Source organism: Hibiscus syriacus, unplaced genomic scaffold, assembly GCF_006381635.1.
Source record: "Hibiscus syriacus cultivar Baekdansim isolate YM2019G1 unplaced genomic scaffold, ASM638163v2 tig00110597_pilon, whole genome shotgun sequence".
Lineage (NCBI taxonomy): Eukaryota > Viridiplantae > Streptophyta > Magnoliopsida > Malvales > Malvaceae > Hibiscus > Hibiscus syriacus.
Window position 1 is genome coordinate 2682578 of NW_024062795.1, and position 72089 is coordinate 2754666.

At 34.8% G+C, this 72089-nt stretch overlaps 3 protein-coding genes and 2 pseudogenes across 3 annotated transcripts; 4 read left to right on the top strand and 1 right to left on the bottom strand.

The window, feature by feature from the left end:
- Nucleotides 1-2805: 2805 nt before the first annotated feature.
- Nucleotides 2806-5883, top strand: LOC120134741 (receptor protein kinase-like protein At4g34220). Its single transcript, XM_039151179.1, has 2 exons — nt 2806-4628; nt 5180-5883. Exons 1-2 carry the CDS (start codon nt 3002-3004, stop codon nt 5773-5775), a joined length of 2223 nt encoding a protein of 740 aa, XP_039007110.1. The 5' UTR covers nt 2806-3001; the 3' UTR covers nt 5776-5883.
- A 5058-nt stretch (nt 5884-10941) lies between these two features.
- Nucleotides 10942-13675, top strand: LOC120134491 (annotated as a pseudogene).
- Nucleotides 13676-13992: 317 nt separating this feature from the next.
- LOC120134112 lies at nt 13993-15732 on the top strand (annotated as a pseudogene).
- Nucleotides 15733-17233: 1501 nt separating this feature from the next.
- Nucleotides 17234-18574, bottom strand: LOC120134220 (leucine-rich repeat receptor-like serine/threonine-protein kinase BAM1). The gene has a single exon (XM_039150696.1). It carries the CDS (start codon nt 18474-18476, stop codon nt 17301-17303), a length of 1176 nt encoding a protein of 391 aa, XP_039006627.1. The 5' UTR covers nt 18477-18574; the 3' UTR covers nt 17234-17300.
- A 12266-nt stretch (nt 18575-30840) lies between these two features.
- On the top strand, nt 30841-37986 carry LOC120133861. The gene is given in 5 exon segments (XM_039150359.1): nt 30841-31364; nt 31520-31744; nt 36358-37059; nt 37215-37676; nt 37679-37986. Coding segments are annotated over 5 exon segments (2217 nt in total). The 5' UTR covers nt 30841-30844.
- The last annotated feature ends 34103 nt before the right edge of the window (nt 37987-72089 follow it).

The window sequence follows — 72089 nt, forward strand, 5'->3', positions numbered from 1 at the left end:
TGCACTAAAAAAATATGTGGCCCTGAGTCTCATATTCAAAACCACAAAATAAGCACTTATCAGTATCAATATTTAGCCCAATTCGCAGGAGTTTCACCCGAGTAGATAGCCTGTCAAGGATGGCCATCCACAAGATGGTACTTTGCTTCGTGTTGAGACCATTATCTGTACCAACAAACAGACATAAACCTCATACGTCATTTTTAAAATTCTCTTAAAACACCAACTAGCATTTAGAGGGATGCTCATCTGCAAAAAAAGCAGAGTCTTTAATCATATATGATCGAGCCCAAGCCACCCAAAGGGAGCCATTAAAAAATTATAAGACTTTAAAAAATCATCAATAACAAATAATATTTTTAATGAACAAGACAAATCAACTTATAATAATTATGAAATAAAACATTAAAAACTCGTATTAATTACGTCCATAATTAAATGAATAAAAATATTTTAGTAATCAATTGAATAATTTAAATCAATTCATATATAAAATATACAAAAAAAACCTACACGAGAAACTAAAAAGATAAAAAAAAATGAGAAGCGAGACTCTGTTGTCCACGGGTCATTAGATTTACAAGAGGCGTGGTCGACTCTAGTTTTGTAGGACGGTTCACAAGCTCCATTAATTATTGGCATTGCACTACAAACCAAACTCATCCTCTACGTAATTGATCAATTACCTCCATCATCTCATATATCGTGCTCAGGGGGGTCATCAGAATGGACTGATGATTTTTTTGAAAATTTTAAGTTTACGTCATTTATACATATATTATTAATGATTCAATTTTTTTTTTAAATTTTTTATATAATTTTTAAATTTATATCTTACATAAAATATTGTGTAGGTTTATATGAGAGTCACCATCTCTAACAAGAAAGAGATGATGTCCGGCCGGCAAAATATTATCAGCATAATCCCTCTTGTCACATTGCTGGAGACACACACCACAGTGACGATTTAAAAGACGTAGGAAATACTTTGTCAACATTTTCTAAACTGTTCAAATGTTTCTTATCATTTGAGATGTGTATCGAAGCAGCTAACCGTGCAATTGGGACCCTATGATTTTTGTCACATTACACCCCAAATATTTCATGCATCATATCAATGTCTATATCAATGTTTATATCTTAAGTAGCCACAATGAAATATTACTTTTAAGACAAATTAGAGAGGAAACGACAGCGGCTCGTGACAAAGATCCTAGAGATGCCAACTTCGTGTATTTACTTAACCTTAAATATTCTACATTCGATTAGGTATCCATCCCATCCCATACCACTTTTATTATGTCTTGTTCACATTCCGATTAATTATAATAGTCATATACAAACGTATGATTTTATGTTAGGAGGAATAAATTGTTAAATTTAAAAAAAATAAATTTATAAAATGAAAAATGAAAAAAACAAACTATTAATAAGATATTAAAAATTAAAATATATGATAATTGAAATTTTTTATTTGACAACTCCTTTAAATCGTCCTTTCAGTCCATCGATAATAACAGTCCTATATATGGATGGTTGGTGCATATAATAAAGTAAGATTAGTGGAAAGGAACATAAGGTGAAAAATGTGGAGGAGTTGGATTGGCAGTTGAAGAACAAATATTCGCTAAATTTGGATGACAACCAAAACACTCGCATAGCCAACACCCCAAGAACCGCCCGTGACGCACCCTCATCTTTCATGTGGAGAAAATTGTTCTTTTCTTTCTCCGTTTTCTTCCACCTTGTCCCTCTAATTTTAGCTATTTCCCAACTACTATCTATATATTTATTTTTCGAAATTTAGTTTATTAATTGTGTTTAATAATAAACAAAAATATATATTTTATCATATTTACCAAATATTCAAATAAATCATTAAAATATCAGTAATCGATTGATTTAGTGAGATTAGATATTAAATCTATTAAACAATATCAATGGCTCAATTTCAGCTTTTTTGTATAAAATAAATTAGGTTGAGAATATCGACTTTTATGGTACTCAATTTAAATTAGTCAATTAATAAATCAAATATCTATATCAATAAATAAATAAAAATTAATCTTTATATTATTTTATATTATAATTTTTCATCTTTCCAATTTCTTTTTATTTTGCGGAGCAAAATAAAAGAGAGAAGGGGATATACAAGACAATGTCAGCCACTTTTACTGTCTATCTAAGCTCCTTTCATCATTAAGATCAACTCCCACTTCCATTAAATATGATATTTGTACTTATATTCCTACACTTCTGTAGTGTAACCACAATATTAATAAGTTAAACTATCACGGATGTTATTTTTATTTTATTAATTTAATTATTAAATTTTAAAAATATTATATTTAATCACCTATATTTTAATTAATAAATCATTATTTCTCGTTATATTGATGATATGATATGTTAATAAAATAAACAATATTTTAATTTAACTCATAAATAAAATCGATTTAGAAGGAGCATGACAATGATGATAACACTAAGATTTTTATATTAAAGTTTAAAGAAATAAAATTGTAGAAAAGAAAGAAATAAAAAAGAAGTTTGGTTTGATGGTATTATAGACTTGAAGAAGATGATCAGAACGACGTCGACAATAAACAAAAATGATATGATGTAAATTTCATAAGTTAAATTAAAATTAAAATTATTTTATTAATATGTCCTATTATTATTATATAACAAGAATTAACAAGTCAATTAACAAAAATATAATCAATTAAAAAAAAGTGAAATAAAAACTATGACCCGTTGTAGTTTACTATAGAAAAGAAACAACTTTGCCTTCGATTTTTACTGCAAATTATAATATACTTTCTGTTCATTTTGTGGGGGTTCTATTTATTACCCATATCTTATCTCCTTTTAGCAGCTCCACCATTGATTTGGTTACCAAAACAAGTATAACTGCAGTTGGTCACCATCTCTCTCTCTTTCTTGGCTTCCATGGCTCATATGAATATGTAGCCTGAGATTCAATCTCAACTCATCATCCATGGCTTTCAACAATTGCTTCACTTTTCTTATTTTCCAATTTCTTTTTCTATTAGTTCCTTCAATGGCTCTCAACAATGATGGAATCCTTTTGCTTTCTTTCAAATACTCCATTCTCAGTGACCCATTTTCAGTCTTGCAAAGCTGGAACTATGACGACGAAACGCCATGTGCATGGACTGGAGTGAACTGCACCGAAATTGGAGTTCCGGGAACGCCAGATGCGTTCAGGGTAACCAGCTTGATCCTCCCGAATAGCCAACTTCTGGGTTCGATTTCAGAAGATATTGGCTATATCCAGCACCTTCGCCACTTGGATCTCTCGAGCAACTTCTTTAATGGAACCTTGCCGAGCTCTATTTTCAACTCGACTGAGCTTCAGGTACTGTCATTATCCGATAATGTCATATCCGGTGAGCTGCCTGAGGCCACTGGTGGGATGACTGGTCTTCAGATCTTGAATCTCTCTGATAATGCCTTGGCCGGGAAGGTACCCCATAATTTGACTGCTTTGCAGAACTTAACCGTTGTCTCTTTGAGGAGTAACTATTTCTCAGGTGATGTCCCGGGCGGTTTCGACTCGGTTGAGTTACTCGATTTGTCCTCGAATCTGCTCAACGGGTCTCTTCCTTTAGATTTCGGTGGTGGTAATTTGGGTTTATTGAACTTATCTTACAACAAGATTTCAGGGTCTATATCACCGGAGTTCGCGAAGCAAATTTCTCGTAAAGCCACCGTTGATCTCTCATTCAATAACTTAACCGGTGCAATCCCAGAATCCCAACCTTTGGTTAATCAGAAAACCGATTCATTTTCAGGCAATGTCGATCTATGTGGGAAACCATTGAATAACCCTTGCTCGATTCCTTCAACCCTTTCAACTCCACCAAATACGTCCCAATCCATATCACCAGCCATTGCGGTGATTCCAAAGTCAATAGATTCAACCCCAGTTGCAAGCTCAACAGCTGGAGAACCAAATAACGTCCAAAACCAAGCAAAACCCAGTCTAAATCCAGGCACGATAGCAGCAATAGCTGTAGCGGCTTTAGCTGGCATCTCCATTATCGGCATGGTCGTTCTCTACGTATACCAACTCAGGAAGGGAAAAGCTCTAACACAGAGCACCGATGCAACAAGCAACCTCGAGAAAAAACCGAACGTTCCACTCTGGTCAATAATGTCATCGTCGTGTTCATGCATTAAGTTAAAGCTCATGGAGTCATCGGAGACCACCAGTTCCGATAGTGAAATTGAAGATAAAAACCAAGTCTTCAATGTGAGCCCAGCTGAGGCGTACCAGAAAGGAGGGAAGCTAGTGACGGTGAACGAGGGAACGGAGCAGCTGGAGTTAGAGACTCTGTTGAAATCATCGGCTTATGTTTTGGGGACTAGTGGGTCGAGCATTGTGTACAAAGCCGTGCTGGATAACGGCACTGCATTTGCCGTGAGAAGGATCGGAGACAGTACAGTGGAGAGGCTAAAGGATTTTGAGATCCACGTAAGAAACATAGCCAAGTTAAAGCACCCGAATTTGGTTAATTTGCTTGGGTTTTACTGGGGAAACGATGAGAAACTTGTCATCTATGAATATATCTCCAATGGCAGCCTCGGTTGTTCCAGTTACAGTAAGTTCATCTTTCTACTTTCCGATTATGTTCGTACGTTAGTAGAAACTCTTATCGTTGTACTAAAGTGAGCTGCATTACCGGTGCACGTTAGTAACATCGTATACCATTTTGCTAAATTATACGAGTGCAATATGAACCGTCAGATTTGTGTCACCCTCTTTGACAGTACTGTGAAGAATGCAGAAAGTTTGTAGGTATTGAGTGGACTGTAGCCCGTAAAAGATGGTGACAAAAAATCTTTGATTATAAAAGTGAGTGAGTCAGTACTCGGTAAAAGTGATGATAATAAAGAGAACTGCATAATGAGCCAAGGGCATGGCATGTGGGGTATTGTGTCGTTTTCTAACGTGGGATTTGTCTTGTAATCCTTTTGTTTTAGTATTTGTCATTTTGGTTTTCATTTTAAGAATGTGATTCTTTTTTGGTGTTTTCTAGACCGAAAGAGAAACAAAACCCAAACAGAGTTTGCCTGATTGAATTGACCTAATGCTGTAATGATGGCATTAACTTAAGACAACATTGTTTTGTTTTGTTTTATTGAAAAACAGGAAGGTCCGGTTCATCATCATCATCTTGCCATTTCACACTCGATGCGCGTTTCAAGATCGCAAGGGGTGTGGCTCGGGGTCTGGCCTACATTCACGAAAAGAAGCAAGTGCATGGCAACATCAAGCCTAGCAACATCCTATTAAACTCCACTATGGAGCCTTTAATAAGTGATCTAGGACTCCACCGTCTAGTGTCGGCCATGTTTTTAAGCACCCAACAGTTCACGGCCTCTTCATCGTCGCCTTATCAAGCACCCGAGTTGATGAAGAACCTCAAACCCAACCCCAAATGGGATGTCTACTCCTTCGGCATAATTTTGCTTGAACTTCTTAGTGGGAGAGTTATCTCGGCCGGAGAGTTGGGACAATGGGAAGTACCGGAGGGTTCCGTCGGGGAAGAGAAGAACCGGGCTGTTAGGTTGGCTGATGTGGCGATAAGGGGTGACATGGAAGGCAGGGAAGAAGCCATGCTGGCATGTTTTAGATTAGGGTTTAGTTGTGCATCGTATGTGCCACAAAAGAGACCTTCCATGAAAGAAGCAGTTCGAGTCCTAGAAAAAATGGCTTCCGATTCGTCTTCTCTCTCTTCATGTTAAAATTTGTACTTTGTGATTCTGTTGTTTCCTCGTTAAAACTTGAATGCTTTGCATAAACAACGGGATAGATTAATTTCTTCATTGCCGAAAAAAGTGTAACTTGTTTGACCCATTAATCATATGAAATGCATATTGGTATTGTAATTTCCAATAGTTATAAAAAAATTAATGAATGATGACCAGATAGATAGTTTCATTGTTTTAATAGCTGTAAATGTATGGTGGAATACATATATATACACATTATTTTAAGAGCTCTTAACTGAAGGAGGGGAGAACAAGGTGCACACATCGGCAGTATCAATTTGCGCCATGATAAGTTTAAAGCTATGCAACCAAACAAGTTTCATACCTTCAAAAATACCCCAAAGCTCGACATATAAGAGAAGATGCCTATATTCTTGTTATAAGGAAATTTATTTTAGGGGTGTAAATAACGGGACAAATGATTATCATTTTAGGAGTGTAAATGAATACAGTTTAAATGAATAAAGTTATGTTTGTATTCATTTATTTTAAATGTGTTTATATTTAGTTTTGTTCATTTAAATTTGAAGTATCGCGTTTAAATATATTTTAAAAAAGAAGAAGAATATTTCCCGATCTAACACCCGTAGCAGTAAAGCGCGCCCCTGAACCGCGCTATACGCTGATTTGGCACCACGTGGGTATAGCGCGCCCCCTGATCCGTGCTATACCTGGGTATCTGACACGTCGGGTATAGCGCGGTGCAGGGGGCGCGCTATACCCCTAAATACCCAACCCTTCACGTCCCCATCCTCCCTATAAATACCCTATCCTCAATCACTTTTATCACACCAAATTCTCTCAAATTCTCTAAATTTCTCTCAAATACTCTATCTTTTTAAGGTATATTTTATAATATTTTTACTATTATGTATTTACTTTATTTAATATTTTACTAATATAATTCTTTTGCAGATATATAATGGAAGGCAGTCTACTTCGCTTGGATGGAAATCATATATCTCTACATTTTGTTGATACGGTAATATTTTAACTTTTTAATTTAATTTAAATTATTAGTAATATTTAGTTGACACAGATTTGATCCATTGCTGCTTTGATCCCAGCTCCGCGATCTGAAATGACACAGATTTTTTCCCTCGTGATAACATGTGCACGTAAATTTCGGAGGAAAAAAGCCCAAGAATCTGTATCTTCTCCTTCGACAAGAGCAAAAACAACTGGAAGAATGTTGCGATTGCCATCTTGGACAACTGCCAATAATTAAACTTGCTTGTATTTTCCATACAAGAAAGTTCCGTCGATCTGGACCATAGGCTTGCAGTATTTGGCAGCATTAACGCACTGTGGGTAACTCCAAAAAACCCGGTATAATTGGCATCGATCGCGAAGAACTTGATCATTATGGTATGCATAGGAGGTTTCGAAGTCCACAATTGTCCCATGATTCAACGTCCGCACTAGCCTAAATTAACCTGGAAGTTCGTTGTAAGATGCATCCCATTCGCCGTGAAGTTTGACAATGGCATTTTGTTTTGCCAACCAAGCTTTTTTATAGGAGACGGTGTACCCATACTGCGATTGTATAGCTGAAATCAACACTGCAACAGCTATATGAGAGCTTGTTTTTACCATGGGCATGATGGCTTGGCATATCACTTCAGAGTCCAAGTTGGGATGATCTTGGTTGACCCCTCCAGCACAACATGTGTGAGGACCGTTGTATACTGTTAGTTCCCATATGTTGTTTTTCCTCTTCATTTTCGATACGTGAACCATCCAATTGCATCCGTTTTCCCGTCGGGCACAGTAGTATACATATTTTTCGGTCGTCGATCGATTGACTCTGGACTGAACAGAATTACGGATATTGTAATTTTTGATAGCCATCATCGCTTCTTTTTTGCTTGAAAACTCCATGCCTAAAGATAACTCACCATTATTTATTGATGAGTAATATACATAGTCACCGAGATGAGGCATATTCGCAAATTCTGGCCCGTACATTGCACCATAATCAGCTTCATACATGTGTGCAGGAGGGTCAGTTTGTGCCACATTTCCTGGAACTTCATCATCATCGGGAGTTGAATTACGGTGATTCTTAGTGAATGAATAGTCCAGTCTCAGCACCATCCGCACCAGGCTCACGAAGCGGTTCTTCTGGTGGAGATGATGGTTCCTCCATGCTCTCCACATTTAGGTCGAAGAACCTACTACTTGCACGCCTTCCCCTTGAACTGGAAGGCATATCGACATTGAGATCGAAAAAGCTCGCAGTCGAATGCCTCCCCCTGGATCTTGAAGTCATCGTATCAAATAGAAATTGCACAGATGGTTGCGTCGATGACATCTTCATATGGTCAAAGAAATTTGTAGATGAATGTCTTCTCCTTGAACTGGACGCGGTGCTGCCATACGGATTGTTCGTGGACCAACCTCGACACATATCGTAAGGAGTTGCGGATGAACGTCTCCCCATTATGACATTAAAATCATTACACATTACTGTAGTCGGGCCGCTAACTTGATCAACTTGTTCAACCAATCCATAGTGTGAGCTTAAAGATTGACCCCGAACAACACGCACTTGAACAAAATGTGCATACATCTCAATAGCGGCGTCTGAATAATTACTTTGAGCTTCAACCATCATTTGAACATCATCATTGTTCGAAAGTTCGAACGTTGTATAAGTTAATGGCAACAATGATGTTGGAAATCTGTACTGCAACGATGACATTCTTCTGTTACTTCCAACATGAATCTTCCTCGAAATCTTCGTTATCAGCTCCTCAAGAGTTATGTTTCTCTTGAATAATAATATTTTAACATGCTCATTTGATACGAAAACAACGCCGGTTTCATCTTCTCGAATTTCACCATCATAATAAACAATAGCTGAAAGTCGCACCATTCTTTGAGTTTAAAAGTGCGGCAATATTATATATGCAAAAAAATAACTTAAACAAACCTGATTAAAAATAATTAGTATACCATTTTTTCAAATAATGATAATAAACAATAAGTATAATTAAAAAATTATAATAAAATTACCTTATAACGAAAAATCGCACAACTTCTAAATCAAATATAAGAAGATTGCCAGAATTATTACTCGTTGACGGAATTGTTGTATTAATTTATAAGAGAGGAGAGATGCGAGGAGATGTGAGGAGAGATGCGAGAACCGATATTTATAAACATATAAGGCGCGGTACCTGCACCACGTTATATGTAATTATTATATAGCGCGGATCAGGGACCGCGTTAAATATAATTTTGGTACGGCGTATAGCGCGGCCCCTGATCCGCGCTATACCCCTACGTGGCGTATAGCGCGGAGTAGGGGGCGCGCTATACCCCACATGTAACCCAGTCAGCGTATAGCGCTGTACAGGGGGCGTGATATACTCCACGTGGTGCCAAATCAGCATATAGCGCGGTTCAGGGGACGTGCTTTACTGCTATGGGTGTTAGAACGGGAAATATAATCTGACCGGTGTTAGATCGGTATATATACCGATCACCGGTTATTTTTAGGGAAAATCACCTAATAATCGAACTTTAAACGAACATATAAACAAATTTATTCAAGTTTGTAAACATAAATGAACCAAACACAAGTTAAATTCATTTGCCGTAAATTTTTTCAGATGCGAAAATAATATTCACTCATCCTACCTAAAATTCCCTCGTTGAAAAAACAATATTTAAAGTATATGGATTTAAAATATGTGGGTGGAATCAAATTTTCCATGTACATGTTCAACAACCTTAATACTAAAACTGTGGCTATATCGGCGGTATCATTTCTTTTTGGGTTAGCAACTTCGAACCGGCACCACCTAGACAAGGAATGAACTGTCTGCACGAATCGGCCCAGCACAAAAAAATAGTTCAAATCATTTTAACTCGATTTAGAAATAAATAATACTAACAACATTTTTTCAAAATTATTTATAAATTATTTATATTTGTATAGTTTTTTTATTTTATATTAGAAATAGCTAAAATTTAGTCAAATTGAATCTGAGCTTGAATATAAAAATTAATTTACTGTATAGATTAAAATTAAAAATTGATAATTTTATTTAAATTAATATATATATATATATATTAAAATTTAATATTTATAAAATATTTTAACAACCAAATAAATTATAACAAATGTCATCCTATAATAATATTATTTTGAATAATTAATACTATATTAAAAATTGTATTGCTGTTCAAAAAAATATTGATTATTAAAAATACTTAATCGACATATATATATTAATTTAATTTTTTTAAAACTCAAATCCAAATAGCCCTTTTTTCTCAATATGTAATTATATAAATGTTGACTAAAAATCATATTTTTCCTTTTTCTTACGATTATTTTTTTTAAAAAAAGGAATAGCTAGCAAATAGTTATTCTTAATCAAACTTTGTTTGTACAGCCTTCAATATTTCCAATTAAAAAGTAAATCAAAACAAATCAGTGGTTGTACATATCTACCGAACCGGGTGGGTCCCATCCCATCAGACCGGTCTTACATTATGTCTTACTTTTTTTATTAATTAAGATAACTATAAAATTAGATTAATTAAAAAATAATTTTTTACTATTGAACAATTACCTTTATAATATTCATGGTACTGGGACTTTTAGATAGTATCTGTCCTATTTTATATGGTTAGATCTTAGTTATTTGATATTTGTATTTCTTGTGACCAACACCTACCACCTTCACCTTGCAGAAGTTTCACGCTACTTTGAGGAGCGTGCCAACTAATCATTTTCTTTGATCCACCAACCTTTAATCATTACTCATTTAATTATAAACATAAATGTATTACTTTTTAGAATTAACTCTTTTAATTATGAATAAATTTTCATTCTAAAATAATAATAATAATAATAATAATAATAATAAAAGATAAAACTAAAGTAAAATAAACTGTTCAAAGAACCGATTTTAGCTCCTATAACCAGTGTAGGTAGCTAACCAGTAGGAATTCGTATTTTTTTTGCCAAAAATGGCAGATATAATCCCACTGTCATTATCGTCGCGTCACTACACGCTCCGACTTTCCCTCTCCGAAAGATAGCGGGGCGTGCAATCCTCCCAACCCTCATTCACTGTATATCACCTAAACCAACCAAAAAGATAACCATATAAATTCCCACTCTTTCTCATTTCTTTTCCTCGCTGTACTTTCTTCGCCTCCTTTCCCTCCCATTCCAAAAGAGAAAACCTCATCGATTTCAGCTTTACATCACGTCGACGATGGCTTCAATCGGAACCCCAACACTCAAAAACCCATCATCCCTCTCCCTTTCCTCCAAACCCCGCCTCCCTTCTGTTCTTTCCGCCGCCTTCCCCAACTCCCTACACTTCCCCCGCTCCCACCCTCTGGGCGGCCGCCGCTTCCTGATCATAACCGCTTCCGCGGCATCTTCTTTCTCCAACAAACCCACCGTTCTCGTCGCCGAAAAGCTCGGCGAAGCGGGCTTGGAGCTTCTCAAGGAGTTCACCAACGTCGACTGCTCTTACAACCTCTCCCCCGAGGAGTTATGCACCAAGATCTCGCTTTGCGATGCCTTGATTGTGCGCAGTGGTACCAAAGTTAACCGCGAGGTTTTTGAAGCTTCTGGCGGGAGATTGAAGGTCGTTGGGAGAGCTGGTGTTGGGATCGATAATGTGGATTTGTCTGCCGCCACCGAGCATGGTTGTTTGGTCGTCAATGCGCCTACTGCAAATACCGTTGCGGCAGCAGAACATGGGATCGCGCTCTTGGCTGCCATGGCTCGAAACGTGGCTCAGGCTGATGCTTCCGTCAAGGCGGGTTAGAACTCGGAAATAAATTCTTTTTTGGGTTGTTTTATTCCATGTTGATTGCTTAGATCTTGATTTTATGTTTGGACTTTTGTTGCTATGGTTAAGTATAGGAAATGGCATATAATTATGGATCTGTTCTAGTTATGCCAAGGTGAGTGATTGATTCCGAAGACTGAAGTCTGAGGAAAATCGCTACTGCTTATTTTAGTGTCTCAGATGTTTGATATCACCATATTTATAAGTTTTGAATATCATAATGATACTCTGTAAGGGATTCATGACTATTGGCAGTTTAAGGTGATATGGTTCAGATTTTATTTTAATTTTAGGCAATATGAGTTCGCGGGATGATTTGATCTTATTTCTTTATGAATTACATTGATTTTTCCGTTGTTAACTAGATTTCTGAAAAAAGGTTTCAACTTTTATGTGCTTTTATATGTAGGGAAGTGGCAGAGGAACAAATATGTGGGTGTATCCCTTGTTGGAAAAACGCTTGCTGTAATGGGTTTTGGAAAGGTTGGATCAGAAGTAGCTCGGCGAGCCAAGGGACTTGGCATGCATGTTATTGCACATGATCCTTATGCCCCGGCTGATCGTGCTCGTGCTATAGGTGTGGAGCTAGTGAGCTTTGATGAAGCCTTAGCGACTGCTGATTTCATCTCTCTTCACATGCCTCTCACTCCTGCTACTAATAAGATGCTCAATGACGAGACATTTGCTAAGATGAAGAAAGGTGTTCGAATTGTCAACGTTGCTCGTGGAGGAGTGATTGATGAAGAGGCTCTTGTGAGGGCATTGGATGATGGGATTGTAGCTCAGGCTGCTCTTGATGTTTTCAGTCAGGAGCCTCCAAAACCAGACAGCAAGTTGGTGCAGCATGAGAGGGTTACTGTCACTCCTCATCTGGGTGCTAGTACAATGGAGGCTCAGGTTAGTTAATTGTTGAGTGTGCATATATCCATGTCTCACTTGTTTCTGAACTGGATTATTGAATGAATCATTGGTATGCTTTTCAGGAAGGAGTGGCTATTGAAATAGCTGAAGCTGTTGTTGGAGCCTTGAAAGGGGAACTTGCCGCAACTGCAGTCAATGCACCAATGGTTCCTGCAGAGGTACAATGAGTTATATTAATTTTGCTATTTATTTTACTTTAATATTCAGTCAAGATTTTTTCCGTTATTCCTCTACAGGTTCTAACAGAGTTGAAACCATATGTCGAACTTGCTGAGAAACTTGGGAGGTTGGCTGTCCAACTGGTAGCAGGTGGAAGTGGTGTTAAAACTGTGAAAGTATCATATGCTACCTCTAGAGCTCCAGATGATTTTGACACTAGGTTGCTCCGTGCAATGATCACAAAGGGCATAATTGAGCCAATCTCCAGTGTTTTTGTGAACCTGGTTAATGCTGATTTCACTGCTAAACAGAGAGGACTGCGGATTACAGAGGAACGTGTCCATTTAGATGGTTCACCAGAGAGTCCACTGGAGTCCATCCAAGTTCAGATTGCAAACGTGGAATCAAAATTTGCCAGTGCCATGTCAGAGTCCGGTGAGATTAGGGTTGAAGGAAGGGTGAAGGACGGAGTTCCCCATCTGACAAAAGTTGGGTCATTCGAAGTGGATGTGAGTTTGGAGGGTAGTATTATACTTTGCAGGCAGGTTGATCAGCCAGGTATGATTGGCACGGTTGGCAGTATTTTGGGTGAGGAGAACGTGAACGTGAGCTTCATGAGTGTTGGGAGGGTTGCTCCCTAGGAAGCATGCAGTGATGGCCATTGGAGTCGATGATCAACCCAGCATGGAAAGTTTGAAGAGGATTGGTGAAGTCCCTGCCATCGAAGAGTTCGTTTTCCTCAAGTTGTAGTCTGGCTGTATTACTACCTACATAACTTTTCCTTATCAGGGATGGTTGGGCATTTTTATACTACATTGTATTGTAGTGCTCAATTTTGAAACTTATCATTTGAGTGTGCTGTGTCGTTTTTAGGGTGATGAGAGGGAGGGAGAAGGAATAATTGAGGTTTGCAACACAGATTTTCATCTGATTTTAATGAATGTAGTAGGACCTTTCCTTTTACCAAATTGTGAATTATTTTGATTGATGAAATTTTCTGCTTTTTACAGTTAATTCTACTTCCAATCTTAAACAAATAATGAACTCTTTTCAGGCATGAACCTTAAAGGATTAAACATTCTCTGCTGAAGTTTTAAGCAATTAGCTCAATGGAATCTGATTACTCCACTAATGTTAAAAACATGTAATGGCGACAAGAAGCCATAGAAAGCAAATTAGACTTAACATTCTTTTATTCAATCAGAACATATTCTTCAACAGTGCCAAACACTAGGCAAATGGTATTTGACTTACAACACAAGGGAAGTCCGTCGTCTCTTTGCCCTTTCATAGGTTTTCGTGTTGGAAAAACAATCCTCAATCTTTACACTTAAAACGCATATAAGTTTAGTTTTGATTGTCTTATCCTGGTTCTTAGGGGGTGAGGTAATTTTGGGAAATGGGGGCATCCATAGCTCGACTTGCCAAGAGGCTGGGGTTCCTGCCTCAGTGTAGACTAGGGATTCTCATGGTGGGTCTCGATGGTTCTGGAAAATCCACCATTCTTTATAAGCTAAAGCTCGGAGACGTGCTTAAAACCAAACCCACCATTGGTATAATCTAAACTCATCTTCCTTCATGGCTGCTTTTCGTTGAACTGTAAAGCTCTTTATTTTCTCTGATGTTAAGTTGTTTCAGGTATCCTTGTTTTATCTTTTTCTATGTTCTGGGTTGGAAATTAGATGATATCCATACCCTAGAAAGGAAGGAACAAGACAATGAAAATACAACTGCAGCTAGTTGTGATTGATTCAAAAGATTTTTGGTTAAATTGTTGTTTTGATCATTCTGCTATGTTCTGGGTTGGAAATTAGATGACATACTTTAATTTGTCAATAGTTAACTATTAAGATGAAAATATTGTTGTGGATTTTTTTCTTCAAAACACCCCTTCTTATTCATCATGCAAAAGTGTTTAATGTTTAGTTGTTGGAATTGCTGTTATAAAGAAAAAAACCACGTTAACATTTTAACCAGAATAATTAACAGTCTTAACCTATTCGGATCAAATGATGACATTCTAAAAGTATAAGGCCAAATCATGTCAAAATAAAGTATACAAACCAAATCACAAATTTGAGTATAGTAGAGGGACCCAAACCAGAATTTGACTATTTTTTAATGGAAAGTTGGCTAATTGTTCCAGTGCCTCTTGTTCCAATTTTTTATGGAGCAGGTTTTAATGTAGAGAGCATACAGTACAGAAATATATGCTTCGATGTATGGGATATTGGAGGAGAAAGCAAGGTATACATCATTCGTTTCCTTTGGCTAATGAAATACTTAAGGGAGAGGTCAATTGAATATCATAACACACATGGATGGATCGAGGGGTTGATCGACCGTCCTTGAAATTTTAAAATTTTCAGATAATTGTTTTCTTTACATTATCTATCGATCATTTAATTTCGACTTTTAAAATTTTATAATTCGCTCTTGACCTAAAATTTTACTTTGGTCCATGATAATACAGATTCGGCCATTGTGGAAACATTACTTCCTTAACGTACAGGCATTAATCTTTGTGGTGGACAGCAACGACAGGGAAAGAATCTCAGAAGCCCGGAAAGAACTCCACTGGGCCTTAGCCGATGTTAGTAATCCCTTGATAATCAAAATGTTTGATAGGTTTATACTGTCTTGGTCGGCGACCCTGGTAATTGTTTTTCTCTTTCTTCTTGTGCTATTTGTGGTTGACATCGTAAAATTTTATGTTAGGGAGAATTCTTGGAACAAAAGAAATACTTAAATTATATGAAAAATTTAATTTTGTTTAGGAGAATAACTGCTCTCTTGATCTATCTTTGATTGTAAGTAAAAGGAATGGAATTTGTGTGGCAGGTTTATCCAAAACACCTCAGCTTACACGGGACATGGGCTCTATGAAGGTCTCCATTGGCTGTCCGACAATATCACGAACATGGAAGATTCATGCTCCTATAACCACTGTCCTGTTCTTTTCTCCCTTAGAAATAAAATTGATTTAACACTCATTGAAATTGAGAAAGAAGTCGGCATGCTTTAAATATTTTATTTTCTTTTATTTTAAATTACACATCCTATACATGTTACCCGAAATAGATTTTTAGAGAACATTAGTATATTCGATATCTTTTATTTATAATTATATTCCATATTAATATGTTTTAGTAGTAATCTTGTTCGAGTAGGAATAGTTTGAAACCAAAAGAAATATATGGAAAAATGCAAACGCAAATACAAAGCAAAATCACGTGGATATATTTGTGGCATGTGCTTTGTTTTGCCATCCCACCAGCAAATCTTTTATAAATAAATGAGCTCACTAAACAGATGTAATTTCTTACCATATATAACATATTGAAACAAATTTCTTTGGCTTAATCTATATATCATGTGATGAATACTTCAATCTTTTATTTTTTTTTAAAAAAAAACCATCGTCTTCTAACACTTTGGTTCATTTTGATGGATCAATAACTCATTATCAACCAATTAAAAACATTACAAATATTATCTTATAATACACTATATCAATAATATTATTTTTTTCATAGTGTAGGCGTGGAAAAAAGAGTCCTCGAAAAGTTAATTCGGAACAGTGTTAATTTGTTCTCTCGAGGCTTTCATATCAGAGGAAAAAGTTTTAACTTTATTACTTTTTTAAAAGAATCTGAAACACCCATCCTAATCCCAAGTCTGAAAAATTTCGTCCTTTTCATGCTTCTTTAGAAAAGCTAAACAATTTTAATTTTTTAATATTTAAATTTGATATTAGGTTGTTAAAGGCATAACAAATTAGATTGATATCGGGATTTAGGGTTTTTATGAGGTCATGGGCGAGGAACAAAGGTTCTAGTAGTGTTTATCCCACTTCATTTTTGCATTGTTCTCTAATGTAATATGAGATTTTAATAGTTTGAAAAAAATGTAATGAAATCGTTTGAGAACGTGATGCATTTGGAATGATTTTAACCAAGAATTAACATCATTAATAATCTACAAATTCATTCAACAATGGGGGAAACAAAAATTAACCAAATGCATAGTACTAGAAGTATTGACAAAAAAGCCAACCAACTGTAAGGATTGTAACTGTAAAATAATTGATTCAACATAGTATGCCAGAGAAAGGCTAAAACAAGATTACCAAAGACGGATGGGCGATTGTAGATTATGATTTATGACCAATAAGAAAAGTGTAATTAAAACATTTTATTTAATAAATTCAATCTACATCCATAGAATAAATCACAAGTAAGCCTCTAAAGTAACCTAAGTGGCAAGTTTTGGTGGTTCCAGGACAAGTGTCTTTAAGTTCTTCTAGGTCTAAGTAGTCATACAAATTATAAATTTGGTGGTTCCAGAATAGGTCATTTATGAGAGAACAAATGTACCGCATAATGAATTACAATAGTGAAAGACTCTGAATTAGTAGCTGTCAAAACATATTAATATCAAAGCACAGAACCAACCTAAACATTAAACCAATATTTTGTTATTACATATTTATTGACAATTGGACATGGTGATAAAACTATTTTAAGATAGTTTAATGATATTTTTAATTTTACTCTAATTAAAAAATGAGAAAATGGTCCGACAAATCTGACACTAAGACCTCGGTTTTCCACCATAAGCTTGCTTGCAAACTGCGTTAGATTTTTGTAGTGGACTGCATAGCTGGGAAGATCCCGGACACCCCTCTAGACAATTGTCCCCCAAGCTACCGGAAACCGACGTCTTTCCGGCGAAAAACTCCGACGGAGGTTTCCCGATCAAAAAATTTCCATCCAAAAACAACCGTCGCAACGACTTCTTCTTGCTGTATTCCAATGGAATGGCGCCACGTAAGCGGTTGTAACGCAACGACAAAGATGACAGCAGAGGGTAGTCAGCGAAGCTGGCAGGGGCGTTTCCCTCGATTTTGTTGAACCCGAGATTGACGGCCACGAGGTCGCTGTTGCCACCGGGCTTCGAGATCTCGACACGTGTGAAGCTATTATTGGCTAAATCCACCTGTTGTAATGACGGTAAGAGAAAGAACCAAGCTCCGAGTGTCCCGGTTAACGAGTTTTCACTGAGCTCGATAACTTCCAGTTGAGTTAACCCATCGAAAGATGATTCTGAGATGTACCCGGATAAATAATTTCCCTTTAGAGCAAGCTCTAATAAGTTGGGTGGTAGCTTTGGCAGAAAACCAGTGAGTTTGTTGTAACTCATATCGAGTCTCCTCAAACTAGAAAGTGAGTTCAGGGTTTTCGGCAAAGGTCCAGAAAGAGAATTATGTGAAAGGTCCAAGAACTCAAGTGATTTGAGAGCCGCAACCGAGTCAGGAATTGAACCTGAGAACGAGTTGGATTTGAGAATCAGACTCTGAAGATTACGTAGAGAAGAAACTGAAGAAGGTATAGAGCCAAAGAGCTTGTTATCAGAAAGGTCAAGATAAGAGAGCTGAGTGAGCTTGGAAACGAGTGGGGTGAGTTGGCCGGAGTAACCAGCAGGATCAAGAGTGATTTGGGTGACACGAGTTGAGTCAACCGAGCAAGTAACGCCGCAAGTGAAATGGGTGCGGCGAGGGATGGCGCAAGGATCGGTGGCGAAGTCCCATGAAGCGAGACAAGACCATGAAGGGATTGAACTTGGCTTGATGGAGGCCTTGAAGGCTTTGAGAGCTAAAATGTCCTGAGGAAAAGTCAGGCCCTGAGATGGAGAAAGGAGAAGAAGAAGAAAAGAAAGGATGGAGACAGGATTTTGCTTATTATTGGGCGTGTGATTTTTCTTTTCCATTTCCGAATGCAGATCAGTGGTGGTGAAGATGAAGGAGAAGAGCTTATGAGTGATGCAAAGTTTTGGAGTTTCAACTTTCAATATTTCAACCTGGGTTTTGGACGATAGTGGTTTAGACTGGACACCACTCAACTTTTGTAGTGTGGTTGGTCATTTCATATTGGGGGGGGGGGGGTTACGGGCAAACAATTGCTAAAAGACAAATTGGTCGCTTTATTTAAAAGGGCAAACTACCACCTAGTTTTAGTGATTGTATTATTTATATCACTAAATTTTAATTACTTCAATTATAAATATTAAAATTTAATTTTAAATATGATGTTTTGCTAAAAGACTCTTGGTTATTTTTTATAAAATAATTTAAGGGGATTATAAGATAATACTTATTTAAAAAAATTAATTATTGATAACACATCCTGCAGACATAATTATTCGAACCTAAGATCTTTAGGAATAATAATATTCTCCTTAACTACTGATATTGAATGTTAATTTTGTGATATTCAATGTTATAATTTTTGACATTGAATGTATTATATTGGTTTGGATGTGATGTGCATATTGATTTAGGTGTAATATGTTAATTTTGGTGTGACGCGCATGCTAATAAAAATTAGATTAAAGCTTTGCTGTGTATGTTGATGTCTGTGTATTACTTTGATACTTCTTTTATGGTCCGTTGATATCAATTAGATAATGAGATGTGTCAATTGGATAATTTTTAAAACATTTTAAATTTAAGCTAACATTGGATACTAAAACACACAATTGAATTAAGAGGACTAATCGGAATGATATATTAGTTTAAGGATTTAATTGGAATATTTAAAAAAATATTAACCAATATAAAATTTAACCCATAAATTAATGATACATGGTGTAATTAACCTATTTAATTTAATTGAGAATTGCGCCACTCGAGACTCGAATAATTTAAAGAAGAACAAGATATTATAATCAATAAGATTGCAGCATCCTGACATAGAACATTAAACAAATGAAGAAACTAGCTGTCATACTCTACATGTTAATTTACACCTTTGTAGCTGAAGCTTTAGCAACTACTTGCATATAGAGTTCAAAATCTTGAGAAAAAAAAGTCTATAATCTTGTAAATTCAATTAAATCTTTAAAATAAGAAACTAAAACAATTAAAATTTTAAATTGGAAAATATAATTAATTAATGCCTTTATTAATTTTAACTATTTAATTAAAATAATTTTTAAAAAATTATTATTATTATCGTTTGTCCCATTATGATTTTCTCACGTGAAATTTATAAATTTTTAAAAAATAATTATGGAAATTCTAAAATATTTTTAAAAATATATAAAAAATATTAAAAAATAATAAATTTAGAATAAATATCATATGATAATATCATGATATAATATATCACATTAACTAATTGATGTAATATATGAAATATATTGAATTTTGATTTTGTACGTTCTTTTTCTTTTATTTAGGTTTATAAAGATTTTTTAACGAATCTTATCGTTGTCGTCGTTTTGTATGTTTTCATGATTATCACATGTAAAACTTTCCCTTTCAAAAAAAATTAGATGAAAAAAGTCACTAGGCTTAATTGATTTTTCTTCTTTAAAAGTTCATGTTTTTTACCCTTTAAGATATTTTTTTATTACTTGTATGTTTTTGTTTGTTTGATCATTTTAGAGTAGTCTTGTTCGATTTGAGGTAGATATTTAAATAAAAGTCTTAGAAAAATTTTACAACGCTCGACGAGCGTAGATGAGCACGGTTAACGAAGAATATCATTAAATTAATTTATAAAACATTAAATTATTAAGTATTAAACGTATAATTATAAATTAGTTAAAAATCTAAATGTAATTTAATTAAAATACAATGTTTATAAAATATTAGTTTTTATAATATAATTTTAATTATAATTAGATCAAATATTAATTTGGGAAATTTATAAACCCTAAATTGATGGTGAAAGATGATACCGATGCCGGCGGTAGCTACGGTGACGAGGACAGCGGTGACAACGACAGCGATGACAACGGCGAGAGCTTCAGAGCTATGAAAATAAATTAGGGTTTATCAAATTCCCAAATTAAAATGTAATCTAATTATAATTAAAATAAAATTATAAAAATTAATATTTTATAAATATTATATTTTAATTAAATTAAAATTAAATTTTTAATTAATTTATAATTATACGTTTAATACTTAATAATTTAATATTTTATAAATTAATTTAATGATATTATTCGTTAACTGTGTTCATCTACGCTCGACAAGCATGGTAACATTATCCAAATTCTTATAACAATGATGACTTAGATCTCTCTTTCTTTGTTCAAATTAAATAATTTCTTATCAATTGAGTATGTGGTGTATTGTTAAATAACATTGTTTTAATCTTAATAGAAATTAAATTTAAGATTTAATTTTAAATAATTTTACTTTTTAAGAGAAAAACAATAATGACTCGGGGGGGGGGGGGTTTATTGCATGAAAACTTGCTAGTAATATGTTTTTACCTATCATCAAGGATTTCTAACTCTATTATTGTGTTTTACTTGAAAGCAAAAACAATTGAAAAAAAATATTACAGACACCGACAGACTTTACTGTCCCCATGGAGACCACGTTGTGTTGTTGATGTGATGTGTTTGAATATCCACAGGGAGTTTGTAAGTGAACACACCCAATGCTCCATGTTTTTAGCCACAAAGGCATATACTAATTTCAAGTAACACACTGTAGTATTAAATAATTATTTGTTTCATAAGCTAAACCTTTCACTGGGTTTACTTTTGGAGTACTGAAATTTAAGAATCTTTGGAGAAAGGTCGAGTCATCGAGTCTTACGTTGACATGAGTCATCGAGTCTTACGTTGACATGTTTATTGGCAAACTCCGTGGCTACAGAGAGAAAGCGAATAGGGCAAAAAAAATTCATGCAACCACTGACTGGTTCTAGTACCATATTGAAGCATCGCCGTGAATCAGGAAAACGGTCGTTAAACTCTGTAACCTTCATTAAGAGAATGGATAAAGACAAGCAGAGTGAAAGAAACTCTGGTATATAACAAAATGGGCAACAGTTATAAAGCATAAATCTCAATGATCTGCATTAAAGGAGAGGAACATAGCATTTAGAGGTGACACATTCGAGGTTCAAAAGTAAATGACTGTTGGTGTAGAAAGTAAGTATTTAATCGTGCAGTTAGATTAGTTACAAATTAGTTAGTGAACCGTTAAGTCCAATTTTCCTTGTATATAAATAGTTGTCAATTTTACTAACAGTTTTTTTCATTCAACACCTTCTATATCAGATTCAGATTTTTTTTGCTTTTACAGCCTCCTAATCATACACCTGATTTAAACCCTCTACCTAATTATGTCATTCTTGCATCCGAACATGTCCACAAACATGATGGTAATCCTACTTCAGAGCTTCGATCTTCTGCATCAGTTCCTGTTGATGATTCTGTTCCTGCTTCAGTAAGTACAGCTCATTCTTCCTTGCCTTTGTTAGTTACTTGAAGAAAATCTTCTCAGGTTGTTAAGTCTCCTGGTTGGCTTAACGATTTTGTGAGCACTCACCAATCTTCCTCATCTTCAGGTTCTTTCATTTCTACACCTTCCTTCTCTTATAATTATTTATCCTCTAGTACTCAAACTTTTCTTTCTTTTGTTTCCAACATTATCGATCCTACTTCATATTTTGAGGCTATTAAAGAACCCAGTTGGATACAGGTAATGAAGGAGGAATTACAAGCATTGGAACTAAATAATAAGCGAGTCTATGAAGTTAAGTATCGTGCATCAGGTGAGGTTGAAAAATTTAAAGCTCGTCTTGTTGTAAAAGGATACAATCAAAGAGAGGGTGTTGATTACATGGACACTTTTTCTCATGTCGTGAAAATGGCGTCTGTTCATATTGTTCTTGCTTTCGTTGTAATTTTTCAATGACTTGTTTCAGATAGATCTTCATAACGCGTTTTTATAAGACAATTTATCTGAAGAGGTTTTCATGGATTTACCTGAAGGATTTTGTAGTAAGGGGAAGAGGACACAAATCCTTGTATGGATTAAAGCAAGTTTCTAGGTAGTGAAATATCAGACTCACATAGACTTTCTTGTGTGTGGGTTTTAAATAGAGTAGGTATGATTATTCGTTGTTCACTAAAAAGATTGACAACAAGATTGTAATACTATTAGTGTGTGCTGATGCTTTGTTAATAATTGGAAACTATGTTGATATGATTAATGACTTGAAGAGAGATTTAAATCGAAATTTCAGAATGAAAGATTTGGGTGAATTACAATATTTTCTTAGAAGAGAGTATCTTGTTGAATCAACACAAATACACCATGAAGCTCATCAGAGATATTGGATTTGGGAAAGCCAAACCTGTTTTATCACTGTTGGAATAAATTTTGAAGTTGACTACAATAAAACTAGATGAGATTACACAACAACATAAAGAAGACAGTTTGTTGGAGGACAAATTAATTTACCAAAGACTTGTTGAAAGGCGAATATACTTGACCCACACGAAAGCAATTATCACTTATGCAATAAATCATCTTAGTTTGTTCATGCAAAATAAAAAAGCATCCCACTTAGAGTAGTAAAATATGTTAAAAATGAGCCATGAAAAGGGGTTCTAATGAAAGCAGCACGTGGATGTTAATTAGTAACTTTTTGTGATTTAGATTGGGCTTCGTGCCCCATGACATGGAGATCAGTCGCAAGTTTTTGCGTGAAGCTCGGAATATCATCGATTCTTGGAAGTCAAAGAAATAAAGTACTGTAGTGAGATCATATGCCAAGGCTAAATATAAAAGCATGACCACGGCTACAACAGAGATAGTATGGTTGACAAGATTACTTAAGGATCTTGGGATTGAAATGAATAGAGCAGTAAAACATTTTTTTGTGATAGTAAAGCTGCGATGCAAATAACTCCTAATCAGATGTAAATCATATCGAAATCAATTGTCATTTCATCCGAAAACAAATATAAAAAAGGTGCTAAAAACAGAATATATTTCAACAACCTAACAACTTGCGGATGTAATGACAAAGGCCTTGAGTTTACAGCAGCACAATTATTCGATTTCCATGTTGTATGTTATGAACGTGTTTAAATCACCAACTTAAAGGGAGAATGTAGAAAGAATTAGTTAATTTTATAGTTAGATTAGTTACAAATTAGTTGGTGAACAAGATTAATTTTACTTGCATATAAATAGTTGTAATTGTGAGTTAATTAATTCAATGAAGAATTAAGATTTTAAAGTTGGTTGGTGATAGATGCATGAACGACAAAAGAAGAGAGAATGATGCATCAAAATAGCTAAGTCAACAATAAAGGAAATAAAATGAAATTAAGAAAATTTAAATATAGACCTCAAGATTTTCTAGGCCAATCCACTTTTTTCATAGCCCAATAAACCCTGTTAGATTGACACTTCTAGTTCAATCTGTTTAAGAGAAATTGGGCTAAAGTGTAACAACCCACTTATCACTGGCGAATTTCAATTATGTTAGTTAGCCCAATGACTTAATATATGGCGCAACGACATCTAACTTATTGGTAAGATTTAAGCTTTTCTTTGTTAATAAATATATGTCGGGGTCGAAAACCGAAACACCGACGCCTTAGACTCTGCCTTAATTCTTTAATGGGTGCATGTATGAATTGCAGAAGTTGATGCCCCGACTCATCATATACACCTTAAGAGTAGGGTAAGAACAAAGAGGTTTGTGTTGTTAATTTTAGTTATATGAACACATTTTTCAACCCCAACTGCTCTGATTCTAAATACTTGTTTCGGGATGCTGTACGGGAACTGCTTAATTTTCTTAAGGAAATTGTTCCACCGGAATGTCTAAACCTCGATGGAATCGAGCCAGGGAAGTGTCTGGTTCATTGCTTGCAGATGAGTCTCAATGATAGTGTTTTATATTGCATATATTGTTGTTATTTACTCTTTTTTTTATTAGATATTATTGATTTATCTTTATTTGGAATTATTTTGGATTTATTTTGGACATAAGTTTTATTGAATTAATTAGCCCAAAAAGCAACATATTTCAATAATCCAATCAACATCTTGAATATTTAATTAGAATTTACCTGGCATAAAGTTATCTATAAGATGAAATAAAATTCAATCAGAAGTACAAGACTTAAATATTTATTTTTATATTTTGTGATAAACCTTTTTATTTAAGATTTTGATTTTGATTTTTTTATTATTATTTTATTTAAGAATTAATTATTTTATCATAACTCTTGGCATGATTTTTTAGTTTAATTAGGAATTAGTCATTTTATTTACTTATAACTTTTGGGTTATAAATACTCCTTAGGTTCAACCTTTGAACTCAGATTGAAATTTATATTTTCTTTTAGCCAATAGCTGAGTGACGACTCTATCCGTTTCGTGAAAATTAAAAAGCGCTTCATACCTTCATGTATCTTTCTTGATTTTCGACAAACAAGGTTAGGCAATCGACTTAATCTTTAAATTCTTTGCACTTTCAATTCAAAGATTACACCTTGGCTTGAATGTTGTTTTGATTTACCGTTGGGGAGGAGAATCGACTTATAGCAAATTCAAATCCCTAAGAACAAACTTAGCGGCGGTTAGCTAAGGGAAATTAAGATCGGGTTCAATTCTCACTGAGACGCATAATCTGAGTACGAGCTTTTCTAGCATTAAAGAAGATATTGGCGTTAACATCGATAGTCGAAGTTAAATCCAAACAAGAATTGACTTTCAAGAATTGACTCTGGGGATTAATTCACATGAGAGAAGAGCAAGTTACCAGGGTTGAGCCTTGTAGACTGTAATTAGAAAGAATCCTGAAGTAAAATCTATTTCTATGATCAAGATGAGTTGAGTCAAAGCGAAGGTAGAGGCCATCTCCTATCATTATCTCTTTCAATTATTCATTTTTATTGTTTTGTTATTTTTATTTTATTTTATTTTATTCAGTTAAATTCGATTCCCCCATTTTATTTTATTTTACAGATTTTTTGGTTAGAGATCAAATCAGATTTAATTGAAAATTTCTTAGTCCTTGTAGATCGACCATATTTTTCTATAGTATTCTATTTATTTTATTTTATTTATTTAAGTTGAGGTTTATTTATTTGATAGTTACGACGCATGTCACCCAACAAGATGCATTATCACTGCATAAAATGATTCTCCAACGTGAACCTATCAAGTAGCCTAATAATTAAAGAGAGTGTTGTTATCTCTATATATCATAGGTTTGAGTAGCTGCGTCTGTCGTGCGCGCGCGTTGCAATTAGGCATGTAAACAAACCGAACGAATACGAATGGAGTATGTCCATATTCGTTCGTTTAACTTTAACCAAATAAATGATCGAACACGAACATAAACGAACAAAAAATTTCTTGTTCGTGTTTGTTTGTTCAGGGATGTTGCTTGTTCGTGTTCGTTTATGTTCGTTCATTTAAATGATAAACGAACGTAAACGAACACAATAAATGAATATAAATGAATGTAAACGAACATAACTGTAAATAATTTTTTTTTCTTTCCTTACAATTTTAAGATTATATTTTATTTAATTGTTTTGAGTTTTTTATTTGTATTTAAAATTAATTGAATTTTAAAATATTTATGAGTATCATATTAAAATTTATTTGGCTGTAATATTTTAAATATGTATAAAGAGATTGGTATAAACATAAATGAACACACATAAACAAACAAACATAAATGATCATAAATGAACGATCATATTACCGAATGTTCACGAACGTAAATGAACGAACGGACCCTTTGTTCATGTTTGTTCATTTAATTAAACGAACACAAAATCTTGTTCATGTTTGTTCATTTAATAAATGAACGAACATAAACGAATTTCCCGCCGAACGGTTCACAAACACTTCGTTTACAAGCCTAAATGCAATAATTAAGAAAGAATCTAAATAGATACTATCTTATAACCATACCATACTATTAAAAAAAATTCCTAACTTATTCTCTTTCGCCTTTGAACCCATTAAGTCATTTGAGAAAGAAACTAAGTTCTAATTTAAAATAATTTTACAAATCCAATAATTTATTTATTATTAATTTCCTTGTGAAATTTTCTCAATCGATAATTTATTTATATTATAATTATCTTATATTATTAAGAAAAACACTTAAAGGGCATTAATATCTTTTATCCATAATTCGAACTCCTCCACGAGTGATTAAAAAATCAATAAATAATCAAACCCAAAGAAATAGGCATTGGCTAAGGAAAGATGGAGATGACCATTAAAGCAAGAAAAGTGGTAACCCAGAAATCTTCCTCACAAGCAACTTCTATCTGATATTTCTCTTTTACTATCCTTAAACCCCGCGGATGCTTTTTATTTTTGTTTGTTTGTTATTTTTTAATACAGTATCTTATAATAGCAATAGTGCTAACTAGGGACGGAGCTAGCTAATGTGGGAGGGATTGTGCCCTTCAATTTTTTTTGTTAAATTGTTTTTTAAGTATTTCATATTTTTCAAAATTTAAAAAATAAATATTATCCTCCTATTTTTCTAATCTAATTATTTTTAAATTATAAAAATTAAATCTTGTCCTATATTTTTTAATTTAAATATTTTTAAGTCTCTATTTATTTTGACATTAAAAAAATTAAGCCTAACTCTTGCTTTCCCCCCTTAAATACTAATTAAATCCTTGTCAATTTTAAAATAAAATAAAATAAATCTTGACCGTTTCATTTAAAATTTTATATTAATAACATAATAATCAAACATAACCTCAATTTTATTATCATTTATATTTGTCTCCTAAAATTTCATCGTGCCTTTTTCTATTTGTGCTAACCTGGCTAATACATAAATGGTAAACTTAGATATGTTTTAAAATAATGATTTTAAAGGCATTTGCAAAAGAAAAAAAATATTGATGAAAGAAAATATCTTTTTTGAAAGTATTAGGGTCGAATGATATTCGATTCGATTTAAAATATTTTTTAAAATTTTAATTCACTTCAAATTTTTGGTTTAGAATTTAAATTCTAGTCGAGTTTGACTTAAAAAATTCAAATAACTGAAATTTTTTAAAATAAAATAGTGTTTTGATCTTTAGCTAAGTAATTTGATTTTTTATGATTTAGTCTCTAATTCTATTGTTTCTTCAAATTCTCATTCGTTTTGAGTCAATTTTCAATTTGATCATTACATTATAACTCTTTTCAAATTCTTTCTTCAAATCAATTCCTTGACTCTTTTATACTCTTATAATAAATTTGTCCTCAAAATATATTCTTTAAAAATAACATTATAAAAATATTATATGATTTTATATGATTTTGATTTATTAACTAACATTGCAAATCTTAAACGTGTTGTGTGTAAATATGATATGCAATTGCAAGTGTATACGTCAGTGACAAGTAATAGAATAATGAGTGAATATCGTCTACATATGGATTGAGCTTATAACTTTTAATCGAATTATTACGACTCAAATTTCTTTTAAGGTTGGTTACGAACAAAGGTGGTATAATAATGAATAAAATATATGAATTAAAGATTAATAATGCAATAAACTGATCAATTTAAGGATGGTAGAAAGAACGTCTAACATTCAAACAAGATCTAACAGTGGTTAAGGCGGCAGAGACTGCTACATAATATCTTACCATTCTAGATAATGTCAAGATATTGCTACGAATATTTAATTGTTCAAGTTTGGGGGTTTTATCCATCGATTACTAATCGTAGGGTGACCATATTAGTGGACACCATATGTCTTTGAAGGGTAGGTCTTTATTCCCAGAGTTACACAGAATATACCATCGTATACTCTTCCTAAATTACTTACTTATAAATCAGCATGGACAATCATCAAAACCGAACCTATTATAAACATGCAAAACAACCAAGTAAAACAACCTTTATAATCGAAATGATACTTAAACATCAAACTAAATAATAATCTTCCATACAAGTAGTCCTAGTCAAAGGGAGTTTAGTTTATGATTGGAGTACTAAAAACCAAAGGTAAGTTCGAATTCATCATCATTAAATAACAACAGATTTAAAGAGTACAGATAAATGATTAAAGTATGGAAGAATTTAGGAAAAGCGGTGTTGCGTTCCAAGTTATCGAAAGCCAACAATGTCGTGTAGCTTCGTCCTGGGTTGTCAGCTCGTCGTGCTTCTTGTAATCTTGCTGCGTCGAACGTTCGTCTCCTTCCTCTAAAGTTGCTCCACGCAGTCTTTTATAGAGCTTCCCTAGGAGTTGCGCCTAGGGTTTTCTTTCTTTGATCCCTCAGCCCACGATTCCTTCAAACCCAAGTTATCTTCGTGGGGATCATAAAAGGTCGATAATATTTCCGCATAATGTCAGTGTACTTTTCTCCATTATGTCCACTTCCACGACATCACTTTCGGCATTACACCTTTTCCTCACAATGATAGAAATTCTACCTCATATTGTTTTTACGTTTGCTTCCATTTGCACTAATCACCAACTAAAACTGCCGAACAACAATCATAAAACAACAAAATAAAGAAAAATGCGCGTCATCCAATCTCCAAGACACAATGCATGTAAAACTATATAAACTATACTATTAATGCAACTAAAATACTTAAGTATGAGTAACTAACTTGGTTTAAATGACGTGAATATTAACTCTTTTCAAGAGTTACCAACAGGTAAAAATATAATATAAAGAAGGCTTAAACATACAAAAGGTGTCCAACGTATGCCTTCTTTTTTAGTTTAGCGTCTAACGTTTTTTTTCGTTCAAGTTTGATGCTTAACGTTTCATTTCGTTACTCAAAACGGGTCACGCCGTGACGTACCGTTAGTTTTCTCCGTTAAATGACATGTGTCACAATCTGATAATTTTAAAAATTTTATTTAAAATTAAAAAAAATAAAATTATATATATATTTTAAAAAACACAATTTTTGAAATAACCCCAAAACTTTGAAAACATTCATTTCAACCAATTAACCTTTAACCCCTTCCTTGAACCACCATTCTCCGACTGGTGGTGATGTACACCGCTGCTCCCACCGAACTCAACAGCAACCAACGACCTCAACCCGACCCTCAGATCACCCGAAATCGATCACCGTCGAGTTTAATCGCAAGGAAACCATTCGGTCGCCCACCTCCAACCTCGGCCACCGCTCGTTGGGAGTCATCACCGCCTATCCCAGTGGAAGCGTCGTCCCGGACTGTCATAGCCAAGTCATCCACTCACCTCCAGTCACCGCCGTTCGTGGTGGAGTGGTGTTTGAAAGTCCGACGAAAAGCCCTCATCACCGTTTGATTTTTGCGATTTCCAATCGAAACCGCCGCCTTTCCGCCTCATTGCCACCGAATCTAAGCTCGCCAATCCTGTCCGACCAAAACCCAACCGGTTTGGTAAGCCACTGTCATCGAGCGGACGAGCTTGGAAGAGGGACGACTGAACAATTTAGGGGTTGAAATGAAGATTTTTAAAGTTTTGGGGTTATTTCAATTTTTTTGTGTTTTCTTTTTTAGAAAATATATAATTTTATTTTTTAATTTTAAATAATTTTTTAAAATTATCAGATTGTGACACATGTCACTTAACGGAGAAAACTAATGGTCAGTCACGACATGACCCATTTTGAGTAACAGAATGAAACGTTAGGCACCAAACTAGAACGGAAAAACGTTAGATACTAAACTGGAAAAACGGACATACGTTGTGCACCTTTTATATATTTAAGCCTATAAAGAATATATATGTATATAGTATATGGTTAGATAGAGTCATTTAAATTAGAATCAATTAGTACAATAGTATTATAAATAATTACATTTGAATTTAAATTTGAACAAATGTATTTGATTGGACTAGACTCAAAAAATAAATAAAATTTAAATAATAAAATAAGTAACAAGTAATATAGATACTAGTTTTGTGTTTATTATATGAAAACTGCAAAGGATAAGGAAAGAGAAATGGGGAAACAAATGACACAACATAGAAAGGGGACGAAAAGTAAACTTTACTCAATATTTATGAATATACATGTCAAAGATTTATGGTAGGGCATATAAAGCGGCACGTAATTGGGGAAGATGAATAAATTAATCCCGCCCTTGGCCTTGGTAAGTAAGCGATGCCATGTTTCTATACAACGCAACATAAACCAAAAGCTAACGTGTGTGAGCTGACTTGCCTATCTGTTTTTTTGTCTTTGGTTGACTTGCATGAAAAAGGTTCACTCAACGTTAGGCACTTTTCTCCTATAAAAGAAGAGTTCATTTGCATGCAATAACCATCTCACAAAACACTAACCCATTCAATTCAAGATATGATTATGGTCTCAATGACTCAACCAAAAATGCAACTTTCGTTGATCCTCCTCTTGGCTTTACTTGCCATGGCAGTGGCAACTCCACCGGGAATCGCTTACCACCCCAGCCGTGCGCGGTGCAATATCAAGAAATACAAGTATTGTTATAACCTAGAGCATGTTTGCCCCAAGTTTTGCCCCGGTGGTCAATGCACTGTTAATTGTGTTTCTTGCAAACCTGTATGTCTCGACGGCACCTCACCTCCCCCGGACGATTACACCCCTCCATCTCCCCCCTCAGAGTCCGAGAACCCTCCACCGTCTCCAACAACAACCTATCCTCCTCCATCACCACCATCGCAATCAGAGAATCCTCCACCATCTCCACCATCTCCACCAACACAGCCACAAAATCCTCCTCCATCTACCCCACCTAAGACTGTCAAATGCAAGAATAAAAATTACCCTCAATGTTATAACATGAAGCATGTATGCCCCAGCTCTTGTGCCGGTGATTGTGAAGTTGATTGCGTCACTTGCAAACCTGTTTGTAGTAAGTCTTTAATGCATTTCACCATTATTACGGAACAAACATACGTAAATACCTACTCATATATAATGATACCGTACTAATATATCAACTTATCTATTTTAAATCATTTCCTTATACATATATAAATGTAACGCTCTTATGTTGGGTTATGACAGAGTGTGATAGGCCAGGAGCAGTATGCCAGGACCCTCGATTCATAGGCGGCGACGGCACCACCTTCTACTTCCACGGCAAGAAAGACCAAGACTTTTGCCTTGTTTCTGACTCCAACTTACACATCAATGGCCACTTCATTGGCAGGCGAAACGAAAACATGAAGAGGGACTTCACTTGGGTGCAGTCCATCGCCATCCTCTTTGATAACCACCAACTCTTTGCAGGTGCCCTCAAAACCTCGACGTGTGCATGAATTTATATAAATAAATATTTTGAAAAAAAATTAATACGAATAATGATTTGTATTAATATTTGCAAAATAAATATAAAATATAACATGCATACACAAATTACGAAATATGCTATATATTTATTTGACAATGTCAAATTTCATAATTCAACAATTTTATCTTTTATTATTGACTTCCTTGTGAACTTTTTCCTCGATTGATAATTTTGTTATTCAAATTAAATTTCGCGTAATTTTGTTTATTTATTTATTCATCGCATATAGGCGACCATTAAAACAAGAAAAGTGGTAACCTCAAATCAAGCAACCTCTGTATGTATTTGTCTTTTATTATGCTATAAATTTGGAGATGATTTAAATTATTGATTTTTCATGTCACTAAAAATAGCATTGGGAAAGGAAAGAATCATTGGCATTTGGCAATTCCATGTTTGGGTGCAATTTTCTTCCTACCCATACTTAGTTTTAAAGGGAGTGTATTTTTGGATATCAAATATTATTCGATTAAAAAATTTAGATATTTGAAAATCTAAATTATTAAAATCGAGATCCATATTTAATTCGAAAGAAAATGAATATCCGAATTTTCGGATTTTCAAATTTTCAGTTCGAATATCCTAATTAGAGTATAAACTTTGATTTTATATATATATATATATATAATCATATTTAAATTGAATATTTTGTAACTTTATGTAACATATTATATACATCTACTATACATATTTATCAAAACATATTTGAATAATTCTAAAATAAAATTTGAATGCACTGTATTAAGACTTTGAATAAAAAATAATCTAAAATTGGAAGAAAGAAGAACAAGAAATCAATAATCATTATGTTGCACTTTAATATCTTCAGTCATGCATAAAAGAATAACAATCATAATTCATAGGTACTGCTGGGCACAACAATTTCAAGTTTCACAATAAACTATGCAAATAAACCAACAATTGAACTATGGAAGTTTTCTTTTTGCCGTAATTTGAAATTTGGACTGAATTTTGATGGGAAAATTCCATTACTTAATGCTGGGGCATTGGGCATTTTAGGTTTGGGGCGGGTTCTGGCTAGTTGGGTCTGGATAATTTCTTTTAAAGATCTACTTTTTATTGGATTTTTCAGATAATTTAAATTTAAATTTTAGTTGATTTATATATAATTTGATTATCTGCTTTTGTTTTTAGATATTTGATTTGAATTATCTAAAAATTAAAAAATGAATCCGAAATCTAAATTTTCAGATTAGATCAATGAATCTGATCATTTGGATCACATTTTTTTTCACATTCTTATTATTTTTAAAACCATGTCATATCTATATCATAGATTGAAAAAAATGTTATAAAAAATTATAATTAAAATTATAATATATAATTAATAAATAAATATCGATATTTTTTATTATTCTAATGTTGAAGTGTTGTTAACATTTTTATCCATAATTTGAACTCATTCAATGATAAAGAAATTCAATAAATAATCAAACCCAAAGAAACAGGCATTGGCTAAGGAAAGATGGGGATGACCATCAACACAAGAAAAGTGGCAACAGAGAAATCTTCCTCTCAAGTCACATGCAGCCCCTATTTATATTTCTCTTTTAGTATCCTTCAAACTCGCGGATGCTTTTTTGTTTCTTCCTTTTTAGTACAATGCACTGTAATAGAAATACTACCAACTCGAGATTAAGGTTGTAAATGAATCTAGTTGAGCTATAGTATTATTGAGTTAGATTCATTTCAAAAAGTTTAAAATTAAGTTCAACTCGACTCAAAAGCTCGTGAACTTAAAATTGTTAAACTGTACTTGAACTAAAAATTAAAACTCGACTCGAACTCGAAATATTCTCAAACTTAGATCGATTGAAGCTCGAACTCGATCTTAAACTCTACAGCAAACATATTCCTACCAACCCTAAACCCGTTAGGATTATTTTCTTAAGTCAATGTTTGAAAATATTCTAGACGCAAATTATCACTGAAACGTTCAACCACCTGCGTTTCTCCAATAAATAAATTGTTTCTGCTCCCTCTTTCCTAAGCTTAGAATAAATTGTATCTCTTACAATTTTCGAGCTACCTTAATAAACTTAGAACGATCCAAGTTTAGCCCTCGCGCTTGCTAGTCCAATCATCGGTAGGCTCCTTAATAGGGATGTCAAACGGGCGGGTCGGGTGCGGATACCCCTCCCCCATCCCCATACCCACCTAATATTTTTCATTCCACTGCCCGCCCACCACCCATGATGGGTACAAATTTTTAAATCCACACCCGCCCACGCGGGTACATTTTCAAATCTATCCCCACACCCACTACCCACTAGTAACATATCCATCTAGACCCGCCTGACAACAAACTAATGGGATGTTGAAGTTGGTTCTCAGACAGTTCATGATGGGGTAGCAACGCATGCTTCAATTTGTCAGAGGAGTGACTCTACGAATGTTATGGAGACAAATTGTAGGGAGCATGTAGTCGCAGAGTTTGATTGTGGAGTTGCTTTCGATGTTAATGCTCATAGTGCGCCTAATATGGGTTGTGAAGGGCTAAACATGAAAATTGTTACTTTTGATGTTAATGCTTATAGTAAGGCTAATTTGTGTTTGGATGGGCAGCATGGGCTAAATAACATGGAAAGTGACGTGGTTAGTGGGATTATGGGTTTAATCAAAGAGCCGAATATTTCCCTAATTAAAGACCAAATTAAAGACTAAATATCCTTAATATTTGGTTAAATTATATGTTATATATTATAAAATATTAAAATTTATAAATTAGTCTCTAAAATTACACCTAAATTCATTATGGTCCAAAATTTAATAGATATTTAGCTGGGCGGGCGGATGTGGTGCGGGCGGATGCATGGCGGATGCGGGGCGGGTAATGTCTCAAACCCATTACCCGCCCACCACCTACGACGGATACCACTTTATAAATCCACACCCGCCCACTACCCGCTAAAATTATACCCATCCCCGCTCCAATTGGAGCGGATGCGGTGCGGAATCCACGAAACTATACCCGTTTGCCATCCCTACTCCTTAATATTAAGCCCTTTACCATGCTTCCTAGTAAAACATAACAGTTTCATGCCACCCTGCTGAGTACTGAGTTATATTATTGAGGGTAAAGGGGAAGATGAAGCCCAATAGTTCTCCAACAACACACCACAACTCAGTTACAGATTTCTAGCCTCAAGCAGATAAGTTTCACAATTGGAAGTGTCATCATTCGTCGGCTGTTGATGGTTTGCCTCTCTCTTCTTCACAACATTCACAACACTCTTCTTTACCGTCATAAAGGTAAATTCAAGTGAACATCAGAGAAAATTTTACTAGAAAAGATAAAAATACAAGAGCAAAAGATATAAACGAAAGGATTTACATCTGCTACTCAAAATCCTCCTTGAATAATCGAACGAAATGATACGTTCCAAACAGTTATAACAACATTCTATTCCATAAGGCTAAACACACTATGTCACGCATTCAAGCCTTCGAGCCGTTTAAGAAATAACCAATTCGACGTTTCTAAAAAATTATCTATTAAATTCCAGCAATGATCTAACGACCAAGTCTCCAGTAATGATGTGCCTCCGTTGAGGGTTCTTCGTATATCATCTTCGCACCTCAAAAACTCCGAAGTACCCTTATGATGTTAAGATCCCGAAAGGACACCTCCAAAAGAAAGACCTCGAATATCTTACATTCTTTGGAAAGTCGTGACATATTGACATGACGTTTGACAAAGCCATATCACCTACCTAAATAAAATTTATTGTTAACTGATCATATCCACTTAACCTGTTAGCATACAAGTAGTCATGATGACTTTACGCCTAAATCTGACTTCAAGAGTCACTATAAACCCTCTTGATCAAGATTGGGAGAGGGGATGGAACCACCTCACCCTCATTTATTTTTTTTTCTATTGGCTAATAACTATCTAGCCATCAGTTAAAATTCTCTCTTCAAATCAGAAGAGATTTATCACCAATAATCGTCGTAATCCATTTGTTTCTATAAACGATATCTAAAATAAGTAATCTTATCTTCATGTTTATTATATATTCAATTAGATAATCAAATAAAATTCTAATAATAATACAAGTAATATAATCTTAGTTTTATGTTTATTATCTAAAAACTACAAAGGGGAAGGAAACAAACGACAAAAAATAAAAATGGAGAGGAAAGTAGACACAATTCACTCAATATTTATTAATATACATGTTATGGCGGGGCATATAAAGGGGCATCTAATTAGGGTAGATGAATTCTATTTGGCCAGCCCTTGGACTTAGTAATCAAGCGATGCCATGTTTCTATACAAAGAAACAAAAACTAACGTGAGTGAGTTGACTTGCCTCTCTGTTTTTTGTTTTATAGTTGACTTGCATGAAAAAGGTTCACTCAACATTAGTCACTTTTCTCCTATAAAAGGCGAGGTCATTTGCATGCAATAACCATCTCCTAAAACACTAACCCATTTAATTCAAGATTGATATGGTCATGGTCTCAATGACTCAACCAAAAATACAGCTTTCGTTGACCCTCCTCTTGGCTTTCCTTGCCATGACAGTGGCAACTCCACCGGGAATCGCCTACCACCCTAGTCGTGCAAGGTGCAACATCAAGAAATACAAGTACTGCTATAACCTAGAGCACGTTTGCCCCAAGTTTTGCCCCGGTGGTCAATGCACTGTTAATTGTGTTTCTTGCAAACCTGTATGTCTCGACGGTACCTCACCTCCCCCGGACGATGGAGATAACACTTACACTCCTCCATCTCTCCCCTCACAGTCCGAGAACCCTCCACCGTCTCCAACAACAACCTATCCTCCTCCATCTCCACCTGCACAACCGGAGAACCCTCCACCTTCTCCGACAACAACCTATCCTCCTCCATCGCCCCCTGCACAACCGGAGAACCCTCCACCTTCTCCAACAACAACCTATCCTCCTCCATCTCCACCTGCACAATCGGAGAACCCTCCACCGTCTCCGACAACAACCTATCCTCCTCCATCTCCACCTGCACAATCAGAGAACCCTCCACCGTCTCCGACAACAACCTATCCTCCTCCATCACCACCATCGCAATCAGAGAATCCTCCACCATCTCCACCCACACAGCCACAAAATCCTCCTCCATCTACCCCACCTAAGACTGTCAAATGCAAGAATAAAAGTTACCCTCAATGTTATAACATGAAGCATGTATGCCCCAGCTCTTGTGCCGGTGATTGTGAAGTTGATTGCGTCACTTGCAAACCTGTTTGTAGTAAGTCTTTAATGCATTTCACCATTATTACGGAACAAACATACGTAAATACCTACTCATATATAATGACACCGTACTAATATATCAACTTATCTACTATAAATCAAATCCTTATACATATATAAATGTAACGCTCTTATGTTGGGTTATGACAGAGTGTGATAGGCCAGGAGCAGTATGCCAGGACCCTCGATTCATAGGCGGCGACGGCACCACCTTCTACTTTCACGGCAAGAAAGACCAAGACTTTTGCCTTGTTTCTGACTCCAACTTACACATCAATGGCCACTTCATTGGCAGGCGAAACGAAAACATGAAGAGGGACTTCACTTGGGTGCAGTCCATCGCCATCCTCTTTGATAACCACCAACTCTTTGCAGGTGCCCTCAAAACCTCGACGTGGGACGACTCCGTTGACCGCATCAGTCTTAGCTTTGATGGACAACCTATTACTCTCCCCGAAAGGGAAGGCGCCAAATGGCAACCTGAAAACAATCCCACTGTTTCAATCACCAGATCTAGCGACACTAACCATGTTATAGTTGAAGTTGAAGGGAAGTTCAAGATAACAGCCAAGGTGGTTTCCATAACCGAAGAGGATTCAAGGATTCACAACTATGTATAACGAAAGAAGAATGTTTTGCTCATCTTGATCTGGGGTTCAAATTCTACTCTTTGAGTGACCAAGTGAACGGCGTGTCGGGACAAACTTATAAGCCTGGCTACATTAGTCACCTAAACATTGGCGCAACAATGCCAGTGATGGGAGGGGATAGAGATTTTCACAGTTCAAGCCTGTTTGCCCCACACTGTGCTGTTGCGAGGTTCACCGGGATCATTGAAGATAATTCTTTCATGGGTGCGGAAATGGCAGGATTAAGCTGTGGTAGCGGCATCGACGGACGGGGAGTTGTTTGCAAGAGATAGATTTCCTGTTGCAACAATATCAATCCATCCCTAACATTACTTTCAATGGTAAAATCAATCAAGACACGTATGATTTATAATAATAATAAGCTAAACTTCTTATTGCTATTTTTGTAAGTGTTGAGTCCTATCTTAATTCAAATTGAATTTCAAATAAAATAATCAGAAGAATTTGTTTTCTGTATTTATATACAATGTTTCATCTCAATTTACTGTAGGAATTTATATTTTCGACCTTTTTAAATAGCTAATACATACATACATACATATATATATATATATATATATATATATATATATATATATATATATATATATATATATATATATATATATATATATATATATATATATATATATATATATATATATATATATATATATATATATATATATATATATCAAAACTCCATGTTTCATCCTCGTCAAACAAGTTTATGAATTGATTTCCATTAATCCTCTTGAAATTCTCCTTAAAGATTGCCGTTTTAAAATAGTTATCGCCACTTGATCTGATTACCCATCGTCGAGAAGCCATCAAGCCTAGAAATCGCTCGCTGTGCATCTTGGAAGCTAGCATGACGTATAAACCCAAATCCTTTTCCTGCTCTACTTGTCGTAACCGGTTTTCGTCCGGGCACGAAATATTAAAATTGGCGGGGAAATTGATGTTAATAAATAATTTTGAGAATAATTTGTGAGTCGCCATCGGCCTTTTGGGTTAGGTAGGTCGAATACCTAAAAATTTTCTTTTAAAATAGTTTTTAAGAAAACCATATTTAAAAGATGAACTGATCTGCGTTTTATAACCAAAAATTCGTTCTTTTTAATAATAAAAAGGGATTCGTGGTCGGTTACGTTTAGGGAAGGATTAGCACCCCTACAACGCCCAAAATTGGTACTTTTTAATTATAAATTGTCTCTATTATTAAAATTTAAAAATATATTTAATTTATGATCCTATTATTTCAAAATTATATATAAAAAATATTTATTTATTTAAAAATATCAGAAAAGAACTTCTAGGTGCCTTAAGACAGCTCTTTTCTTTGATATTGATAAATATTAATTTAAATAATATTGTTTAATTTTAAAACATCAGAATAGGACATCCAGTTGTATTAAGACTGTCCTTTTCTTCGATATTAAAAATAAATGTTTAAAAATTAATATTTATTATATATATTTATGAATATATCAAAATATTTAACAATATAATAAAAGAATAATTCTATTAAAACAATATATTTAAAAACAATAAAATAAATTAAAACATATAAAATAAATGACTAAATTGCAGTAACAATAAAATTAAAAAATCTAATTTAATTAATCAAAACTATAGGGATTAAATATGTTATTTTTTTATTTTTATTTATTTAGTGACTGAAATAAAATCATCTAAAATTCGGATATTAGATTCAAATAAATTAAAAATATAAGCTAGGGATTAAAATATTATTTATTAAAATTAAAGGATTAAATACGTATTTATCCTAAATATATTATTTAATAGAAAGGACTAAAATAAATAAATCCAAAATTAAAGAACCAATTTATAAAGATCTAAAATTAGGTTCAGTGACTAAAATATAAAGTTTACAAATTTAGAGGACTGCGGAAAGGATTTAACCTTTCTATAATTACGCACATGTCCTCCCTTAAACGACGCCGTTTAAGAGATGGTATAAATACCCTAGGTTGGCTGGCCCTTCGGGCCAGCATTTCATTTCTCCTTTCTTTCTTCTCTCTCTCAAACTGAGAGAGATTTCTCTCTCGCCTCTCTCTAGGTTTCCCTCACCGGAGGGAAACCGGCAGCCATAGGCCACCGTACTCCGCCGCAGGCCACCGCCACCGGCCACCGTAACGGTGGTCGGAAATCACCAAAAACACCCCCAAATTGTAGATCTAAATGCCCTAAGACCGATTCCGGTCTTTGTTTTCCCTAAAAGACTCCTAATCGGAGTAAATCTAAACAAAACCGAAGGGTTCTACCTTCTTAAACGGCGGTTTGGCAACGTTTGGCTTCCGAGGGCCACAAAGGCTTCAAGGGTAAGTCTTCTTCTTCTCTTTCCTTTGGTTTACTGCTGTGGTTGCTATTCGTTGTTTGTTGTATCCTCTGTTTTTTTTTTGTTTTTGGCTGTCTCGGTTCTTCCTCCCTTCTTGTTTCGCAGGTGGGTGGTGGCTTTTATAGCCACCATCGGTGCGGTCATCGGACTGGTCCGAAGAGGGGGCTTCGGTGAGTCACCGGACTACCAGTGGTGACTCACCCCGTAGCCTTGGCGTGGACGGCCGGCGTTGATCTTCTGGAAGCATCATTCGGGACGTGGCAGCGGCGGAGGCGTCGGCAGTGGGCCATTGGACCACTTGGCAGTGAGGCGGCGGCTGGGATCTGGAAGCATCAGAGGCGGCTGGCGTGTGGCTAGGGTTTAGAAACCCTAGCTGAAACCTTACTTTGTTTAGGGTTTCTGGTTGGCTGGACCGGTTCTAGTTGGATTGTAACTGGGCCGGTCCAGTTGTAATTATTTATTAAATAATAATAATAATAATAATATATAATATTAATAATAATAATAAATACTAATAATAATAATAATAATAATAATAATAATGCTAATAATAATAATAATACTAATAATAATAATAATAATAATAATAAAATGGATAAAAAATATTATCTTCAGCTGCCCCTCTTTGCTCATTCTTGTGTTAACAAGAATAGGGCAAAGATGAAAAGATAATAAAATTTTTTATCCATTTGACTTTACTTTGATTATAATGGAGATATTGAGTAAATTCTTCTCTCTCTCCAAATAAGTTCTTCTTATTATGAACTCTCTGCTGGGGATGATGATGACCTCCTTTCTGTGATAGAGTCATTCAAAAGGTTGAATAAACTCTTGATGAGTTCTTCTCATTATGAACTTTCTCTTCTTTCTTCAGATGATATCAAACAAAGGTTGAACAAGCTCTTCTCATTATGAACTTCTTCTTCCTTCTTCAGATGAGTTCTTCTCATTCATGAAATTTCTTTGGCCATGTTGATCCATCAAATGATGAATTTAAACAAAAAGTTGAACAAGTTCTTCTCATTATGAACTTCTTCTTCCTTCTTCAGATGAGTTCTTCTCATTATGAACTTTCTCTGGAAAAGATGATCCACCAAATGATGGATTCAGGTAAAAGGTTGAACAAATTCTTCTCATTATGAACTTCTTCTTCCTTCTTCAGATGAGTTCTTCTCATTATGAACTTTCTCTGGAAAAGATGATCCACCAAATGATGGATTCAAGCAAAAGGTTGAACAAGTTCTTCTCATTATGAACTTCTTCTTCCTTCTTCAGATGAGTTCTTCTCATTATGAACTTTCTCTGGAAATGTTGATCCATCAAGTGATGAATTCAAGCAAAAGGTTGAACAAGTTCTTCTCATTATGAACTTCTTCTTCCTTCTTCAGATGAGTTCTTCTCATTATGAACTTTCTCTGGAAAAGTTGATCCATCGAATGATGAATTCAAGTGAAAAGTTGAACAAGTTCTTCTCATTATGAACTTCTTCTTTATTCTTCAGATGAGTTCTTCTCATTATGAACTCGACCTGGCAATGCTGATCCATCGAATGATTAATTCAAGCGAAAAGTTGAACAAGTTCTTCTCATTATGAACTTCTTCTTCCTGGCAATGTTGATCCATTGAATGATGAATTCAAGCGAAAAGTTGAACAAGTTCTTCTCATTATGAACTTATTCTTCCTCTTTAGATAAGTTCTTCTCATTATGAACTTTTTCACTGGGGATGATAATTTATCTCATTCTGTGATGTAATCATGCAAAGGCTGAACAAGTTCTTCTCGGATGAACTTCTTCTTCCTCTTCAGATAAGTTCTTTTCATCATGAACTTTCTCTGGAAAAGTTGATGTTGATCTATCTCTTTCCGTAATAGAGTCATGCAAAAGGTTGAACAAGTTCTTCTCAATATGAACTTCTTCTTCCTCTTCAGATGAGTTCTTCTCATTATGACATTCTACCTGGCAATGTTGATCCATCGAGTGATGAATTGAAGCAAAAGGTTGAACAAATTCTTCTCATTATGAACTTATTCTTCATTCTTCAGATGAGTTCTTCTCATTATGAACTCAAACTGGAAAAGTTGATCCATCAAGTGATGGATTTGAGCAAAAGGTTGAACAAATTCTTCTCATTATGAATTTCTTCTTCCTTCTTCAGATGAGTTCTTCTCATTATGAACTTTTACCTGGCAATGCTGATCCATCGAATAATGAATTCAAGCGAAAAGTTGAACAAGTTCTTCTCATTATGAACTTCTTCTTCCTTCTTCAGATGAGTTCTTCTCATTATGAACTTTCTCTGGAAAAGTTGATCCATTGAATGATGAATTCGAGCAAAAGGTTGAATAAGCTCTTCTCATTATGAACTTCTTCTTCCTTCTTCAGATGAGTTCTTCTCATTATGAACTTCTTCTGGAAATGCTGATCCATCGAATGATGAATTCGAGCAAAAGGTTGAATAAGCTCTTCTCATTATGAACTTCTTCTTCATTCTTCAGATGAGTTCTTCTCATTATGAACTTCTTCTGGAAATGCTGATCCATCGAATGATGAATTCAAGCAAAAGGTTGAACAAGTTCTTCTTATTATGAACTTCTTCTTCCTTCTTCAGATGAGTTCTTCTCATTATGAACTCTACAGATGACCCTAAGGCTTTGAAAATATCAAAAAGCTCCCGAAGGCTTTTTGGAAACATCATGCACTGTATGACTTACAGATGTGGGAAATTGTTTACTAAGTAAGAAACTATGAAAATCATTTTCTTACTATTCAACAATTTCATTTTTAGAAAAGATTGAATGAGAAAATATGAAAATCGTTTTCTCATTATTTTTCAAAATAACATGTTGATTGGGTAACATGCCCCATTCTTAAGATAATGTTCATTCTCGTGGATTGCGTCTATCTCTTCTTCAGATGTTTGCGTGATTCCTGCATTTGCGATTTTGAATACCTTCTTCTTGTAAGGTATTTTTCACCATGAATCTTCTTGTTCTTACGAAGATCTGTAGAACTTCATGTTTGAATGCACTCAGATGTATCAATGTAATGCATTGTCTATTTTACAAATGATGTTTTTATGAATGCATGAATGTTGATGCAATCTTCATCTGTCTTAAAAGTGGTGAACTCGGTCTTCCTTCACTTGATCATTTATTGTTAGGGTTACCTCTGGATATCAGTGTAGCAACTTATGCTATTAAGCTTGCATTTATGAAGAACCATCTGATCAACTTGTATCTTTGTGTCTTCTTTGCTTCATTTAAGTCTCATAAGAAATGTTTCATTTGTGGAACTCTTACTGTAGTCAGAACTATGACCTTGATGCCTTATCTTGTCTTGGATAAAACCAACTTTCTTTGCTTGGACTTGTGTAGAAATCCAATAAAGCTTTCATCTTTGAAAAGAGAATCTGTCATCTTTAAAAAGAGAATTTATCATCTTTGAAGAGAGAATATATCATCTTTGAAAACAGAATCTATCATCTTTAAAAAGAGAATCTATCATCTTTGAAGAATGTAGATGTAGATATGCCAAATTCAGCAGGGAAACGTCTGTTCTCATTTGACTCTTGAAACACATCATAAGGAGAATTTATCCTAATTCCTTTCATGTCTCTACATCTAATCAAATCTCGAATAAGGCAACTTGGACCGTATCATATCGAGATACTTAACAACAACCTATCTTTCAACCTTAGTTGGCTCCACTAGTTTCTTGTTGTTAAAATTTCAGCTTTCCTTCTGTGGAAATAAATCTTCATCATATATTACTTCTAAGCTTGGGGTTGAAGAAGACAAACTTCATCTTTGATCAAAAAGTGAAAACCTTATGATCACAACATTGGTTCAGCATCAGAATAACTGGTTCGTAAAACATTTGACAACGCATGCATCATCTCATGTGGTTTCTACTCAGATGTAAAACATTTGACAACACATTCATCCTTTTCTGTGTATTCTGCTCAGATGTCTCAATCATTGAAGCTCTTTGCCTAGTGTTCAAAGTTTTTGTATAATGTCACAAGATCACTTGAGAGCAAAACTCAATGGGAATACAAGAGAAATGTTAGTATGACCAAAAAAAGTTGGTCAAATTCACAAAATGTGCTGGTGTCGAATTGAATAGGAGATACTAATTGCTCTTGATATTATCTCAGGCAAGAGAAAGTGTAATACTGATCACATTTTTTTCCATAATGAGCGTTGTAAGAAGTAGAAACACATCAACTATAGGATCCACGTACAGAAAAAAGTCCAGGGAATTCTTGCTGCTGGGGATGAAACGCGCATGATAAAACCCAATAGATGGAAAATCAGTTCATCTTGGCTGGCAATGATGACCCCAATAACAACGTGAATAACAGTAATGTAAGTGAGTCGAGTATTCCTTTCCAATGTCATCAAGTAAGTAAAAACTGATGTGAAAAACAGCTTCATAATCCCAACAGTATGGTTGAAACTAACTGCCAGGAACCTCAAAGAAATATTTTCAATTATCACTGATACAGAGAATGCAAAATTCAACGCTGAGATCTTGAGGAACTGAACCCTGGATCGAGTAGTCTACCTGGGGACCATCTTTATCCCTGTTGGGTAGATATTTGTTCAACAACAGGACCCTGATGTAAGTGTTTGATGAATGAAGAAATTATGTATAGTCAGCTCAACTGTCACTGTTTCATCATTTTCATTCTTCATACCTTTCTGTCTTATTGTAAATATTTGTTCAAGTCAATGATCTTAACATAGGATGATGTGGGCCTTCAGCATGCCCCAATATTTACTGATATGAGCGTTCAAACTACATCAACATTCTTCATTCTGATTGAAAGGGGCTTTCAGCATGCCCCGACATTTGCTTCTTGTTAATCTGAGCCTTCAAAATGCCCCACATGGATCTGTCTGAAGGAACCTTTAAAATGCCTCAACATTGGCTGATACAGATGCTAAAAGTATGCTCAACATTACTTCTTGTTGAGATGGGCCTTCAAAATGGCTAAATATTCATATTGCTGCGAGCCTTCAAAATGCCCCAATATTTTTATTTCTGATTGAAATGGGCCTTCAAGATGTCCCACAGGGAACTGTCTGAACTGGGCTTTCGAGATGCCCACATGGAACATTTCTGTCTGAAATGGGCTTTCGAGATGCCCCAATATTTGCTGATACATATTCACTCTTAATGTCTGTTTGACTTGAATATCATGCTCCTACAAGGTTCAATTTTGACAATGCATGGTTGTAGGTACTTGTAGCTTTCTTCATGCCCCAAATCTGTTTATTTAGAATGCTCTTATTCTGGTGTCACTAAACAACAGTGTTGTCAAGTAACTGGAGGAATTCTCTTCTTGTTGTCACAAAATTAAGAAGTACTCAATCATTCTGAAAGAAATGTCTGAGATATATGTCTTCTGAATGAGGTGACCATTTTTTTTGGATCTGGAGAGATTTAGTCAGACAGAGCGGTATAAATTGCTTGGTAATCCATTTCAGGCTGACACAATGTTTTATCAGCTTTTAGTGAAAGTTGTCTCTGAAATATACTTTTCTGTGGGAGAGAAACCAATTTATGTGAATAGTAATCTAATACAATAACAAGATGATTCTGATAACAACTCATCTGATTATGAAGAGATCTTTCAGGATGATTTCACAGATACTGATAGTTCTTCTGATATCGAGGAAATCATGAATTCTAATTCTGTTGAGGAGAATAAACTGTTATACTTGACGAAAATAGGATATTCAGAAGCTGAGGCTTTAATAGCCATGAAGAGATGTGGTTCAGATTCATCAATTGCAGAATTGACAGATTTTATATGTGCTGATCAACTGGTTAAGGCTGCTGACGCACTTCTTTCGGTAGAAGATAGAAAGCAAATATGTAATGACCCTAATTACAAGCAAAGACGAAACTTGGGCTATGATTTTTGGAAAATGAAGAAACAGAGGAAGCTTGAAAAGAAGCTTCTTAATGAAGACGATCATGCAGTTCATCTTCTACATCCAATGACCAGATCAGATAACTCAAAGAACACTTCCAGAAGATGCTATAGGGTCTTCTTATTTCTACTACGAGAATGTGGCACTTGCTCTAGTTGATGTTTGGACCGAAATGATGTAGAGCCAGAATTCGAAGATTCAAAGTATTTTCATGTTGCTGCACTGAAAAGGAGCTATGTTCATAATCTGCCAATTGAGAACAGATTTCTTCTTATTCCGCTTCCTCAATGCGTCACAAAGTTGAACTGTTTACAAACATGTACATGAAGTACCAAATTGACAGAAAGGATCCGTAAGGCTCTTGAAGCTCATGACGATGAGTCACCTTCGAGTGTCCAAAAGTATGTTCTTGATGAGTGCCAAAAATGGAATCTGGTATGAGTTGGAAGGAATAAAGTTGTTCCACTTAAACCTGATGAGGTGGAAATGCTTCTAGGTTTCCATGAAAACCATACATGAGGAGGAGGATCTGCTAGAGACATGTTCCCCGATAGTATCAATGTCTTGTCTCTTTTCTCTGAGATCAGTGATGTAGAGGTTGTCTTCTACTGTCTTGGCATACTTTTGAAAACAAATATGCAAGAACTGAATAATGATCAGTTGGAGCAATTGATGAGTAGTTTTGTCAAATTCGACCTTGTTGTAAGTGGCATCCAGCGTAACAACCTTACTGGAAGAAATAAACATCATTGTGATGGGCTTGAAGATTTTTGTTGGTGCATTTACTTGCAATGATTGCTACAACAAACTGTCTCTTCTGCTGCTTCAATATATCCCACTCTTTTCGAATTATGGAACGGTTTAGTTGACAGTAAAATTTGTCATCTTCAACTTTTGGAATCCTGTAACCAATGTTACCCTATATAAAAGGCCTATAAGGGTAGATTCTGTTCCAATGTCTTATTTTGTGCCATAAGTCCTCAAATTCAAATTCAGCAATCTTCTGAAGGACATAATGAATATCATCTTGACAAAGAAAATGATCAGCATAGAAGAAGTAGCAATAATGTATCAAGACTTGAGCCAGCATCACGGTATAACCAGAGTGCAGGTAGTGACTTATTCATGACTTTATGATGTAATCTTCTAGAGAACATGAATTGATGGTTGGGGAAAATAATCTTTCTGGTGATGCTTATCGCCCTCAGCATGAGATAAACGATAATCTTTCTTGATGAATTGCTAATGTCATAGGAGAGTGTCACAAGTTCAATTCTCCAGACTTTCTGGCTTCTTGGACCACTTGCCTTCAAAAATGTGAAGCGCTTCATTCTTCTGGCTTCGTTCATTCTTTTTCTACAACAGAGGTAGAATAAGCAACAATTGCTTTAAGGACCTTTCTCATTTGAGACTGTACTGTTTGAAAATGTTTTTTCTCCTTTCTTTATTGAAGAATGAAAGAATTTTGCAAAGTATTACCCCTTTCAGGTTCACAATATAATCGAATCATAAACAATGAGTTTAATGAATATCAAATAAATCAACTACACTTTTAAATCATTCAAAAATCATAGTCCTATGGCAAGTGTCAAAATTATTGACTGATTTGAGGTGTAGGTTGATTTTGGTAAAGTAGGTTCTTTCAAGTTGGTTCAGTATGTCGCTTCGGGCTTCCACTAAGCTTGAAGAAATGGTTGTTATACTCATCTTGTAGAGATGCTTCTCGTTTCCAGAATCTCAGGAACGTTTTTGAGATGTGTGGTGCTTCATTAAGAGCTTAAAATCGTCTCTTATGTCGTTGTTGCACCATTCAATATTCGAGCCGCCTTTTCAGGTTTTCAACTCGAATCCTCCTTTGGTTTCAAAGATGTTTTTTAAAAATTTATATCTTGAACCCTCCTTTTATCATTTTTCATATCATGCATTAAAGATTTTAAAAACCAATTTTTGCAAATAAAAATCAATCTTGAGAGGCGGAATGAATTCTGAAGATATTCTCTTTTACTTAGAAATCCATGTATGATTAAAATGGACTTTTCAGGTACGTAACGTAGGCCATGGCTTATGGTTTTGAAAGAAAGGAATAAAAAGGCCCAAATAAGTGTTTAAGGGTAATCAAACCAAGGATCAATTCATTCTGATGCCATCAATCTTGCCTTACTTAACTTGGATCTGCTTTGTTGGGGATTTTTCCATCATTTGGATCCCTCTAAACTGTCAAATTTTGGATTCATTTCCATTTTCTCATATCTCCAGCATTTCTTGCTCTTCTTGTTTGTACTTGATCAACCTTGTAACTTGAGGCTCAATAAATCACCCATCTTGATTCAATTTTCCTTTTTCTTTTTTCTTTTTTTTCTTCTTTTTTTTTTCTTCTTTCTTTGCTGGATGAGTATAATACTTCAATTGCTTTGAGCACCTCCTTTTCCTTTTGTATTTTGAAGGTTTTCCATTATTCTTGATTGGATTGATCTTCAAGCACTCTGTATTTGACATACTTTGTAGTTCAAAACTTTCATGACTTCATGGAAACTTGTCTTCGTAATAAAACTCTATTGACAATCTTTATTCTTGTGAGCCAATATCCTTTACCTTGCCCCCTAATGTAGAGGGTGATCCTTGGTTAGGGTTGAATTAGAAGAAACATTATTCAGGCTCAAATGGGGACAACAAAGGATATATATATATATATTAAAGGATAAATGAAACAATGCCGTTCATTATCTCATACACAGAAACCTTTGTAAAAAGAGGTATCCACAGGGGGATGAATATTCAAGATTAACTTTATTTACATGAAAAATGTAATTAATGCATGATATATTTATTTCAATCAATCACTTTCCCCTTCTTCTTTGAGTATGCCCTAATCACTCGAAATTATCATCAATGAGTTGGTCCATGATGCCTCATCTAGTCTCTTCTTGCAGTAAAATTCACGGATAATTGAAAGTTTGGTTCTTTTGAGGTCTTTTGGTTTATGATGGTTTTGTGTTCGAAAAGACAAATGTGTGACTTTTGAAGTCATGTATATGGTGGAATGTAGTATCATCAATCAACTATACCCGAAAAGGTAAACATCTGGAGTAGGTGTAAAAACAGGTGGAGACATTTCTTCAGAATCTTTGTAGTGTCAGGATTTGGTTTGAGTAATTGGCATTGGATGTGATATTGAAGATATAATTTTACCACTTGCCAATAGATCTATAACTCTTGAAAAATTAAAAGAATATTTAATCTACTTGATACTCAATAATCTCAAGATTAAAATTTGACTCCTTGCTCATAACCATAAAAGAAACACATATTTATTTATTACACAAAAGGCGGAGAAAGGAACAAAAAACATATTCAAACAAGATGCTGAAAATAGAAAGTACTACAGTGGTAGATAACACTTCCACTTGTTTATGCATCATTACTCCTCTAATGTTGGGTGTGTACTTAGCCCAGGATTTTTATCCTTATTTGCCCCCCATTTCTTGATCATTTCTTGTGTCAAGACTCCCTTGTCAACGAGTGTCTCAATTTCTTTTAACAGTGACCAACAATTCCCTATTGAATGTCCAGATACTCCCAAGTGAAAATTACAGAAGCTATTTTGATCATAGCAATGAGCATAAGGCCTTGGTGACACCTTCACCAATCTTGGTGTAATGTATTGACCTTTAACAAAATGAGGGTACATGTCTGAGATAGATTCTTGAAATACCTTTAGAGTTTTTCTTGCTCGCGAGGCTATCACTTTCTTTGATCGTTCTGAACGAATGAATGCTCTCATGTTATTGAGGGGGTTCTGAATGCTCATTTCAGCTATAACTGGGGTAGTATTAACCAGACTCCTTAAGTTTCCCCTTGCCTTACTGGTTTTCGGAAAATCTGATATAGGTATCTGAGATGTCTTCTGGGTTATATCTGCCTCATTCTTTCTTAGACCTATAAGCCAATCTCGAATTACATCCATGGGAGCCTTTTGATTTCTTTTCCCATTTTCTTGTGCCCAATATTCTTCATAGGATTTGGTTATATTAGTTTCTGTTGAAGAAACAATTTCTGAACATTGAACTTCACCCCTTCTTTTACCTTATATTTTTGAATTGCTTGCTCTAAAGGGTCTTGGAAATTTCTCTTAAGGTTACCAGGAACCTTAACTGAACAATTTGGAATTCCAGTCTGATTTATCCAAGGAACTTCCTTATAGGTCCAATTATCATTTGGAGGCCACTGTGATTGATCAAGTTGTGGAGTAATTGATCTGGCTGAGAGCATTTTTGGATGCAACTTTTCACTCGAACAGTGGAAGGGAGGAAATTGAAATCCCTGCACATTCTTTTTTTTCTTGATCACTCTATAAGATTTGGCACCATGTTTAACTGAATAAGACTTCACTGTATTAACCCCAGCTTCTTTCTTGACTTTAGTATTGTCAGAGCCTCTTATCTTGCCATTCTTGATAGCCATTTTGATGATTTCTCCAATTATGATGATGTCAGAGAAATTATTAGGGACAACCCCTATCATGTGATTAACATAAGGAAATTTTAATGTGCTGATGAACAAAGTAGTGAACTCTTTTTCAGTCAATGGTGGATGTACTTGAGAAGCAACGTCTTTCCATCGTTGTGAATATTGTCGAAAGCTTTCATTACACTTCATATTCATGCTTTACAACATTGTTCGATCAGGGGCCATATCAGTCATGTGCTTGTATTGACCCAAAAAAAACTTGAGCTAAATCCCTCCAAGAACGTATTTGAGTACGTTTTAGCTGATTATACCATTTGGATGCAAACCCGGATAAACTGTCTTGGAAACAGTGGATCAACAATTTTTCATTCTCTACATAGCCAGTCATACGACGACAGTACATAGTGATATGATATTCAGGATATGTGGTCCCATTATACTTCTCAAAATCTGGAATTTTAAAATTTGGTGGGAGAATTAAGTCGGGGACCAAGTTCAGTTCTTTGGCGTCAAACTCATAAAATGACTCAACCGTCTCTCTAGAAGTAGTACAGAATTCATTTGCCTTTAACCCAGAAGCAGTAAGACAGTCAGTAGGGAACGAAACTCCAGCTTGATATTGTTGTTTCTTAACAGTGAAGTAAACTGGTGATTGGATTTCCTGACGTACAGAGGTGTGCTCAGGAATATGAGCAGGCGTAATACCCAGAGGATTTGTGGAGTTTTCAACAAGATTCTTTCTAGCAGTCAAATGCTTCTCAATCATTTCTTTCATATTGTTCAGTAGATCGATCTGAGAATTAGCTTCGATTTATGCCTACTTGCTCCTCAATTCTTCCTGTATCTCTTTTTGCTCTATCTTTAATTTGGATAGAATATCCTCAGTTTCTTTAGACATTTTTCTTGTGTCGTGCTGAGCGTTCTTGCTTCAAGGAAAAACCAAGATCACTTCGTTTGAAATCCTTATTTTAATGAATGAATGTTTTAATGTATTATGACATAAAAATGCAAAGATGCCAAATGTAAATGTAAATATGTGAATGTAATAACAAGAATACAAATTGTGCAATACAAATGCAAAGATGCCAAATGTAGATATGCAAATGTAAAAATGTAAATGTGAATTATTTAAAATACCAGAATAGGACATCCAGTTATATTAAGACTGCCCTTTTCTTTGATATTGAAAATAAATAAACATTATTATTTAATTAAATATGTTTTAATGCATGATGTAAATTTAAAAATGTAAATGTAAATACAAACGTAAAAATGTACAAATGCAAAATACAAATGCATGTATGAAAAGGTGTTACTCAAGAGTGATCATCTTAGAACAGATTTCATTGAACGCAAAAGTTTCGGTACATCAAACAAAACTTTACATGTAGGGATATATTTCATTCCTAACTTCTCCAAAGCCAAATTAGTCTATCAACTTAAGGGACATATTGCTTGTCTGGACTGCAACATCTTCCATGACATTCTCTTTCATTTTCTGTCACTTCTCGGAGTTGCTCATTTTCCCTTGTAAGAGATCTTTTCTGTCCAAGGAGTTCTTGAATAAGATCTTCATATATGTTGCAGTTCTTTTCAGCTTGGTGACCCCTGTTATCCATTCTTCTGGGGTACTTCCTAGGCCAGCATTTTGAAAGGTTTGACTGATCTTCTGAAAATCTTCATGCATGGTTTTCATTTCTGTGCTCAATTTCTCATTTTGGTCGTTCAAGTCCTTCAAATAACATGCTTGAGCTTCATAAAAATCTCCATTACTCTGAATGTCCCGACTGATACTCTTACCATAGACTGCTTTTGGTATCAATCTGGCAGAATCTTTATGGATTACTTTTGGTATTAATATAACCGATTCTCTGTGTGCAGAACTTCCCTCGATCCTCGTAGTTTCTTCAAGATGTCTTTCCTTGGCCGCATCATATTTGTTTGATCATAAACTTTTTCCATTTACGATTTCTTTCCAATATGATGAACAGTCTTTCAAGCCAACACCTTTTGGTTATGCCATGATCATGTAATGCAAACAAAAGAAATCAATATGAACATATTAGAGCAATGTAATATACATGAAAAAAATAAAAAAAATAGAATAGTTAGTACCAACTAAAAAAAACTATATATCAATGTATAAATCTTAACCTCATGCTTTCTAGTTCCATGCTTTGTTTGGAAAATTTAACCTAACTGCATGATTTCTAGTTCGCATGCATTTATTCAGGAAAAAGAAATAAATTAAAAGCTAGAGTTTATTTCTCCTTTGTGTATACCTACTGACAAAATTTCGGCATGGTTTCAGATCGGGAGAGTTTCTAGGGTTTATTATATGCAGGTTTTCAGTTCTAGGAGTATAGGTACTCGAACTGTCCTTGTTGATACCCCCTTGGGCTATCAAACCCTCGATCATAGTCCATTACAGACTTAAACGGATCGAGTTCAATTCGAGGGGATACATTTCTCTATGACTAACACGGAGAATAAATTCTCACGAAGACATAGAGCATATGAACCCCAAAAGTTACTTGCTAGGTCTGACACGGAGAATAAATTCTCACGAAGACGTTGCTTTCACTCCCACTTAAAAGGGACAACTCAATTATAGAGCTTTATGTTATGCAATGCAAGTGTTGTGTGTGAGGAGAAATGCTCAAACCTCTAACAGATAAATAAAATAATTAATACCTGAATAAAAAAACAATATTAATATAAAAATAATAAATAATAAAAATTTGAAAGAAAAGAATTAAAAATTAAATAAATGAATTTTTAATTTCTAATTAATAGAGACAATTTATAATTAATTTTGAAGTTTGATCATGGTCCCCAGCGGAGTCGCCAAGCTGTCGTAACCGGTTTTCGTCCGGGCACGAAATATTAAAATTGGCGGGGAAATTGATGTTAATAAATAATTTTGAGAATAATTTGTGAGTCGCCATCGGCCTTTTGGGTTAGGTAGGTCGAATACCTAAAAATTTTCTTTTAAAATAGTTTTTAAGAAAACCATATTTAAAAGATGAATTGATCTGCGTTTTATAACCAAAAATTCGTTCTTTTTAATAATAAAAAGGGATTCGTGGTCGGTTACGTTTAGGGAAGGATTAGCACCCCTACAACGCCCAAAATTGGTACTTTTTAATTATAAATTGTCTCTATTATTAAAATTTAAAAATATATTTAATTTATGATCCTATTATTTCAAAATTATATATAAAAAATATTTATTTATTTAAAAATATCAGAAAAGAACTTCTAGGTGCCTTAAGACAGCTCTTTTCTTTGATATTGATAAATATTAATTTAAATAATATTGTTTAATTTTAAAACATCAGAATAGGACATCCAGTTGTATTAAGACTGTCCTTTTCTTCGATATTAAAAATAAATGTTTAAAAATTAATATTTATTATATATATATTTATGAATATATATCAAAATATTTAACAATATAATAAAAGAATAATTCTATTAAAACAATATATTTAAAAACAATAAAATAAATTAAAACATATAAAATAAATGACTAAATTGCAGTAACAATAAAATTAAAAAATCTAATTTAATTAATCAAAACTATAGGGATTAAATATGTTATTTTTTATTTTTATTTATTTAGTGACTGAAATAAAATCATCTAAAATTCGGATATTAGATTCAAATAAATTAAAAATATAAGCTAGGGATTAAAATATTATTTATTAAAATTAAAGGATTAAATACGTATTTATCCTAAATATTATTTAATAGAAAGGACTAAAATAAATAAATCCAAAATTAAAGAACCAATTTATAAAGATCTAAAATTAGGTTCAGTGACTAAAATATAAAGTTTACAAATTTAGAGGACTGCGGAAAGGATTTAACCTTTCTATAATTACGCACATGTCCTCCCTTAAACGACGCGTTTAAGAGATGGTATAAATACCCTAGGTTGGCTGGCCCTTCGGGCCAGCATTTCATTTCTCCTTTCTTTCTTCTCTCTCTCAAACTGAGAGAGATTTCTCTCTCGCCTCTCTCTAGGTTTCCCTCACCGGAGGGAAACCGGCAGCCATAGGCCACCGTACTCCGCCGCAGGCCACCGCCACCGGCCACCGTAACGGTGGTCGGAAATCACCAAAAACACCCCCAAATTGTAGATCTAAATGCCCTAAGACCGATTCCGGTCTTTGTTTTCCCTAAAAGACTCCTAATCGGAGTAAATCTAAACAAAACCGAAGGGTTCTACCTTCTTAAACGGCGGTTTGGCAACGTTTGGCTTCCGAGGGCCACAAAGGCTTCAAGGGTAAGTCTTCTTCTTCTCTTTTCCTTTGGTTTACTGCTGTGGTTGCTATTCGTTGTTTGTTGTATCCTCTGTTTTTTTTTTCTGTTTTTGGCTGTCTCGGTTCTTCCTCCCTTCTTGTTTCGCAGGTGGGTGGTGGCTTTTATAGCCACCATCGGTGCGGTCATCGGACTGGTCCGAAGAGGGGGCTTCGGTGAGTCACCGGACTACCAGTGGTGACTCACCCCGTAGCCTTGGCGTAGACGGCCGGCGTTGATCTTCTGGAAGCATCATTCGGGACGTGGCAGCGGCGGAGGCGTCGGCAGTGGGCCATTGGACCACTTGGCAGTGAGGCGGCGGCTGGGATCTGGAAGCATCAGAGGCGGCTGGCGTGTGGCTAGGGTTTAGAAACCCTAGCTGAAACCTTACTTTGTTTAGGGTTTCTGGTTGGCTGGACCGGTTCTAGTTGGATTGTAACTGGGCCGGTCCAGTTGTAATTATTTATTAAATAATAATAATAATAATAATATATAATATTAATAATAATAATAAATACTAATAATAATAATAATAATAATAATAATAATAATGCTAATAATAATAATAATACTAATAATAATAATAATAATAATAATAATAAAATGGATAAAAAATATTATCTTCACTACTCCCTTGGAATAAATACGCTGATCACCTAAAATAATATCAAGTTGCAAAAAGTTAAAGAAACAAAATGGACTAAATTAAGAAAAATTAAATTCAAAGGCTAAATGTAAGTTTATAAAAAATCTAACTTACTGGATTAATTTCATGATAGTAAATTATTTTCTTAAAATCTAACCTAGTGAATTTTTTCTCTATTTCAAGAATTAACAGGTTTAAAAGATGTGTCGATTCAAATAAAGATCTTATTACAAGAGATTATGTTATGATTTTGATTAAAAATAATGATGGGAAAATTAAAATTAAAAGCATAAAAAAATGAATTAGTCTATTCAGATATTATGATTCTAATTATGTATGTTATATTATTTAGACTTATTTTCCGTTAATTCATGTTTTAATATTACACTAATTATATGTTGATTACAAAAGAAATGGGTCTTTAAGCTAGTGTTGAAACATATAGAGATATTTTAATGAAAACCAATGGACTGGCATGAATCCAACAATAGTGTGGGATCCGACCCAACGATTTTGGAGTTCTTTGCCACCATACAATGGTGGATCTTGTTAGTGCATAAACCATTTGGAATTGCAGAAGGGGCCCAAATAGAGAGAATACATGTGATATATGTGTCCACAGCTGAAACCAATAAAAAATTTCATATGATTGAGCTTGTAAAAGAAATCATTACAGCAACAGTTGAAACAGTGAGGATGAAATATTATAGTAATTTCCATCACATTCCTTACCATTCAAATACTATGTTTACTCTCTGATTAATTCTTTATGCAGCATGGTCAATGGCTGTAGTATATAAAAGATAGTCACGGGTTTTGCCTTCACTTGAAGAAGAAAGTGGTCCAAAATCCTTCTCATTCAATAAACCTAAATGCAGCTTCTCCTTGTATTTGGTTAAAACAGATAAGAAATTTCTGTACATCAAACAAAAGCAGTGGAATGTGATGTCTCCATCGTCAACTCCATTGCTATAACACTTTTGGATGCTTTCTTACAGATGTTGGCAGTAAATTGTAATGTCATTATGAGCTTTGTTCGTTCCTTCTTTTTGAACATCATTGTGAGTACCAAATTCTGTCTGCGGAGAAATGAGAGAGCTTTTTTTTTGAAACAATGGGAAGAGTGTTTTTAAAAATTCTAGTTTGTAGTATAGTAGTGGCGGTCAGTGGGGATTTTGACGTTCTAACTACCTGAGTATGGTGGCGATGAACCACTAATGGAATTGTTGAGAGCGTGACAGACATTGATGTTACTGCAAATTTATTGTAGCGACGACACCCAAGGACCCATTTACATGAGTTAACAAGAACCAAGGTAATCTATATTTAACTCAACAAATTAATCTAGTGGTGACCCACGTCCAAGAACTCCCTATCATCAAGTAAATAGAGTTATGTGTTAGTATTTGATTATTGCAACCCAAAAAGCAAGCAAAGACTTAATCACATTAGGACTCGACAATAACAACAACAAAATCCTATTCCCATATGCAATGAGATAAGAGGAGGTAGGGTAGTAGGCTGCCCCCAACGCATGGTTGAGAGCATCTTCCGTGGAAGACATCCGACAGTCAAAAAATTAAAATAAAGATAAAATGCAATGCATGTATAAGTTAATAAAGAAAATACATAGTTGAATATTTTTCATATGCAGTCTTCATATGCGCGATTTTACTGGGAAGTACTCCCTGCAAATAAATCCCTACTTAAAAATCTCTGCATATAGACAGAAACGTAAGACCCGACTAAACTTAAAAGGAGGAAACATGAAGAGAATGATACACAGTAGTCCACGATAGCAAGCTACGAGAAGGAATAAAGTCAAATGGGATAAGACCATAAACTAAGGCAACACTACTCTGCTTTCCTAGTTCTAAGCCTTCATAAATTCCAATGACAAAAACGTATAAAAGTAGAAGTCATGGAAAGTACTGCAACGGCATTAAAAGAAAGCAGATATGTCACACCCTATGGATGTGACCCGCACTACACAGCTACTCTGGTCTTGAGTCTCCATAATTTCCTATCAAAGGTCATGTCATCGGTTAGGGCTAAATCCTTCAAATCAGATCTCAAGCAGTCTTCCCACTTCCGTCTTGGTCATCCTCTCCTTCTGGCACCGTCGACTGTGATCGACTCTACCCTCCTGACCGCATCCGACGGTTATCGCCTAAGGACATGCCCAAACCACCGTAGTCTTCCCTCCCTCAATTTTTCGGATACAGGCACCACCCCCAAGGACATCCTAATAGAAGAGTTTGGTGTCATGTCCCACAGACATGTCCATCGAACCATTCTCATTTTTGCGGCCTCCATCCTCCTTATGTGATCCTTCTTGATTGCCCAACATTCTAATCCATACAGCAGTGCTGGCCTTATTGCCATTCTATAAAATTTTCCCTTAAGTTTTAGAGACTCCTTCTTGTCACACAAAACTCCAGTAGCAACCCTCCACTTTTGTCATCCCGCCTTTATACGGTGTGTAACGTCATCATCTACACCCCCATCTTTATGTAACATAGACCCTAGGTACTTGAAACAATCCCTTGAGGGGAGAACGTGTCCTTCTATGCATACTTCTACATCTTCATCGTATTGGTTCCCACTGAAGTTTGAACATAAATACTCTATCTTTTCAATATTGATCCTTAGACATTTTTCTTCCAAGGCAGTCTTCCAGGTAGTCAGTCTACTATTCAGCTCAGTTTTTGTTTCAACAACTAGGACAATGTCGTTAGCGAAAAGCATTCACCATGGAACACCGTCTGGTGTCGCACAATAGATGTCGTCCATAATCAAGGCGAAGATGTAAGGGCTAAGTGCCGACCCCTGGTGGAGTCCAATTTCCACCGGGAAAGCATCGGTGTCGCCAACTGTAGTCCTAACGTATGTAGTAGATCTACAGTACATATCACGAATCGCTCGGATATAAGCAGTTGGGATCCGTCTCGTTTCCAAGGTCTTCCAGATTGTTTCGCGGGGAACGCTATCATACGCCTTCTCAAGATCAATGAACACCATGTGAAGATCTCTATTTTTTTCCCTATATTTCTCCATAAGCCGTCAAAGTAGATGAATCGTCTCTGTAGTAGACCTGTCTGACATAAAGCCAAATTGGTTTTCCGAAACCCTAGTAACATGTCTCAACCTAGCCTCTATAACCCTTTCCCATAGCTTCATGGTATGGTTGAGTAGTTTAATACCTCTGTAGTTGCCACAACGTTGAGGATCTCCTTTATTCTTATAGATTGGTATCACCGTAGACTCTCTCCACTCCTCTGGCATCTTGGCAGTCTCTAAAATAATATTAAAGATGTTGGTCAACCGCTTAACTCCCTCTTCTCCTAGGGCCAATCACATTAGGACTCGATAATATTAATTAGACTTTGAGTTATGCGTTGGTATTTGATTATTGCAAGGGAACTTTTCTATATAGAGAGGTCCTCCTCCCTCATTAGGCATGGGTTGTTAGATTTCATTTTTGAAGCAATAAAATTGCAAGGTTCCCTTTATTTATCTCTTTATTTTCATTTTCTTTGTCACCATCTCTTCCGGCACAAATTTTGATCTTTGAAGATTGATTTAGGCACATGATTCAAGTTTCAAGTGTTTAAGTTTGTCCGGGTAGTTAAGTTTGATTATATGTCCGTGACATACACACACCTTATAGACATGATTGTTCAAAAATGACTTTTCTAAAAAAATATTTATTTTTACTCATGACACCATTCAATAAGTTCAAGTTTTAAATACTTTTTATGGATATAATCATTAGTTTTAAAATTAAGTATTAATTTAAATATGATATAAATATATTTATAATATATAAATCAAATTTTAAATATGTATATATTTGGTTATATAAATTATTATAATAAACAGTCCTCCCAAACTATAATGACATAATATGTTTTTCAACTAATAAATTTTTTATATCATCCCCTATGTTTTATTAAAATGGTAGATTTAATCGGCGTACTTTTCAAATTTTAAAATTTTGATCTTGACTCTTATAGTAATTATAAAATATATCAAATTAAATTATGTTATTAGTCATTATATTATGTGTTAGTTATAGATTTAGTTTATGTTTTTTAATTTGATCATTTTATCTTTTATGTAATTTAATCATATCATCATTGAATTATTTGATTTAAAAATAAAATTTTAAAATTCGAAAAGTACAAGAATTAATATTAATCAAATGTCAATATAATAATTAAATCTACAACTTATACATAACACAAGGATTAATGATAAAAGTTAACACATTTGAAAACATTAAATATAAGTTTCTCATAAACTAAAATATACATATATTGATAATTTGATGTGAATATTAACAAAATAAAATATGCTGAGGATGGTTATTATATAGGGTAAAGAAGGGTAAAGATGGGTCTGGGACTTTGGGCACTCACTTAAAAGCTTTTATTGCACAAACAAAGACCCCTCTTCCCTGCAAAGAGATGCTGAAAATCTTTGTCTGGGAACTAGACATACTTGCAGGTGGGGACAAGACAGACAAACAAGTTTCAATGTTGGCAAATTCCGTTTCGGTACAACCGTGTAAGAACATTCTCCGTTTACACCCACTGAGTAGAAGTAATTTTCAAAAAGGAAAGACATTGTTTTAAAATTAACAATGGTTTGATCATTAGTTGAAACTATTATTTCCAAGTTTCCCATTTGAAGAAGTTTTTAATATTTCTCTGACAATGATTCTTTGATATCAAATGATAAAAACACTTATTATTCTCACTAGATGGTACCAAAATGAAATTCGCCTTTCAAACTTGGGAAGACATGGAAACCTCCAATTGTGCTTGTCTCTGACCATGAAAAGGGACTCTTGAGGCCCAAAAGCCAACACTACAGCAAGCCATTGCCATTGCAAAAAATCTTTAACTGCTTTAAGAAGTGGGAAAAAGAAACAGTGTATATTAATAGAGCCATCGGCACTTTGAATTTACCCTCAGGTCTGCTTTAGGGGCAAAGTTAATGGAGCCTGTCATTATTCGGAGGACATGGATGTCCTAAGTTGGGCAGCCAACCAAGTGGTGAAGCAGCAGTTCATTTAGTATGTTAGATAGGGCTGTTTATTAATCAGGCAAGTAAAGCTAATCGATGAGCTGTTGCTCAGCTTTTATCACAGAGTTGCAATGTCCTATTGCTAACTCCTCCCTCGAATTATAACCTTTGATAATAAACTCAAGTAAAAGTTTGTTATCCAAATATAAATGAGTCACTCGATTGATCGATAACAAATATGTTATCTTGTCGTTAAGAATGAAACGAATATTATTTTGTGAGTTACAGTCATGTCACTTATTTATCAATTGTAACAATTAATTTAATTATAACTAAAAATTTAATGTTTGTAGCACACTTAACAGTAGAGTCATATGTTTGTTACAATTGATAAATATAACAACTCATTTATAGTTTTTAATATACGACGATATGTTTATAATTTTACTAATAATTAAGTGATATATGATGTAATCTACCTTAAAAAGTTATTACATATTTCAAACATTATATGATATTTATCATATGATGTAATTTACTCTAAGAAGATTTGAGTTCGAACAATTGCGTTTACGAGGTATATGTGTTACTAATAACTTAAGAAAATTTTTAAACAAATATTACCTTATAATCACTCTAAACTACTGAAGAAAATAATAATTACAATGTCTCAATGCGGTAATTTCCTTTCGAGATGAGAATATTTTTACACTCCAAAGATTAATATCGTTAGAGTAAATGTCCCCACAATAACGAAGCCGATGGTACAAATTTCGAAGATAGGGTTGCGTTGCATTACATTACATTACATTACAAAGGCTTAGACGACAAGGTATATGATTTTGGCAGTTGGCGGAGACACCGACCACTGCCAAAAACATTGGATGCCGATTGGGTACAATTGACATTAACTATTTAACCCCAAGGGGATGCAACAAAAAGGACTTGCCACCATTATTTGGTTCACGTATTTGATGTGCAATTGCAAAGGGCATTTGGGATCCATTTCTGATTTCATTGGGTCCAATCCTCATATACGCATACATTTCTTGAGTTTGAGACATTTTTTTATACATATTTTGTTCTCTTGTAGGCCATCAAAAATCAAAATTACAATGGCATAGGGTGGACCTTTATATGTATGAAAGTAATTGTCTCATGGGACTAGCCCTTAATTATATGTGACAGTTAACTTTGCACCCTATCATAAGAAATTAACTAGGTAAATGTTGAGGAGTAGGGTAGTGCAGTTAGTTAGTTAGACAGTTACATTGTTAGTTATTGTTGATGTATATAAACAAGTAGTTGACAGATGAAATATATGAGAGTTTTTATATATTCATTCTTAACATGGTATCAGACTAGGAGAAATAATATTTGGGTTTTTTTTTTTTTTTTTTTTGACCCACTTCAGTAATAGGGGTCTTCCTTTGTCCGTTCTTTCTAGTGCATTTTCCCCCCCAATTCCATTGTTCATTTTTACAATTCTCTGCAATTTTTGTTCCTTCTTGCTTCTCAATCATGCCTCCGATGGAAATTTCAAGCATCGAGTTTACTCACGTTTTATTTCTTCATCCTTCCGATAAACCAGAAACCGTTCTGGTTTCACATCCTCTCATCGAAATCGAAAACTATAATGTGTGGAGTCTCTCCTTGCCAAGAACAAGCTTGACTTTGTCGATGGATCGTACAAGAAAGAGGATTTTGATCCGAGTCTTCATCCTCAATGGGATCGCTGTAATGCGATTGTCCTCATGGCTTCTCAATTCAGTCAGTAAAGAATTGTCCGCCGGAATTGTTTTTGCGTCAAGCGCTGCTTTGTTTTGGAGTGACCTCAAGGAGAGGTATGGCAAAATTGATGGTTCCCGAATTTTCTTTCTTCATCGTGAGATTGTAACTTTTGTGCAAGGTGATCTCTCGATCTCATCGTATTTCACAAAATTGAAGCTATTATGAGTTGAATATGATGCGTTGGTGCCATTTTCTTCTTGTGCTTGTCCTGGTTCGCAAACGAATCTCCAGCATGTTCTTCAACAACGATTGTTTCAGTTCCTCATGGGTCTCAACGAAACCTACTCGGCTATTCGTAGTCAGATTCTGCTTCTTCAGCCCTTGCGTGGAGTTAATCAGGCTTACTCGATGATTTTGCAAGAGGAATCTAATCGAGTTCATCTTGGTGGAGTCTCTCCCTTGACTGATTCCACGGTCTTCTACTCAAACACGTCTGCTGTCTCAAATCGTCGCAAGTTTAATGGTGTCTGACCATTGCAAGATCAAAGGCCACAAAAGGGAACGGTGTTATCGGTTGATTTGGTTCCCTATGATTTTAAGTTCACGAGGCGTAAGGAGTCATATGTTGCTATGGTTACTGATGATGGTGGTTCTGATGAGAATCTGCAGCCTTCTGCTCCTTTGGTTTCTTCAACATCGGCTCAGAGTTTTACTCCAGCGCAATATCAATAGATTTTAGACCTTCTTCGATCATCATCAGCTCCTGTAGCCTTGGCTCAATCGGTTTCTACTGCCAATATGACAGGTATCGCTTCTTCCTGTTTATCTGTTACAACCAAGTCCATTTGGATATTAGACACTGGTGCCACTGACCACATCTGTTTTGAGTTTCAAAGCTAGATTAATCCTCTTCCACGTGCCTTGAATTCTCGTTGTGTTTATCTCCCAAATGGTAAACATGTTTCTGTCACGTATACTGGTTCTGTAGCCTTATCACCTACTTGTTCTATTCATAATGTCCTATATGTTCCTGGTTTTACACATAATCTCTTGTCTATATCTCGTTTGACTCGTGACTTACAATGCATTGTTTCCTTTCACCCTGATTATTGTTTGCTTCAGGTCTCAGGAACCCTCCAAGGGAAGGATGATGAAGATTGGCAGAACTTCTGGAGACCTCTATACCCTTGTGTCACCTCATTTTTTGTCTGATGCATCTGATAAGTCATTTTTTTCTTTGTCTCGTTGTATGTCAACCACTCACGTTGATATTGAAGTTTGGCATGCTCGATTAGGACATGCTTCTATCAATAAGATGTATAAAATTCCTTTTTTACATATTGTTAAGTTTCCTGAACATAATATTAGTACTTGTTCTGTTTTGTTCCTTGGCCAAACAAACTCGATTGCCTTTTCCCATTAGCACCTCTACAACTACTTCACCTTTTGACTTAATCCATATGGACCTTTGGGGATCTTATCGAATTTACACACACTCTAAGCAGAGATACTTTCTTACTATAGTTGATGATTTCTTTTTCTTTTTTGAGAAATATAGTTGATGATTTCAGTAGAATGACTTGGGTCTACTTGTTGAAGTTGAAATCTGATGTTCTTCTTTCTCTCTCTGATTTTTTCAAGCTTGTTCAAACTCAGTTCTCCTCTGTTAAAATTGTTTGAAGTGATAATAGAAAGGATTTTTTACCTCTTATTGTTCTTCTTTATTTTCTTCTCTGGGCATAATTCATCGAAGTAGTTTTGTGTCCACTCCACAACAAAATGGAGTGGCTGAGAGAAAACATCGTCATCTTCTTGAGGTCATAGTTACATAAATCGCTCAATAACCCACGATCTACGTACTGTACGCTACGATCCAAAAATGCGGTACGAACGCGTTCCAGGTCGTTTCAAAATCGCGATTCGATACGAAAGCTTATACGATCCAAAATTGACCATCCAATTGGCCCAATTGATGTTCAAATCGTTATTTGAAGCCATCGATTCATCATTCTGGACAATAAAAAACGCGAACAGACAACCAATTTCATCAATTCGTCTATTCAATTCCATCCACACTCTGACGCGGGAAAGAACGACGTTGACCGACCCTTAGATTTCTATTCACACTTCACGACCGAGAGGATTCAGTTAATCAATCATATTTTCATTCACACAGAACATAGATCATGGATTCTTTATCTTCTGATTTTAACTACTATAAATATTTAAGTTAGTCGCACAACACAGAGCCACAGACAGTGTCGATTACCTGATTACCTTCCTACAATGTCGATTTTCTTTACTAAGCCACAAACTCTTATTTTCTTCTTCAATTTCTGTATTTTATCACTGCAAATCTGCAATGGCATTTGGCCAGAATCATCGAAGAGATAGTGAGTATGATGAGAACGAGACCGGAATCAGTGAGACACAAGGTTACATTGACCTTGATGATGATGTGCAACAAACAACATCAGCAAATGAGGGCAGTGGCAGTCATTCAGAAAAAGTAACCGAAGACAAGGATCCTATTAAGCCACTCCTTGATGAAGTAACCTTCATTGGTGCAGGAAATAACAAGAATGCGGGAGGTGCTAAACAGTGGATTTGCAATCACTAAAAACACAAGTATACAAGTTCGTACACTAGAATTCATGTGCACTTCTTTGGAGCCCCATTGGGAACAAAGGCTGAAATTAGAAGATGTCATGTTGTAGCGAAAGATCGAGACACTTACGAATGGTTGCAAAAGAAGGTGAAAGATTCCGAGAAGCTAGGAGTTTCTAAGTCGTTAAAAAGCTCTATAGTTACAAAAAAAATAGAATTTAAGCTCTAAGAAACCGTTAGAGCAATCTTTTTCTATAATGGAGAGAAGCGCAATAGATTTAAAAATTGTGAGGGCTTTATGTGCAAATGGGATCCCGTTTAACGTTTTGCGTAATTCACAATTTCGTGAAATGATAAATGCAATAAGAAAGTCACCTGAAGGTTATAAAGCGCCATCTAGCGAGAAAACAAGAATCGTTCTAATAGATGAATGTGTAAGAGATATGGAGAATGACCTAACACCATTTAAAGATACATGGTACTCACAAGGTCTTTCTGTTGTATCTGATGGGTGGACAAACATCAAACAAAAACCCTTAATCAATGTTTTTACTGTGAACAGTCGTGGTTATATGTTCATGTATACCGAAGATTTTTCTGGGGTAGAGAAAACAGGAAAAACAATTGCTGAATTTCTGATCCAAGCGATTGAATCTGTCGGCCCAAGTAATGTTCTCAATGTCGTCACAAACAACGCAGCCAATTACAAACTTGTGGGAAAGGAAATCGAAAAGGTATACAAGCATATTTTTTGGTCACCATGTTGTGTGCATACATTAAACCTGATTTTTAAAGACCTTACAAATGAGTTTATTTGGCTAAAGGATACATATAAAAAAGGGAAAATGATTGTCAAATATTTTTTGAACCATGGACAAGCTTTATCCATTTTTAGAGATAATTCTAAGTTAGATCTACTAAAGATTACAAAAACCCGTTTTGCCTCTCACTACATTTTGTTGAAGAGGTTAAACACTTGTAGAGAGGCCCTTTCAACAAAAATTACTCTAAATTCATGGAGATATTGGGCAAAACAAGGCGATGAACATACTATTGAAAAGATGTGATGAAGGAAAGTATATATGCATCTTATTTCCCTCAAGTAGAACAAATTCTATTGAAAAGATGGGAAAAAATGAACATACCTTTACCTTGTTTGGGATTTGCTTTAAGTCCTCGATTTTATGACACACGTTTTCTTGAAACGTTAGCACCGGGTGGCATACGAAGAAAAGCACCTAACCTTGATAAAGAGGTTGTACAAGGTGTCATAGAAGCTTTTAGTCGCATTACTGAAAATAGAGACGATGAACGGATGTTACGAGAATAATTTTCCACGTTTCACATGAAGAAGGGTCTTTATTCATTATCTGCAGCTCAATTTGATGCGGTTACTATGGAAGCAATTGAATGGTGGTCTACTTATGGCGCAGAAACATCGGAATTAGCTGAAGTGGCGAAAAAAATCTTATCACAGCCTATAAGCAGTTCTTCAGCCGAAAGAAATTGGAGCACCTATTCCTACATTCATAGTGTGAAGAGGAATCAGCTTAACTGTAAAAGGGCAGACAAACTTGTTTATGTTCATTCTAATATCCGCTTGAGTTCAAGGTTTTCTAAAGCATATAAAGAAGGACCACACAAGAAGTGGGATATGGATCCCGAATCTACAAACTTGGAAATCTCAAGGATAGAAGATATGGTGTGGAAAGATCTGGAGGAGGATGAAGACAACGATAATGGAAAAGGAAAAAAACAAATGGTGGAGTAATTTTATTAGTTTTATCATGTCTTTTAAAGTTTTAAGTTTATTAATGACTTTATGTAATTTGTTTTGAGTCTTTTGACTTTTGAAGTGTTAAATTTGTTTTGAACTTTGAAGCATTGAAGTTACTGAAAGAAATCTATAGTATTGAAGTTACTCTAAGATATTTGAAGTCTTGAAGTTACTTATAAAATTTGATGTAGAAAAATAGCAACCTAAGAAACTGGTACATCGTAACAATTTATATGGTACATCGTACCGGAGCGATCCGAAATGAGCCTACCCCCTCGTACCGAATTTTAGGGACCTAGTGAATTGTGAACCCATTTTACGTTCCCGTACCGGAGCGTATCGTGATCCATGTGACTATGCTTGAGGTTGCTAGGACACTTCGATTTACTTCTTCTGTGCCTATAAAATTATGGGGATAGTGCATTAAAACTGCTTGTTACTTAATCAGTAGGTTGCCTTTCTCTGTTATTGGTTGGGTTACTCCATTTGAAAATCTTCATAAAAAAACCTCCAAATTTATCTCATATTCGGGTCTTTGGCTGTCTATGCTTTGCTATAAATTTGCTAAAACAAGATAAATTTGCTCCAAGGTCAATTCCTTCAGTCTTTATGGGTTACTCCAAAACTCAAAAAGGGTATTTGTTATTCAACATTCAAACTAAGCATTTTTTGTTAGCATAGATGTTGTATTTCATTAAACATTGTTTCCATTTTAGAATTGTGACACTTCTAATTATGTTTTTGCCCCTTCCTCACCTGTTGTTTTAGATGATGATTTTTTAATTCTTTCACCTACTGTTCCTGTTTCAACTGATGTTCCTTCTTCCTTTGCAGTTCCTATTTTACCTGCAATTTCTTCTCATTCTTTTTTAGTTTCTTCACCTGCATATTTTCCCCTGCAGCTTCTAGCTTACCTGCAAAATTTTCCCCTACAGTTCCTAGCTCTCATGCAATTCCTTCACCTATAGTTTCAACTTCAACAACAGACCCTAGTCATTTTTTTTGACATCAGAAAATCCTCTAGGATTTCGAGGCCTCCTTCCTAGTTACATGACTTTGTTCACTTCTGCCAATCTTCTATTCCTTTAGGTATTCATTATATTTCAACATTTATTTCTTATAAACACTTACATGTTCATACACAAGCTTTTGTTACCTCTACTTATTTAATTCCTGAGCCTAAAACATATAAAGAAGCCATTAAAAACCCACTTTAGATTCAAGCCATGAAGGAGGAAATTAGTGCTTTGGAAAAAGGCCTATTGGCTTCAAATGGGTTTATATCGAATTAAGTACAAAGCTTCTGAGGAGTTTGAGCGCTTCAAAACTCGGTTGGTGGCTAAGGGTACAACCAGAACGAAGGTGTAGATTTTGTTGATACCTTCTCCCCTGTTGCTAAGCTGGTTACTGTGCGTGCTATGCTTGTTTAGGCAGCCTCGAATAATTGGCCCCTTTTCCAAATGGATATTTACAACGTGTTTCTCCAAAGGGACCTTGTTGAGGAAGTGTACATGGAGTTACCTTCAGGGTTATGATTCTAGGGGGGAGGATAAAGTCCGTAGGCTACAGATATTTTTATATGGTCTCCAGCAAGCTTCGAGACAATGTAATCTTAAGCTGATTGAAGCATTGCAAAAGTTTGGTTATCAACAAAGTCGATATGATTTCTCTATGTTTTCTAAGTGGCAGGGAGACAAGTTGGTGGTTTTACTTATTTATGTTGATGATCTACTTATAAATGGGAATGACAAAGGGTTAATTGATGAGCTGAAGGCTATGCTAGATAAAAACTTTCGAATGGACTTGGGTGTGCTGAAATATTTTCTAGGCTTTGAGATAATGCGATCGAAGGAAGGTATGGTTGTAAGTCAAAGAAAGTATGCCATGCAACTCATAGAAGATATGGGTTTAGGGGAGCCAAACTAGCCTCGACACCCTTGGAACAAAATGTAAAATTAGTCACATTTGAGGCAGACCAAGGTGTAACATCCCAAATTATGGGTTAGTGACTAAATTGTAAGATTTCAGAATTTGGTGATTAAAGTGGAAAAGTTGAAAAGTTTAATGATTTATGTGGAGATAATCCCTAGAATTTTTTAGTAATTATCCAAAGTAGTAAAGGGCAAAATGGTCATTTAACAATAAAAGATATTTTTATCCCCTTTAATAGGAGATTAAAACGTGGAAGATGAAAACATTTCATCTCTTCTTCCTTTCTTCTTTCTCCTCCCGTAAGAGCTCAAGGGCAAAGGTAAGTTTCTTCATTAGTTGATTATTTGTTCAATTAAAGGTTGGGTTTTGATCTCTGGATGGTAATTAAGCTTAAGGAAAGCTTAATTGGTTCTAAAACAATAAGATGAAAGGTATAGGAGAGATTAAAGATTTTGAGTTTTTGAATGAAATCTTGAAATAAAGTTGATAAGTTGAATTTTAAGTTGAATTTGACTTGTCAATAGTTGAATTAAGAGATTTGGAGTGATAGAAAGGAATTTAGAACATGTTGAAATTTGAGTATAATTCTTGAATTTCATTAAGAGGAGAGAATTTTGAGAATTAAGATGGATTAAATGAGTACAAATGGGCTTAAGTATGTGTGTTTGAGTTTAGTATATAGAAGAGGTTGAAATATGAAGTGTTTATGATGAAATGAAGTAAATTTCGTGCTGAAAATATGATTTTTGGGCAAGGGGAATCGGTACCCATTCAAGGGGAATCGGTACCCATTCAATGGGGAATCGATACCCCTCAAGCGAACCAGAAATTCCAGAATCTCATAGGGGAACCGATTCCCCCACAAGAGGGAATCGATTCCCCCTAAAGGAAAAATGTGAATATTGGTTTAATAAGTTCGTTTAAGTTGCTAGTATCAAATTACAAGGTGTAGGTATTTAATGATTGCCTTAAATGTACATTTATGTAGATTCTGAGCGTAAAGCAATTCCGGAACATTTGGCAAGTAAGATCGATCAAAGGAATGATAAGAGATTGGAATTGATTAGTGAGGCCAAGGTGAGTGCATACTAGTGACATGTAGTGTTTAATGGAAATAAGACTTGCGATGAGTCTATTTCCTAGAGTAATATGCATGAAGTCATGGACATGATTATGTGTTGGTTATAATTATATGTGATTATATGTATTACATTGATTGTATGTATCCATGACTAAAGATAATGATATGCTTTGTATATGCTATATGATTTATGTAAAACTTTATTATGTAATAATGGAAAAACATGGAATAAGTTATATGATAGAGTCATAAGAAATGAAATGAACATGAGAGAATAAGATAATCAAGTATAAGTCATATGATATGGTATAAGTGATTATACGAGAAATGTTAGGAGACTCTACGAGGATAGTATAAATTCGAGGGCATAAACATAAATAAGGATACATAAGTTATATAGGGAAGATTGATAAATTAAAGGAAACTATGGTTTATGTATTAAAGTGAAGAGTTACAAAGTTTTATTAAAGAGTATTGTGGAAGTCATGAGAAATTGAACTAAATAAATAGATGGTTTATGTGAGTGGAAAGGGAAAATGATATAAAATAAGTGGGAATTATTTATAAGATAGAATGAGACTATTTGAACCTGTAATATAAACTTTATAAATGAGTACTTGGGTAAAATCATTATATGATACAATTATAGAGTATTACTATACAAATTATATTAAAATAGGATATATGAGAATATGAGTAAGTTTATAGGTTATTAATAGGACATATAAGAATATATAAATGTATGATAATATGAAAAAGTGAACTAAGTTTAATGATGTTGAACCCTATGAGTAGAAGTTATGTGATTATAAGTAACATGATTATATGATTAAAAGATATGATACATGATATGGGATATATGAAAGAGAAAATATATGTTATATGAAATATTATATGACTATGTGATTATATGAAAATGTTCTACGCGTAAGTGAACCATGTGTTTATATGTATATGGGATATGTGATTTATATAACAATGAGCTATGTGAAAGGACTACATGACTATGTGTATATGTGAATGTATGTTAACATAAATATTAATGCCCATGTTATGTGTCATGAGAGCTAGGGGTATAGTTGGCATGCCAAGAGTCGATAGTCTACACGGTCCTTCGGGACATATATGTATTCTTTGTAACATGTGTGAAGTCTTATGAGACACATACTTGATCCCTAGTGTATGTATATGATTTTTAAGGAATGATATGTGGTCCTTATGGACATTATTATATGGCACTACGGTGCAATTCTACGCGGCACTCCGGTGCAATTCTACGTGGCACTTTGGTGCAATTATACGAGCTGTGGTGATAGCATAGTGCACAACCTCTATAGACTCACATATCTATAGTTCTCACATGTGTACATGAGCTTTGAAAAGAGAACATAATTTGATATAATGATATGTGTATTTCTAATGACATGGTACAAGTGCATATATGTCATGGTGATATGAGATGCTATGTGTTTATGTATTATATGACTATAGAAATTAGTAATGTATTGTGGTATATTAAAATGTATATTATATGTTTATGGTCATATGACGGAATTAAAGTCATGACAAGGGAATTAGTAAGGATAAATATGTTGGTGATATGAGAACAATGTAGGTGATATATGTATATGATGTGTGATATGAATTGCATGATATGATATATGTGTGATAGGGGTTATGGTATTTGTTACATAATATACATGAATATATGTTGATGTATATATAAATGAGCTGTATGATTTGATAGCATAAAATGGTCATGCATGATTAGTGGGTATGAATTCCATTAGATGTGTTTTCTTTATGCCTCACTAAGTCATCGACTTAGTGTGTGAGTGTTTCACACGCATGTTACAGAAAGTGAATATAGAAGCTGTGAGGAGCAAGACAGGTCAGCATCTCCCTTACAAGATTTCAGATCAGAAAATAGATGAGTTAAATGATTTTTTTTTTGTTATTTTGAATATAGTTGGCATGTACTAATTGAATGAGTTAAATATGCTCTGATCGATTTTGGTTATTGTGGTCAAATTATGTAACTAAATCGCTTTTACTTTAATGGAAGTTTTAAATTTTCTTTGAATTTTGTCATGAGTCAAAGTTTGAAAAGTTAATGTGATACCTCAGACACGTATTCGGGTCGGGTACGGGTTGGGGGGTGTTACACAAGGAGACAAAATGGAAGATCCCCTAATTGAAGATTTTACAAGTTATCAAAGGCTAATAGGGAGGCTGATTTATTTGACACATACAAGGCCATACACTGCATTTGTTGTCCAAAACTTGAGTCAATTCATGCATCAACCGAGTAGGTCACACATGGAAGCAGCTATGAGGGTGGTTAGATACATCAAGAAAGAACCAGGCAAGGGGTTATTTTACAAAGTTACAAGCAAGCTACAGATGACAGCATATTGTGACTCTGACTGGGCAACTTGTCCCATGTCAAGAAGGTCAATTACAGGTTTTTGTGTGAAGATTGGTGAAGCTTTAATTTCATGGAAGTAAAAAAA

Coding starts and splice junctions, on each gene's coding strand:
- LOC120134741 (XM_039151179.1), top strand. CDS start 3,002: ATGGCTTTCAACAATTGCTTCACTTTTCTTATTTTCCAATTTCTTTTT. Junction 4,629..5,179: donor CCTCGGTTGTTCCAGTTACA/GTAAGTTCATCT, acceptor ATTGAAAAACAG/GAAGGTCCGGTTCATCATCA.
- LOC120134220 (XM_039150696.1), bottom strand. CDS start 18,476: ATGGAAAAGAAAAATCACACGCCCAATAATAAGCAAAATCCTGTCTCC.